General features: G+C 42.7%; 2 protein-coding genes and 1 long non-coding RNA gene across 5 annotated transcripts; 1 reads left to right on the forward strand and 2 right to left on the reverse strand.

Moving 5' to 3' along the window:
• Positions 1-5,271: 5,271 nt before the first annotated feature.
• LOC133458033 (uncharacterized) lies at positions 5,272-6,430 on the reverse strand. The gene is made up of 4 exons (XR_009783918.1): positions 6,285-6,430; positions 6,055-6,155; positions 5,554-5,587; positions 5,272-5,447 (listed from the first exon to the last, which is right to left on the reverse strand). It is a non-coding gene; the product is annotated as an uncharacterized LOC133458033 (long non-coding RNA).
• Positions 6,431-32,674: 26,244 nt separating this feature from the next.
• Positions 32,675-51,292, forward strand: LOC133458034 (alpha-tectorin-like). 3 transcript variants are annotated; one of them, XM_061737507.1, is made up of 25 exons: positions 32,675-32,698; positions 32,814-32,861; positions 32,986-33,009; positions 35,954-36,081; positions 36,266-36,544; positions 36,756-36,851; positions 36,934-37,099; positions 38,835-39,235; positions 39,318-39,894; positions 39,983-40,566; positions 42,594-43,146; positions 43,260-43,858; positions 44,086-44,240; positions 44,372-44,772; positions 45,597-45,793; positions 46,507-46,902; positions 46,982-47,265; positions 47,916-48,190; positions 48,315-48,434; positions 48,649-48,833; positions 48,916-49,076; positions 49,310-49,561; positions 49,687-49,849; positions 49,931-50,033; positions 50,123-51,292. In XM_061737507.1, the coding sequence occupies exons 2-25, from the start codon at positions 32,816-32,818 to the stop codon at positions 50,215-50,217; spliced, it is 6,240 nt and encodes a 2,079-aa protein (XP_061593491.1). In that variant the 5' UTR covers positions 32,675-32,698; positions 32,814-32,815; the 3' UTR covers positions 50,218-51,292. The 3 variants fall into 3 exon arrangements, with proteins under 3 accessions (XP_061593491.1, XP_061593490.1, XP_061593492.1); XM_061737506.1 differs by having other exon boundaries at positions 32,683-32,698; positions 32,789-32,861; XM_061737508.1 differs by having other exon boundaries at positions 32,683-32,698; positions 32,789-32,861; positions 49,931-50,029.
• A 1,383-nt stretch (positions 51,293-52,675) lies between these two features.
• On the reverse strand, positions 52,676-55,886 carry LOC133458741 (uncharacterized). Its single transcript, XM_061738943.1, has 3 exons — positions 55,770-55,886; positions 54,586-54,658; positions 52,676-53,718 (listed from the first exon to the last, which is right to left on the reverse strand). The coding sequence occupies exons 1-3, from the start codon at positions 55,884-55,886 to the stop codon at positions 52,676-52,678; spliced, it is 1,233 nt and encodes a 410-aa protein (XP_061594927.1).
• Positions 55,887-66,665: the final 10,779 nt, after the last annotated feature.

Below are 66,665 nucleotides of genomic sequence, written 5' to 3' on the forward strand. Positions count from 1 at the left end.
CGTTATAGAGGCGTTAACCAAGATAACCTTGTAAAAATTAAAACCAGTGTACATTTGGTACCAATTACAGACCTAAAAATTAGATGCGGACTACTAAATATACGATCATTAAGCTCTAAGTCTCTGTTAGTAAATGATATAATTACAGAGAGCAGGAGTGATATTTTCTGCTTAACAGAAACATGGTTACAGGAGGAAGAGTATGTTAGTTTGAATGAATCAACTCCGCCCGGCTACTTTAATCATCACATTCCTAGAAGCACGGGCCGAGGCGGAGGAGTCGCAGCAATTTATAACTCCGGTCTCGAAACAAAAATTGAACCTAAGTGCAACTATAATACATTTGAAAGCCTCATGCTTGGTCTGAAATTTCCGAGCCGGAAATCAGAGAAGCCAGTTGTGTTAGTGGTAGTGTACCGGCCCCCTGCTGGTGCGTATCTGGAGTTTTTGTCTGAATTTTCAGATTTCCTTTCTGGATTATTGGTCAGCACAGATAAATTCATCATAGTGGGTGATTTTAACATTCATATGGATGTTGAAAGCGATAATCTTAAATTAGCCTTCGATTCTCTTCTAGAATCAATGGGTATCTCACAAAAAGTGGATAAACCGACGCACTGTTTTAATCATACTCTCGATCTCGTTCTCACCTACGGTGTTGAAACTGATGGTCTGTTGGTGTCACCTGTAAACTCCCTTTTATCCGACCATTACTTAATAACGTTTGAATTTAATTTTGTTGATGTTGAAGTGCAAAATAGGAGGTATTATTTTAGCAGATGTTTGTCTGATGAAGTTATTGTTAAATTTAGGGAGGCCATTGCTTATCTTACGACAGTGCGAAATAGTGATGTAGTCGAGGCCAGTGACCTGGGTTCTACCTCTGCAGATGTTGATTTCCTTGCTAGTAACACTGCTGATTTGTTGCATTCAGCTTTAGATGAAGTTGCTCCTTTGAAAAGGAGGGTTTCTAGCCACAGGAGCTTAACTCCCTGGTATAATTCAGATATCCGCATGTTGAAACAAAACGTGCGTAAAATGGAAAGGAAGTGGTACTCTTGTAGGTCTGTAGACTCTCATCGTGAATGGAAAGATATTCTAATAGTATATAAAAAAGCCATTCGCAAAGCCAGAACAGCTTATTATTCAACGTTGATAGAGGATAACAAAAGTAACCCACGTTTTCTGTTCAGCACTGTAGCCAGGCTGACAAAGAGTCACAACTCTGTTGAGCCGTGCATTCCTGCAGCTCTCAGTAGTGAGGACTTTATGGGCTTCTTCAACAGTAAAATCGCGAGAATTAGAGAAGAAATCAACCAGCCGGTTGTAGGTGTTTCTTCAGCTTTAGCGACTTCCCTAGGCTCTGACTTGTCTCTAGACTGTTTTGATCCTATAGACCTCCCTGAGCTGACTTCACTCGTTAATAGAGCTAAGTCAACCACATGTATGTTAGACCCCATCCCGACTCGACTATTCAAACATATTTTTTCTCTTATTGGTACGACAATACTGGACCAAATTAACTTATCCCTAAGTTTAGGATATGTACCACAGGTTTTCAAAGTCGCAGTAATTAAACCTTTACTTAAAAAACCTTCTCTTGACCCAGACACCTTAGCTAATTATAGACCAATTTCCAACCTTCCATTTGTGTCTAAAATTCTGGAAAAGGCAGTTTCAAGCCAGTTATGTGACTATTTGTATAGAAATGATCTGTTTGAAGTCTTTCAGTCAGGGTTCAGAATGCATCATAGCACAGAGACAGCACTTGTTCGAGTCACGAATGACCTCCTTATGGCCTCAGATAAGGGATTAGTGTCCATACTGGTTCTACTGGACCTCAGTGCTGCTTTTGACACTATAGATCATGGCATTTTACTGCACAGGTTAGAGCATGTTGTTGGGATTAAAGGGACAGCTCTATGTTGGTTTAAATCATACCTATCTGACAGGTTCCAGTTTGTTCATGTACATGAGGTTTCTTCAGAACAGTCAAGGGTCTGTTATGGTGTTCCGCAGGGTTCAGTGCTAGGGCCAATCTTGTTCAGTTTATACATGCAGCCGTTGGGAAGTATAATCCAGAATCACGGCATACAATTTCATTGTTATGCTGATGATACGCAGCTCTATTTGTCTATGAAGCCGGATGAAACAGAACCGTTAGTTAAACTTCAGGCATGTCTTAGGGACATCAAGGACTGGATGTCCAGAAATTTCCTGCTTCTAAATTCAGATAAAACAGAGGTTATCATTCTTGGTCCAGAGCATCTTAGGAAGGGATTAGATGGTGTTGCGATGGCTTCCAGTGCAACTGTGAGAAATCTTGGTGTTATTTTCGATCAGGATTTGTCGTTTAAACCATATGTCAATCAGGTTTGTAAAATAGCCTTTTTCCATCTCCGTAATATTGCAAAGATTAGGAAAATCCTCTCACAGAGTGATGCAGAAAAACTAGTTCATGCGTTTGTATCTTCTAGACTAGATTACTGTAATGTGTTGTTAGCAGGATGTCCAAGTAATTTGCTGAATAGGCTCCAGCTGATCCAAAATGCAGCAGCACGAGTACTGACAGGAATTAGCAGGAGAGACCACGTCTCTCCAGTGTTAGCGTCGCTCCATTGGTTACCCGTAAAATTCAGAATCCAATTTAAAATTTTATTACTTGCGTATAAAGCCCAAAACGGCTTAGCTCCGCATTATTTGCAAGACCTGATAGTGCCTTATGTTCCTGTCAGAGCTCTCCGTTCTCAGAGTGCAGGTTTACTCGTAGTTCCTAGAGTATCTAAATGTAGATTTGGAGGGCGGGCGTTCTGCTATCAGGCACCACTACTATGGAACCAACTTCCAATCTGGGTTAAGGGGGCTGACACCACCTCCACCTTTAAAACTAAACTTAAAACATTTCTGTTTAGTAAAGCCTATAGTTAGTGTTTAGTAAACCTCTAGCTGGTGTTGGTAAATCTCTAGGTAGTGTAAACTTTAGTGTGTCAGAGTCGCTCCTGTGGTTTCTTGTGCTGGCCCCCCCTTCTCCTCCCTTTTCTCTCTTTTGTCCATGTTGCAGCATCCTTTGCCGGACACCGGAACCTGCAGTGTGGGAGTGAGGGGGGCAGGGTAATGGCCCCTTTTGGGCGGGGGAGAATGTTCGTCCCTCAAGACTCCTCTCCCTGGCCCTGCCCCTTCTCAACCTTTCCCCGACCCTGCACCCCAACCTGGGACTTGATGATTGGGCCGGAGCTTCGGGAGCTGCGTGCTGGCCTGCGGTCCCCACCCCTGGTCATCCCGTTGCTGGCCCCCCCTTCTCCTCCCTTTTCTCTCTTTTGTCCTGCAGGTGGCCGTGGGTGGCTTGTAGCTTGCATTACGGAGCACAAGTCTTTTCCTGACCCTGCACCCCAACCTGGGACTTGCTGATTGGGCCGGAGCTTCGGGAGCTGTGTGCTGGCCTGCGGTCCCCACCCCCGGTCATCCCGTTGCTGCTTCCACCTGCCTGCTGTGCTGTTGCCGTCCCTGACCCACCAGTCTGGCCCTCGGCAGGAGGGTCCCCCCTGATGAGCCTGGTCCTGCTCAAGGTTTCTTCCCTCCTAAAGGGGAGTTTTTCCTTGCCACTGTTTGGCTTAAGGTTTTTCTCCCACTAGGGGAGTTTTTACCTGCCATTGTTTATGTAATAACTGCTCGGGGGTCATGTTCTGGGTATGGGTCTCTGTAAAGCGTCTAGAGACAACTCTGTTGTATTAGACGCTATATAAATAAAATTGAATTGAATTGAATTGAATCCTGCTAACAACACATTACAGTAATCTAGTCTAGAAGATACAAACGCATGAACTAGTTTTTCTGCATCACTCTGCGAGAGGATTTTCCTAATCTTTGCAATATTACGGAGATGGAAAAAGGCTATTTTACAAACCTGATTGACATATGGTTTAAACGACAAATCCTGATCGAAAATAACACCAAAGTTTCTCACAGTTGCACTGGAAGCCATCGCAACACCATCTAATCCCTTCCTAAGATGCTCTGGACCAAGAATGATAACCTCTGTTTTATCTGAATTTAGAAGCAGGAAATTTCTGGACATCCAGTCCTTGATGTCCCTAAGACATGCCTGAAGTTTAACTAACGGTTCTGTTTCATCCGGCTTCATAGACAAGTAGAGCTGCGTATCATCAGCATAACAATGAAAGTGTATGCCGTGATTCTGGATTATACTTCCCAACGGCTGCATGTATAAACTGAACAAGATTGGCCCTAGCACTGAACGCTGCGGAACACCATAACAGACCCTTGACTGTTCTGAAGAAACCTCATGTACATGAACAAACTGGAACCTGTCAGATAGGTATGATTTAAACCAACGTAGAGCTGTCCCTTTAATCCCAACAACATGCTCTAACCTGTGCAGTAAAATGCCATGATCTATAGTGTCAAAAGCAGCACTGAGGTCCAGTAGAACCAGTATGGACACTAATCCCTTATCTGAGGCCATAAGGAGGTCATTCGTGACTCGAACCAGTGCTGTCTCTGTGCTATGATGCATTTTGAACCCTGACTGAAAGACTTCAAACAGATCATTTCTATACAAATAGTCACATAACTGGCTTGAAACTGCCTTTTCCAGAATTTTAGACACAAATGGAAGGTTAGAAATTGGTCTATAATTAGCTAAGGTGTCTGGGTCAAGAGAAGGTTTTTTAAGTAAAGGTTTAATTACTGCGACTTTGAAAACCTGTGGTACATATCCTAAACTTAGGGATAGGTTAATTTGGTCCAGTATTGTCGTACCAATAAGAGAAAAAATATGCTTGAATAGTCGAGTCGGGATGGGGTCTAACATACATGTGGTTGACTTAGCTCTATTGACGAGTGAGGTCAGCTCAGGGAGGTCTATAGGATGAAAACAGTCTAGAGACAAGTCAGAGCGTAGGGAAGTCGCTAAAGCTGAAGAAACACCTACAACCGGCTGGTTGATTTCTTCTCTAATTCTCGCGATTTTACTGTTGACATGTTTTGAATGTTTGTGGGTGTGCAACCTTCAGTTTGTTAAAAATGAATTTGGCACACCCAGTCTTTGCTGGAGCACACCCAATGTCATTTTTCTGGCTACACCAACGACTTGAAGGTATTTAAGGTATGCCTTTATTTCTAATACTTATTGTTTCTGACATATTTTAAGTGACAAAAGAAAATGAATTTTTTGTAACAAACATATGTTGAGCAAGAATATTTATATTGCATTAAAAGGAAATAATTCCAGTAAGAGGCAATAAAGAGCAGTTCTTTTTGCTTTAGATGTGAATTTTATTCATCAAAATATTAAATACAGCTTAAAACTGTATATCAGAGTTCTCAGCTCCTACTCTTGAACATAGCCATTGGGTTGTTGCTGATTCTTTTGTATTTCGTTCAGGATGAGACCTGATGTGAGGTCAGCTGCCACGTTAGCCCCAAACCTAGGTTGAAGAGGAAGAGACTGGGTGTAAATAATTCTGACACTCAGACAACAAAAGTTTCTTTTTTTTTTTCAAGCTGTTTCAACTTTCAGTCAAGAGAGCTTACCTTCCGGCTTCACTCCCAACCTTGCCCCAGGTCCCTAAAAGAAGAAAATTCAAGATGACAATTAAATCTAAGCAATTGTTAAGAGTGTTTAAATTTGTTGTCAGTATTTTTAATGATTCATTCTTTTGTTCAATTTAAATTTCTTGCAATACAATAAATTCTGCTTTCTTTAAACATAATTGGCTTTCAAAGCTTTTACAATAGTGAACTTTTATTGTTATATGTTCATGCACTTAATAGAAAAGGTTTGGCTTGACAGATGTGCTGATCATATTGAAAGAAAGCCAAACATAATCTGAAGTCACTACAGTTTCACTGGTTTGGTTCCAGTCAACGTTCTGTGTTATTTGTCCTGACAGGGAACGTTATCAAACCAATGAAGTCACAAAATAAATTAATACATCCACTATCAGATGTTCTTTCCCTCTATGATAAGCCATGTGTTTGGAAAATGAAGAAATTAATGAAAGTGTGTTGCCTTTTGTGTCCCTTTAAACATACCGCGTGAAGGAAGTCTTGGCCGAAATCGAAATCTACCCTCTCCGGGTTCAGCCAGGAAAATGACCAGGGCCACTCCCAGAAAAATTGCAAGGCACTTCATCCTGGAAAAAACAGGAGGACATCACCGTAGTCACTTTTGGAATAATTTCTCCAAATAATTGACCAATGAACTCAAAAAGATAACAGAGCTGCAAGTTGTAAAATATGCAAAAATCATTTTTATACCTTACCTTTCAATAGAGTGACTGTTAGAGCCCCAAAAAGACTGACAAAGAGATCAGAGTTGACCAAAGCCAGATCAATAAATGATGTGGATCTCTGGGTGTAGTCAGTGTCAAATTCTTGCTTCTTTATAAAGGCTAGAAGGTTGAGGAAGCGAATGTTAAACTCTGTTTCATTGCTTGTTAAATTTTGCAATCTGGACAGGTTAGAAGATGTTTATCTAATCTGGGCCTTACAGGCACTTTTCTAACAGGTTATGTAACACGCCATGACTAAATGAAAATGGGAACATTTTGTTTTGCAAGAACTTCTACATCAATGTTGAACATCAAGGAATGGTCTGCTCAAATCGTAAGGCCTGAGCACATTATTTTCAGAAAAAAAAATCCCAAAATGTGTAGAAAACCCACCAGGCTTTGCATTTTCACACAAAAGGATTGAAATCCTTCATAAACCCTGTCACTGACTTTTCAGCTGATGTACAACTGTTTAGGCATAAATACTGCAGGTCCTCCCTTTATCACTGGCTGTCACACCAGCTCTCTCTCTATTACGCCGCATGACCTGGACTGTCCAAGTTCCCCGACTGTTCTGCAACTAAAATAGCTCTGATTATCCTTCATAAAAAAAACCCAAAGACAAACAAAATAAAAACAAATAAACTTAAAAAAACATGATGGAAAGGACAGCGTTTCCCTTCCGATCTTATAACCCTTTGGGATTCATAAACTACTAAGGACAAAAAAGGACTGTCTTGACTAGATCCATCCCATAAATGTAAAATGGCTGGGTCATTCACCAGCAAAAATCTTGGTATTGCAATAAAAGGAAATAATTGTAGTACAGAGGCAATGAAGAGAAGTTCCTTTTGTTTGTAATGTGAATTTTATTCATCAAATCATTTAATACAGTTTTTCATGACTTAAAATTGTATGTAGCAGGGCGAGTGCTACGGGGCCCGACCGACAGGATAGAGAGGACACGGAGTTTCAGTGCACAACCACTTTTATTCACCACACCCAGGTCACACGTGCTTTGGCTTCAGCAGCCTCTTCAACAGCCCTTGCTGCTGTGCAGCCAGGCCTTATGAAGGCAGGCAGGGTGGAGAGGTTGATGGGACACACCTGTCCCCAATCAACCTGAGTGGCTGCTCCTCCACCCTTCCACACACCCCCATCGCCAACCTCAGGCGTGGCGCCGGGGTGGGTCGCACCGCGGGTCCCACCGTCGCTGGGGCCGCCTCAGGAGCCGTCGCCTGGTGGCCTGCAGCATCTGCCTCCCGGCCTGTCGGCTGCAGCGCCACCAGCGCTGCCGCCGCGTACCTCAGGCGTGGCGCCGGGGTGGGTCACTCCGTGGGTCCCGCCGCCTCGGGAGCCGTCGCTTGGCGGCCCGCAGCCTCTGCCTCCCGGCCTGTCAGCTGCGGCGCCACCAGCTCCTCCCGCCGGGGTGGATCGCTCCGCGGGTCCCGCAGCCTCTGCCTTAGATGGTGTGATTGGCCCCTGTGGAACTGTGCAAAACATTGGTGATAGCAATAGACAAGAGAGACCACCTCTCTCCTGTTTTAGCCTCCCTCCATTGGCTTCCTGTAAAACTCAGAATCCAACTCAAAATTGTATTACTTATGTATGAAGCCCAAAATGGCGTAGTTCCGCGATATTTGCAAGACCAGGGGCCTCATTTATAAAAGAGTGTGTAGGATTCATACTAAAAGTGCACGTAAACTCAAAAGCCAAAAATGGCAGGCGCAAAAAAAAATCCGGATTTATAAAACCGTGTGCATGCACACTTGCACGCAATGTTCTCTTTATAAATCACAGTCCAGCTGGAAGGTTGCGCAGGTGAATTTGCCTCATATCCCGCCCTGTACACGCCCACTTCATACCATAAATGGGCAATGCAAAGTATCGCCGTGAGTGCCACGGACAGATGGTGCAGAAAAAAAAAAGAAGTGGTGTGATTTGAAGGTGGAGGCCAAGAGGTACGGAGCCCCTAAAGGGGCACGGATTTTTTTTATATATATAATGAGTTTTACGTGCGCACATGAAACCTTTAAGGCTGATTTATGGTTCCACGTTACACCAACGCAGAGCCTACGGTGTAGGTGTGCGTCGCCGCATACCCTACGGCGAAGGCTCTGCGTCGTTTTAACGCAGAACCATAATTTAGACTTACGCCTGCGCGTAAAGGTTTCACGCGCGCGTAAAACTCATTATATATGTAAAGAAAAAATCTGAGTACTTTAGGGGCTCCGTAGAGTGGCCCGGCACTCATTTGTTCTGTCCTCAGTCACTCTCCAGTTGTCGCGGTGGGTGACGAGGAGGTTCCCAGCGTGTCCTGCACCGCGGCTGCAGCAGCACCAGAATCCTGACTGACGCTGTGCTTCACACACAGAGGGACACAATCAGCGCTATTATACTATAAGTCTGATATGTGATGACATTAAAAGTATGACATGAATTTGGCTTCATTTCACCACCTCACCGCCTGCGTCGCCAGTTCCCCATATCTTAAGACTGTTCCTGCGCAAGGGTCAGGGTTGGCGTAGGGATACGCACATTTTTCGGTTAGTGTTTTCTATTTAAATCCCAACCTTTGCGTAGAAGGTGGCTTGCACATCTTTCAAGCCCTGTTTTGTGCGCAAGCGAGCTTTATAAATGAGGCCCCTGGTCGTTCCCTATGTTGCTAATAGAGCTCTCCGTTCTCAGAGGGCAGGTTTAATCGTAGTTCCTAGTAGTCCCAGTCCGAGATATGCTGCTATAGATTTACGCTGCAGAAAGAAACCAACATGATCCACTGAGCAGTGCCCATCACCCCTCCTTCTCTCAGTTATTAATTACAAGTATATCATAACCATCATTGTTCTTGTCATTTGTTGTGCTGGTCTGCCCTCTCCTTTTCTCTTCTGTGCATCTCTGCAGGGCAGAGCTTCAGGAGCTGCATGCTGTCCTGCGGCCCCACCCTCTGACTACCTCAGTGTTTGCTGTCCACATATGCTTATGAAGTCCCTGTAGTTCACTAGTTAGCCATTGTGTCTGTGTTTCTCCTTTCTCTGTTCTTCATTCTCTCTGTCTTTTCTATCTTTTGAGAGAAATGCCGGCCATTCTACCTCCCTCGGGAGTTCACTGGGGTCATGTTAATCATGGTTTACATTCCACCGGATGCTAATGCTAGCTCGGCTCTAGGACTATTGCATAGCAACAGTAGCCTGCAGCAGAACCGACATCCAGATGCGGTACATATTATCGCGGGTGATTTTAATCATGTGGAGTTAAAATCAGTGCTCCCTAAACTCCACCAGCATGTGAAGTGTGCTACAAGAGGAGCCAACACTCTGGACAAGGTTTACACCAACGTAAAGATGGGCTACAGGGCCAGACCTGCACCACACCTAGGGAAGTCAGACCACATCCTTTTACAACTCATTCCCACATACACCCCCCTCCGAAAATCCACCCCCCACACCATCAAGACCGTCAAAATGTGGCCAGAGAGTGCTTCTCAGCAGCTGCAGGACTGTTTCGACAGCACTGCCTGGGACATCTTCGAGGACGAAGACCTGGATGTATTTACAGACACTGTACTATGCTACATCCAGAACTGTGTAGACATGGTTACAGTGGAGAAACACATACGGGTCTACCCCAATCAGAAACCCTGGATGGTCAAGCAGCTGCTGAGGGAGAAAAACACTGCCTTCAAAGCTGGTGACAGGGCTCTCTACAGCACAGCCCGCACCAACCTGAAGAGAGGCATCAGGAAGCCCAAGGAGGACTACAGGAGGAGGATTGACACCCACCTGGACAGCAACAACAGCAGGCAGGCATGGATGGCAGTCCAGCACCTCACCAACTACAAACCCAGCATCAGAGATGCTGAGGGCGACGCAGCGCTGGCAGAAGAACTAAACCTCTTCTTTCCTCTCTTCGAGGAGCAGCCACGCCGCCACCAGCGGCCGGGAGCAGCCCCACCCTCACGGTGGGGCTGCTGTTAGGAGTCACATCACGACCTTCATAACCCCCAGCTTGGACCCATAGCAATTTGCCTACAAGGCAAATAGGTCGACAGAGGACGCCGTGAACGCAGCCCTACACACAGCGCTGACCCACCTGGAAAAACAGGGGAACTACACCCGCCTTCTCTTTGTGGATTACAGTTCAGCCTTTAATACCATCCTTCCCCACGGTCCCGTGGGGAAACTGCTGAACCTCGGACTACCTCACTCCACATGCCTTTGGATTAAAGACTTCCTGTCAAACCGCCCACAGAAGGTCAGGATTGGCCCCCACACCTCCACAGCTCTCATACTCAGCACCGGGTCCCCTCAAGGCTGCGTGCTGAGTCCTCTGCTTTGCACCCTTTACACTTCAGACTGCACCCCCATCCACGCCAGCAACACCTTCATTAAGTATGCGGATGACACCACAGTGGTAAGTTGCATCACTGGAGTGGACGAATCCGCATACCGCGATGAGGTGCAACAGCTGACTGTGTGGTGTAAAGCAAATAACTTGCTCCTGAACACATCCAAAACAAAGGAGCTAATCATAGACTTTAGGCGAAATAAAACGGACATTCAGCCCATTCACATTGGTGAGACCTGTGTGGAAAGGGTCAGTGACTTCCGCTTCCTCGGGGTCCACATAGAGGATAATCTGACCTGGAACAAGAATACCACACAGGTGGTAAAAAAGGCACAACAGAGACTCCACTTCCTGAGAATGCTCAGGAAGAACAACATCAGCCAAAGACTGCTCGTGTCTTTTTACCGCTCCACCATGGAGAGCATCCTCACCTACTGCCTCTGCACATGGTTTGCCAGCTGCACAGTGGCAAACAGGAAAGAGCTCCAGAGGGTCACCAGAATGGCTGAGAAGGTCATTGGGTGCCCTCTACCCACACTTGTGGACCTTCACGGCTCTTACTGCCTCTGGAGAGCCAACACCATCATGAAGGACTCATCCCATCCGGGCCACTACTTGTTTGAGCCACTGCCGTCAGGAAGACGCTACAGGGCCATTAAATCCAGGACAAACAGACTGAAAAACTGTTTTTTCTCAACCGCTGTCGGTTATTGTTAATATTGCACTGTTTTTTGTTGTACTGAAGGCCTGCACCCTACCTTTTGTTGCACTTGTTACAATGACAATAAAGATAATCTTGAATCTCTCTTGAATCTTGAATCTTTTCCTGCTCTGCCCAGCTGGCATTCGGCAGGAGGGTCCCCCCTTTTTGAGCCAGGTCCTCCTCAAGGTATCTTTCCCTACTAAAGGGGAGTTTTTCTTGCCACTGTTTGGCTTAAGGTTTCTCCAACTAGGGGAGTTATTACCTGCCATTGTTTATGTTTATGTAATAATTGCTTGGGGGTCACGTTCTGGGCCTCTCGAACGCACCTAGAGACAACATCTGTTGTAATAGACGCTATATAAATAAAATTGAAACCTTTTTTTTTAAACGATGTAACCCACTAATCACAATGGCAGTCTTGGCACTGTTAGAGGACACGGCTAATGGCAGGATCACGAGAGAATGAGTCTTTAGGGACCACACTGATCTGCTGGTCCAGGATGAAGACTGGATCATCAGCCAATTTAGGTTACCAAGAGGATCCTTCTGGAACGCTGTCTGAACTTGTCCCAGCGACGCTCCCGTTCGGACCAACATGACGTTTTCAGCGGGAGCTGCTGACAAACCGGAAATCTCTCAGTCGCATACCCTGGCTGGTATGCTAACAAGACAGTCTGCTCCCAATAGCCCACCACTTTCCTCTCATGACACTTGTGGGACTGTATCAGAACTATACTGAGTCGGCTGATAACATGAAGGACAATGGCTGACAAATAAATATGGGCATAGTTCACAGACTTACCACTCATACAAACACTCACACTCAAACACATACAAACACACACAATAATAAAAACCCTCTTCCCCATTATTTAGCACCTTCCCTGGCTCCCCCCCGTATCACCGTTCCCAACACAGCAAACCAGATTGAAGTGCTGCGCCAGGAGGCATTTCTCTTGGACGGGCTGCACTGGAATGAAATGTCGTTGGGTCAGGACGCTGACTCAATGACAATCTGAATCTGAAACTCTCAGTCGCCATGGCAACCGCATGGGACGACTAATTGACATGAATGCCAGATCCTTTAAATATCCCAAAACTGTTGCTGAATATACAAACGTTAAAATACAATTTGCAGCGAAGAACCGGTTCCCTAAAGTTGTCTTTTTAGAATAAAACGAACATGTCACTAATAGTTTGTTTGGTACAAACTGATGTGACTCAACAGTATATGAATAAAGATTTTATTAAATGTTTGGGCTACTGTCAGCGTCTTATATCAAGTCGGCCGCAGGCGCTGCGTCATTCCAGGAAGTGTTTCACCGGTGATGAAGGCCGGTCTCTCCTCCTACGGCTTTAACACTCCGAGATACAGCAACCTTTTTCTTTATTTCGCATGTTTGCACCTCGATAATCACGTTGGTGCGACTTGTCTTTATTTCAGCAGCGGATGAGTATCTCATTGTGTTGTTTCAAGGATTAAATATACATTCATACTGTTCACATTGATTCACAAATGAGAGGTGATCACGGACACCTCCATGCATGTGGTAAGACTCAAATCACAGTATTTTGTAAGTTCCTTGTTTGCATGAGCGGTTTTTCATGGATATTTATCCTCATTATCAAACTCATATTGATCTACTTCAGGAAGGGGACAGGAAGGAGTGTCCTGCTCCCGCATCCGCGTTGAATTTCACGTTGGTTGTGATGTTCAAATGAAACCTGCGTGGATTTGGGCTTACGCACAGTTTTGAACAACTGAATGTTTTTTTGTGTTGGCAAGATTTCCACGCAAGGATTGATGATGAAATCCAAGCACTCTACTTACATGAGGCCCCTGGACAGCAGGACAGGATCTCATGCTCGTCACGTTGAGGTATGAGCCAGTTTAGACTGAGCTAATTAGTTCTGATCAAAAGCAGCTGCACCAACTGCATGAGGAGCTCTTTTAAACGTCAGCTGCTGGTTGCTCCTTCACTTGGTGATCAGAACAATGGCAGCAGTTTGGGGCCTGTTTATTTGGGTGCTGATTGGTTGGCTCACCACAGGTTTAGTATTCATTTTCTGTGTAAACTATGGTTACTACAGTTACAGTTGCTTTCTGGATGGTTATGGCATAATGCTGTAATGTTGAAACTTGGCTACAGTAAGATGGCGTATGAGCTCCTGAATAATGAAATGTGCTTTCAATAGGGTCATGCTCACCAACTCCTGGATAAAATACACTTGCCAATGAGCTGCAGAGATACATGCCTTATCAAGCACTTTCATCTTCATCAGAATAACTCTAAATTTTGTGTTTTGTAGATGTCTCTTCCAAACACGATATGCCACAAAATGTCGGACTTCTCCAGTCACTGGATTCCAACTTGGAAGAACATGCTGAAGGTGAGTAACTTGCAAACACCATAGATGCTCTGTTAGCCTTGCACCATTTAATGCATTGCTAGTGACTGCAAGTCTTCCAGCCTTCATCTAAGGCTTAATCCAAAGCATATGGAGTTCCTTAACTTGGTTCTTGAAGATGTTTGACCCTCCATCCACAAGATATTGTGTTGCTGCATTCTGACAAAGACCAGCTTTAAAACGCAATGTCTGTTGGATGGAAGATGGATCCTACATTTTTCATGTTCCATCTTGCATGGGGAAAACTTTGCTTATGGGGTACTTTAGTCTCAATTCATTCACTTGGAGTTGTTTTCAAATGTACTTTTGTTTTTTGTTTTTTCTTATCTTGAATTTTTCTGTTCTTTAGAACAAGAAACCAGGCAAGCTGGAGCATCACTTGAGACCATTAAACTTGAGCAACCAGCCAATGGCCTGCATGACTTGGAACAAGAGAAATCTCATGGCCTGGTTGCGGCTGGTGATGGTGGCCCCTTGGCCCACAGCAGGCCACGTCGCCCGTGGAGGAGACCCTCGAGGTGGGGTCCTCATGGTTACCGGCGTCGTCATGGTAAGCGGGGTCATTATGATCCCCATGGACATCATGGTTACTATGGTCACCGGGATCACTATGATCCCCATGGACATCATGGTTACTATGGTCACCGGGATTACTATGGTCACTATGATCCCCATGGTGACCGGGGTCACTATGATCACCATCATGGTCACCATGGTTGGTGATAGTCAGGCTGCCAGTGGTGTATATTTTAAAAATAAAGAAAAACTTGCTTGAATTATGGTGTCTTGGGTTTCTCTCCTCCCCCACCCCCGGAGGCCTTCGTAGGTATGTGGGAACTAACTGCAGCAACTTCTACTTAAGAAAAAACCTCTTGACCCAGATGTCTTAGCTAATTATAGACCAATATCCAGCCTTCCAATTGTATCACCTGTATTTTGCGGACCATTAGGCGCATTGTACGGTGCAACATCAATGAACCGGTCTCTTTTCATAAGGCACGTGATAAAACATAAAAAGCAAAACAAAACGGTCTGGTAAGTTCTTTTTTCATTTTTTGCCTTAATGCTTGTATGAAAAAATATAAACAATATTTACTCTAATTTGCTGTGACATTTGTTGTGCCACACAGGTAGCTAAGCTGATCAGTTATCGAAGGCTAATGATAATTCTATTAAAGAATTATTAATAATTAATAAAGTCGACTATTTATCAAATTGAATTATCAAAATGATGATAATTCTCGTAGGGGCACCACCCCAGGGCCTTAATCCGGGGAAAGATGATAACTTAACAGCAGAAAATCAGTCTCATATGATTTGAATTATCCTGCATAACAGCAAATCTTACTATCACTTACAGAATAACAATTGAAGGAGTGATATCCGAGCACTGGTTCTGCTTAAACAAATCAATTTGTGACCAAATCTTGCATGAAATAACAATAACGGTTTAAAACATGGCTGCCGGGGTATTTAAAGATGGCGGAACCCTCTTTAAGCCACGTGCAGATCTAGACCGGATGTTACTCCCGGTGTTTTAAACGTGACTACGGCAGAAAACAGCGCTTTAAAACATGAATGACTAGCAGAAAGTAGTGATTACAAATTAATGACAACAGTCATGATAATGATGCAGATGTAATCTCAGCTCTGAACACAGATTTAGCTCTGTAACACTCCCAGTTAAACTCATACACCCAGGTCTCAAAACCTCACGCCTCCTCGGGTCTCCGGGTGCCGATCAGGGGTTCCTGCCGGGTCTTTGGTCGGAGTCCGATCCAAGAGTTCTCCCGCCTCTCCCGCTCCTCCTCCTGACTCTGGAATCACGAGAGGACGGTGGTACAGCGTGAAGCAGCCGGCGCCCCCCCCCCGGTCCGGAGGCTATCACGTCGTCTCGGATGCGCGCGGGGCCGGTCCACTTCTGGGACGTACGGGTTACCGTCGGGCTGGTCAGCGCGTGGCCCCGGGACGGGGCGGCGGGATGCGTCTCGGTTCTGCGCGGGGCAGGCTGGCCACAGGTCCTTTCAGGTGAAGTTCAAGAGCAGAGAGAGACGTTAGAAAAAGAGGAACGGGTCTCACCCTGGATCGGGGCCGAGCTTCGAAGCGGGTCTCCCCCCCTTTCCAGCTCCCAGGGACCGGGGACACGTGAAGCGGGAGTCGGAGCTCCGGATGAAAAGTTGAGACCGAGAGGTAATGGGAGCGGCTCCGCGGACCGCGGCTTCAAGGGGCTGCAGGTCCAACGGAGCGGCCGGATCCGATGGGGGCCTTACACCTCCCCCCAGCCGGGGGGAGAAAAGGAGATGGGACCTTTGGCCCGGAGCCAAAGATCCAGCTGTTCACCGATGGAAGTTGGAGAGAAGAGAAAGAAAAAGGGAGCAGCGGCAGGGTTTTGATCCTACACGCGCTGCGGTGACGTCATCGGTGCCTCGTTTGTGATTGGATGCGCGCCGCTTGTAGGCGCCGCCCCCCCACGCAAGGCATGCTGGGGGTTGTAGTTCATGGCAAGGTGGCCATTTTAGGAGGCACATTAAAGCAGGTTTCAGGCTGGGGGGGGGGGGTTGCTGGTATTTAAAGCTTTTGGGTCTGTTCAAAGAGGCAGCACCCCCCCCTCCGAGGCCTGGTTTACTGGGTTTTGCTGTCCTGCTTTGATCTGCTATGCAGCGGGGGTCGTAAACGGACTATCTCGAGCCAGGCCGAGATAACCAGAAGTTAGCAGCAAGGGGTCATAAAACTGACTTCAGGAAGAAGGGCCGAGTCTGGCTTTACTGGACTTCATAATCACAAAATGTTCATACATTTTATAAGTTCAGAGTTCACATGGGCGACGCACAACACATTTAAAGCTCAGACTCCCATAAACTTTAACTTCTAGTATGATTGGCCTTTATTATAATATCGTAACATTATTCACAAGCCTTTCAAAGTGCGTAAAAAAACGTCACTCTTTTTTTCATCATTCATGAAAGTTGTCCGTGTTAATAACTCAGACATCTAAATCCTCTAGGTTTTTTTTACACATTGATGGCCAAAATCCAAAATCCCCTTTTTTGAAAAATCCCAGTCTGGTATGCCTGGTACCATGAATGCCGGTATTATGGGGAGTGTCTTCATTGCACTGGTTTTGTTCTAGTTAATATTCTGTTATTTTTTTTCGGTGAGGGAACAATGTGGGACCAAAGGAATCACAAAATCAATCATTTTAGTTTGTAGTAGCAGTGTCTTATGACAAATAATGGTGACACCCCCGGATAGCATGTTTTTAGTTAAATATAACATCAATATAAGAGTGCTTTTAAAGTCTAAAGATTGTGTTTTGTTGGCAACTGTGAAAAAAAACCTATATCAAAGTTCTTTTCTTTTACAGTTGCCTGCCTATATGCGCTATGGGATGGCAATTTTACGAATGTAAAATAATGAGTTATTTCCTAGCAAGAGACAATAAATATTATTGCACTTTTTCCGCTCAACACATACCATGTGATGGCATTTTCCGTCTTATTTGTGGAAACCTAAATCCACTCTCCCCAGGTTCGGCCAAGACGATGACAAGGGTCAGTACCAGAAAGATACTGACACTGACACAAACACTTTTTTAACGAATGTGTTACAGTATTCAGTAAAAAATTAAAATAAAAAAAAAAAAATTAAATAATTTCTCCAAATTCATTAGTCAATTTAATAAAAAACATGGCAAGTTGTAAAATTTAATGTAAAAATAATTTCACCAAAGTGACTGTTAGAGCCAAAAAAAATCAGGGAGCCAAGTTTTTAAAAGCTCCAAACCGCGCTCTGAGCTTTTAAAAAAGGATTTTAATGAGCTGTTCACCTTCCTTAAAAACTGTGGGAAGTCCATTTTATCAGCGGCCCCCTTCCAACGCTGTCTCGGGGAGAAATGCGCTTCAGCAGGCTGCTCTATCTGAGCTCTTGGCTACAGAACACCTGCAGAGCCCTTAACATTGGTTTTATCGACAATTTTAATCTTTTCTGGAATCGTCCCTCGTTTTATAGGCCCGACGGACTTCACCCAAACAGGCTAGGGGGCCGCGTGTTGGCTGCAAACATTCAGCACGCGGTTCTGTCGGCTCCACGGGAGTGACTATTTTCTGGCCACACCCACACTCCCAGCTCGGGCCCGGAGTCTTCTTCTCCACCTGTGGAGCCAGCCGCTCACAGCACTGCCCCCCTCTCCAGCTTCCCCCACAGGTCACAGTCACCACTGCCACCCCCACCAGATAATTCCTCCATAAAACCAGCTGCATCTGGCGCCACCAACACACCCGATCCTCAACCAATTCATCCCCTGGTCACCACCCGTTTTCCCCGTCAGATCCACAGACCCACTGGTTTTAACAGAGACAATCTTGTTTTTATCAACCCGGTACGTTGTGGTCGTGAGCGCACGTTCAACACAGACATTAACTTGGCTGTGTTGAACGTGCGCTCTCTTTTAAACAAAACCTTTATTTTAAATGATCTTATTGTACATCATAAACTTGATGGTATTCTTTTAACAGAGACATGGCTTGGCACGGACGCTGCATTTTCCCTCATCCAGGCTTCTCCACCAAATTTTAATTTTTTATTTACTACACGGGGTGTTAGAAAGGGAGGCGGCACAGCTTCAATTTTTAAAAACATATTAGCTACAAAGGAGGTCTCTTTTAACAACCACTCCTCATTTGAACACCTTGCCTTTGTTTTTAGCAGTCCTCCTATTCTTTGTTTAACTGTTTATAGACCACCCCATCACTCCACTGTTTTTATCAGTGAATTTTCAGAGCTTTTATCAGTCATACATACCACTTACAACAGAATTTTAATAACTGGTGATTTTAATCTACACATTGACAATACCTCCGACCCACTGTCGAGAGAATTTTTAAACCTTTTAAACTGCATGGATTTTACCCAACATGTCACACAGCCGACTCACAACAGAGGACACACCCTGGACCTGGTCATAACCTATGGCCTGTCCACCGGTGTGTCCTCTGTTGTCGACCTGGCTGTGTCTGACCATTACTGCGTGTTTTTTAACATCACCAGTCTTAATCATCAGGAAGCCTCGATGAGAACGGTGAGGAAACGCTACCTAACTTCTGAAGTGGCTGCAAATTTTATTGAGATTTTAGAGAGCACTCCTGCTGATGTTTTACCTGCATCATGTGATTTTATTGTTGATAATTTTAACAGGAAACTGGAATCTACGCTGAACTCAGTTGCTCCACTTTTAACAAAAACCATAAAAACTAAGCCTACACCCCCATGGAGAACTGAGGAAGTCAAAAAATCAAAAAGAAAATGCAGGAGTGCTGAGAGAAGGTGGAGAAAAAGTAAACTTACAATACATTATCAAATATTTCGTGAACAACTCAAATCCTACAATAAAACCGTCAAACAGGCAAGGATAGCTCATTTCTCAAAACTCATTACAGACAATAAAAACAATCCTCGATTTCTTTTCTCCACCTTCGATCTTTTAACAAATGTACATTTTAAGAATTCCTCACAACCACCAACAGACAATCTTTGTGAGGATTTTGCAGACCACTTTGGAAGTAAAATTGACAACATTAGGTCCAGTCTTTTACCACATCAAAATGTCATTTTTAACACATCTGGACAGTTGCTTTTATCCGAGGAAACACTGGAGAGTTTTGCCCTGGTTGATGCGAGGACCCTTGGTCGAGTTTTCTCCCAGGTAAACCCAACAACCTGTCTTTTAGATCCTATTCCCACATCACTTTTAAAGACATTTTATGAATTCTTTGAGGAACATATTTTAAATATAGTAAATTACTCTCTTCAGACGGGTGTCTTCCCTGCCGCCTTTAAAATGGCGGTGGTGAAGCCCCTTCTGAAGAAGAGCAATTTAGATCACAGCATTTTTAATAACTACAGACCTGTATCCAACTTACCCTTTTTAAGTAAGATTTTAGAAAAGCTGGTTTTTAACCAAGTAAATTATTTTTTAATAAGAAACAATATTTCAGAGAAATTTCAGTCTGGCTTTAGGATGAACCACAGCACCGAGACAGCCCTTTTAAAGATTTTAAATGACATCAGGTGCAATTTAGATAACCGCAAACTGACAGTCTTGGTTCTACTGGATCTTAGTGCCGCCTTCGATACAGTAGACCATCACATTTTATTAAACAGACTGAAGCACCTGGTGGGCCTCTCTGGTACTGTTTTTAACTGGTTCCGCTCCTATCTCACAGATCGATCTTTCTTTGTAAGTTTGGATACATGTTCCTCCAGAATGCATGAAATTAAGTGTGGGGTCCCCCAAGGGTCAATTTTAGGTCCGCTTCTTTTTAACCTTTACATGCTTCCCTTGGGGGACGTCATCAGGAGACACGGCATCAGCTTCCACAGCTACGCTGACGACACACAGCTGTACATCGCTGTGTCTCCTGATGACACAGGGCCACTTGATGCCCTTTTTAACTGTATTTTAGATATTAAGTCATGGATGGCAGATAATTTCCTACAGCTCAACCAGGACAAAACAGAAGTTTTAGTTATTGGTCCTGAAGGCCAGAGAGAGAAACTTTTACCAAAACTACAAGATTTTAAACCTTCGAAATGTGTAAAGAACCTGGGTGTTATTTTTGACTCTGAGCTCACTTTTATTCCACACATAAAGAATATTACGAAGATAGGTTTTTACCATCTTAAGAATATAGCCAGAGTCCGCCCGTTTCTCTCTCAGGCCAGCACGGAGGTGCTGATGCATGCTTTTATCTCATGTCGTTTAGATTATTGTAATGCCCTGCTCTCTGGTCTTCCTAAAAAGAGTATTAAGAACCTACAACTATTACAGAATTCAGCCGCTCGCGTGCTGACGAGGACCAGAGGGCGGGAGCACATTACACCTGTTTTAAAATCGCTGCATTGGCTCCCCGTCCGCTTCAGGATTGATTTTAAGGTTCTTTTACTGGTTTTTAAATGTCTTAACGGTCTTGGGCCATCTTATTTATCTGATCTGCTTTTACCGTATCAACCCTCAAATACTTTGTATTTTATGTTATTTATTATTCATCTTAAGTTTTGTATAGATTTTTCTAAAATTTTACACTTTTTAGGCATTTTTTACTTTCTTTTAATCTTTTAGTTTTTAGCTCCAGTGTTTCCTCAGGGGGGTCGTCCACACTGGGAGGTGTGCCTGCTCCGCCTATGGGGGTGTCGTCATGGGGGTCCCTCAGGCCTGGGTAGCTGGGGGAGGGACTCCACCTTCTGTGTGGGGTCTGTCCTGGTCTGTCCAGGTTGGGGGGGTCTCTGTGGCGATGCTCCTTGTGGTCGTGGCCGGTGGAGCCTCTCGGTGTGGACGGCCACCCATAGGTAGTGTTTTCCTCACCTGGATCGTTAGTGCTAAGCCATGTCACCAGTCCACTTATTGTGTGTGTGTGTGTGTGTGTGGGCGTGTGAGTGTATGCACATGTGTATGAGTGTGAGTGAGGGTGTGTGTATGCGTGGGGGGTGGGGTCGTATGGGATGTTTTAAATTGTACTTTTGATTGTTATTTTATCTCTGTATGTAAAGCACCATGAGTTGCACTTACACTGCATGAGTTGGTGCTATATAAATAAATAAAGTTTAAGTTTAAGTTTAAGTTGAGCAAAAAGAGCTTGTAATGAAGTGGATGTCTGCGTGCAGCAAGTATCATACAGGTTGGGGTCGGTTTAGAAAGAATTTTTCTAGATTGACATCTTAGGCAAGGGTATGTTTAGCAATGTTTTATTCATTGTTATATTTTGCAATATCTACGTATGTAAATATTTATTTAATCTTGACCTTACAGCTACTTTTCTAACTCACGGTTGGGAAACATTACGTGACAAAGTACAGTGTAGAAGGTTGCTTTCTAGTTTAGCAAGAATTTGGTTTCAAAAGTTGAACATCTTTTCCATAAACGTGAAGATGACTCTACTGTGCACAGTTGGTCCACAGTCATGTGTTAATACCAAGAAATTACTTTCACAAACATTAAAGGTATAGTCTGTGATCATATTCAAAAACATTTATTGTTATACTGGGTGAAATGGTCCTTCCATCCTGAGAGTAGCCAGTGATTAATGTGTTCAGAAAAAGGAAAGAAAAAAATCCGACCTCTCTGACAGCTTTATTCCTGTAAAAACTCTGACCAATCTGTTTTTTGCGGTCCGAATGGCACGGATTGGTCAGAGGAACAGAGGATTGGCAGGGGGGGAAACAACTAATCAGATGCCTTCATTTTAAGTCCCGCCCACGCCCTCCTCTGTCCCATGCGCGCACTCTGCTTCCAGCCCCCGTGTCCACTTCCCACGGGTCCTCCTCGACTCAGAGTGTCCCAGTGTAACACCCAGTGTAAGCCCGTAGGGCTACGTCGTAGCCTACGGCGTAGGGTACGCGGTGACGCGCACCGTTCTCCGTTGGTGTAACGCGGAACCATAAATCAGCCTTACGGCGTACCCTATGCCGTAGGCTCTGCGTTGGTGTAAGTAAGTAAGTTTGCAAGTAAACACAGCCGCGATGTTCAAAACGGCGTGCTCTGCCACACCCACACACACACACACACATCTCCGGGTGCTGACAGCGCAGCGGCGCCGGCGCAACATCGTCACAGCAACCATGACACACACAAGCGATCGTGGCCGCGAGATGCGGATCCAGCACAGCATGTACAAAACACAAACTGTGGCATTAACGAGCGGAGCCCTTACCGGTGCCGCTTCATTCTCCCGACAATGTGACGTCATCGCACGGATCGCTTCCGCTTATGGCGCAACCGGCGGCACACAACTGGTAAATAATCACACCACACCCGGATACGTGGACCACCCACCTTACACCCTGTTCCTCCTACCACGATTTTTAAAGCTTATTCGTAATGTTAATAATTGAAAGTGATTCATAACTTAACACCATGACAGGCACACTTTCTTTCTTGCCACAGCCAAGCCCCCAGTGCAAGACTCTCCTCTCTCCATAACTGCCTGAGGAGTGTAACTTACATCTTTGCCCTTTTTATCCAAACCTGTATCAGTTATGGTCTTTCTGAGGACAGCACCTGCTTTGACCTCTACCAGACAGTTAGAAAGACGTTCGCCAAAACCCTCCAAAGAGCAGCAAAAAGAACTTTACATAGACATTAGCATTTCCTCATACTGCGCTGATGTTGTCCCATACCACCCTGTCCAGACCCCCTGCCACCCCTTTGCCCCCCATGTAAAATAGTCTAGATCTGCCACTGCTTACTTGGCAGGAAATCTCGCAACTTTGCCAAGGGTCCCTATAAAATAGTGAAGATGTGATTACAGATCTGATTAAAATTAATTAAAAGACATGACACATGTGAAGCAAGAAAATCTGTTTTCTTCAACAAACCTTTTTTTCTGTGTAATTTTTTCTTTAAAGAGCATTATGACACCAAAGGTATCACAAATGTAATCCTTTTAGTTTCACAATTTCCTTTTGTATGTCTGTGGCGTATTTAAGTGTCTTTTTATAGTGAAACAACTTTTTTAACCTTTTCTTTTCTGAGAGACAGTTACGTCTCTTATAAAAAGTCTTTGTGACATGCCTGGCCAGCATGGTTTTAGTAAAACACAAACTATTAGAGAAACAAATGAATGAATGGCATTACATTTGAGAACTCAGATCAATTTAACAGACTATTGTTGCAAATTATTGCATAAACATACTAAACATACAGTGTTCTACATTTATAACAAAGCCTATATTTCATATGTTGTATATGTTATTCATGCTACTTCATCAATATCTTTTGTTTTCCAATTTAGTGTGAATAAAAGTGTGTTGCGGTTTGTCCTGTTTACACATACCAACAGATGGCATTTTCGGTCGTGAAATACCACTCTCCCCAAGTTCCACCAAGAGGAGGACAAGGATCAGTGTGAGAAAGATACCAGGCACTTTATCCTGGAACTAACAAGAGCATATCACAGTAGTCACGGATGCTGTCATTTCTCTAAAGTGTCTCTAAACTTTATGTGACATTAGTCGATTGACTCAGAAACATGACATATCTGAAAATTAGAAAATACATGCACTACCAGTTTATATCTTAAGACAAAGATATGATTTATATATCCCCTTTCAATAGAGGAGGCAAAAACATGACTGTCAAAGAGAGCAAGGGATTGCCGTGTCAGGTTCATTTCCTGCTTTATTTGGAAATGTGGCCAGATATCAAGATATGTTTCTTATCTAGACTTGACAGCTGCTTCTAACTCAAGATTAGGTAATATTTCATGACAAGGTACAGGGTTTAAAGTTGCTCTCTAGTTTACCAAGAACTTTTAGATAAACGTAAAGGTCACAGTCCGGTGTTTGTGTCTAGGCAGAGACAAATATGTTGGTGATCAAAACCTATGGGGTGGCCTCATTTTTAATATCTTTTAATAGTTCTGTTGACATACAGTAGTTATTGTATCATTCTAGGCTAACTACATTTTGTAATAGGAGCAACACTGCAGCTGGTATTCTTTTATCCACATCTATTGAAGTTCCCTCACAACCTGCAAACAACAAGATTCTAAGGCCCCGTTTACACATAACCGGGTATTTACAAAAACTGATATTTCCCCCCGTTTGCACAAACCCGCATAAATACGCTGTTAAGGTGCTATGAGAAGCCAGACCTACAGGGGGCAGTGTAACGAGAAGCGTAAAGTCATGCTAGCCAATCAGAATCCTGGAAAAAAAGGTCAACAAATGACACGTGTGAAGCCTGAATAATATGGTTCCGCGTTAAATCGACGGCGTAGCCTACGTACGGTGTGCATTGCCGCGTAACCTACGCCGTGGGCTCTGCGTTGGTGTAACGCAGAACCATAAATCAGCCTGGACTTCCAGTTACTTCCAAGACGGAACGAGAGTCTTTCGTTTGGAGTGACAGAGAAGTGGAGTTACTTTTAAGTGTGACTTTAGAATATAAAACAGGTAAAATACAAGAAAATATTGACGATGGCCAAACAAATTGTAAACACAGGTCGCACACATGACGTTGGTGACGTTTCTGTTGCATAATGTGACGTTCTGAAGCCTAAATCTCCGTTTTCCTCTGTTTAGACGAAAATCTCCACTTTGGCCGGAGTTTTCAGAAATGATCGTTTTAGGTGACTTTGAACTCCATTTTCGTGTAAACGAACGGCCAAAACGCATGAAAACGCCTCCGTTTTTGCTCCGTATAAACAGGGCCTAAGTGTTTGCCAGATATTGTCATAAACTTTAGAAAAGGATGGACGAAGCAAACCTGCCTCAACCATCTTTGGTTTCTATTGCACTTTTGCCTTGATAAACAGACCCAGAGTGGTAAGCCTCTGGCTAAAGAGCCAGTTGATAGAGATGTTCATGTTGATGTGCGGCTGCTTGCTGCAATACAATACTTATTCCTGAGAGAATGATCAGAACTGGATCACAAAGTTCGAACACTCTTGAGGCTCTGCATTACTTATTTAATTTATACTTGTAAATCCTGTTCACCTTTGTAGACTAGTAATTGGTAACTGATTTTGTGTAGTTTCATATACAGGTAACCACAGGTTTGCCAGTGCACCCACAGAGGCAACTGGCACACCCAAAAATTTTATGTATTTTTTGTGTTTGTCTTACAATCATGCTCGACTCGATCAATCAATCAATTTGAAAAATTTGCCTTTGGGCTATGCATTGTGATGTGTGGAGGTATTTCGTGTGGCAAGCAGGTATTTTGGACTTGGTTTAGAGGACTCTGAATTGACTGTGTTTGGGAAACTCATCAAACTGAAAGTGAATGGGGGACATCAGATCCCGTCCATTAGTGAAGTCTTAGGGTGCTTTCACACCTGTCCCGTTTGGAGCAGTTTTTCCGAAACAGGGAGCGTTTCCCCCTAAAGATTGGTTCGTTTGGTATGTTGTTGTGGAAATTTTATAAATTGCACAAAGTAAAGAACTGATCCTTAACAAAACTACAACACCGGTAGCTCGACATTACCAAAGTTTATTTTACTGATGCGCATTCAGGAGAGTCAGCCGAGTCTGCGGCAATATGTTTTTGACTTCTTTATATAGGAATGGGTCAGACCTGACAGATCATTGGATGAAACCTAACACGGCATTCAATGGAAATTGTGCCCCCGCCCCCCCTGCATGACAGACACATATGGCGCTTTTGCACTAGTACCTCCTCAGCTCGGCGCGGCTCGTCGTCGCTCCACCCTTTTTGTCCCCGTTTGTTTCTCCATCCCCAGGTGAGAAGTGGGGGGGTTGGGGTGAAACTGCGGTGACGTACTCGATTGCGCAACCGCTTTGTTTGTGTCGGCGCTGATGAGAAATCAGCTGGAGCCGCGAACGGCTGAGAAAAAAACAGCCCGTCTACATCCCTTTTTTAATTCTCTTGTCAGCCACCAGGTTTATGAACATCTGCACCTCAGAGTTGGATCACCAAACAGACGTTTTGCGCTTTATAATAAAATCGCCGCGAGCCGCGGGTCGCTCTCGCGCTGACTCCTGCTTCCTGATTCAAACGTCTGACGGCCCCGGACCCCGACCAATCAGTGGCGTGGAGGGTGATGACGGCCCTGCCCCCCGACCAATCAGTGGCGTGGAGGGTGGTGACGTCAGAAATAGTCCCGGCTCAGCCCGGTTAGAACCTCACCAGAATGGTTACAGAAAAAGTATTGGCTTGGAGCGGCTCTACCCGTCTCAGCCCCTAGTGCAAAAGCGCAAGACGGGGCCGTGGCGGGTAGAAGCGAGCTGAGGAGGTACTAGTGGAAAAGCGCCAATAGGTGCCAGTTCTCCTATAGAAGGCACACATTACAAAAGAGGCGTGGTCCTTTCTGCATCTACACCAGGGGTCTCCAACCCTGGTCCTGGAGAGCACCTATCCAGCATGTTTTAGATCTTTCCTGCTTCAGCACACCATTATACAAGGAGCTGTGTCAGCAACAGAACTGTCCGGACCTTGATGACAAGTTAATGACGACCATTGATTAGAATCAGGTGTGTTCATGCAGGGAGACACCTAAAACATGCTGGATAGGTGCTCTCCAGGACCGGAGTTGGAGACCCCTGATCTACACATACATTACAAAAGAGGTGCAACACCTTCATCTGCATCCACATCCTATACATCCCCCTCTATCTAGTTCTGGCCCTTTGTTGGTATTTGCATTTACACAGCTGTTGATCTCCGCCTCCACCGTCCTGCTCCCCACAGCTGCCGACCCCCCGTTGGAAAAATACAATGTTTGAATTTTTCCATGACACTCCCCACTTTTGATTAATTACACACATTGAATCACATATACAAAGTAGGTCTTATCTTTCAAAGAACTCCATCTCTGATTCTTCAGCGTTATTTTGGGGAGGTAAGAGAACAGGTAGTCCAACCGTTGCAAGAAGGTTATAACTAAGCAATGTAGCACTGAACATTTGAATAACCAAAGATTCACCAAGGGAATGATATAACATGGCAAAACCATGAGCAAAACAAAATGCTTGGTGGACATCCAGAGTGCTGCAAGCCATCAGATGTTATCCTGAGGGTCATGATGATCGACATCATTGGCTGCTCGTGTGCATCGGAGGGACAGGGGTCCTGATGTTGTGAAGAGGGCAAGGCAGAGGAGACCTAATGGGATATATGAGTCTATCGTTGCCACGTTGAGGGTTACTACCTCTCACGTTAACTGGTCTCAGGGATTTATTCTGCCCTGTGGTTGAGAGACCAGCTTCCTGGTGGTCCTCAGGAGAAGTGCCTGAGAACCTCCTGCAATGTCTTGCGTGGATCCAGATGGCCCTTTCAGCAATCTTTACTGCCGTATGGGTGACGAGGAGTACTTGGAATGGGCCTTGCCACCTCTTGGATTTCCAGTGCTTCATCCGGAATTCCTTCACCAGGATCCAGTCGCCGCAAAGGATGTAAGGGGCCCTCAGCTGGTCTCGGTAGGGCCGCCTTTACTGCAGTCTGCACCTGCGATAAGGCTTGTACAGATTTAGACAAGAAACAATAATTTCACTATAGCACATGTTAGTGGAGAGAACTCTCCACTTTGGAGGGTTTCAATTCTGGTCACGGGTGGTCGTCCAAACAAAATTTAAAAGGGTCTTAATTTAGTTCTAGTCCGTTTACGCATGCGCAGACCTATCAAAACTAGTAGTAATGTCTTTAGTAAACCATAAGGTTACCTGTTGAAGCCTCCCCCCTTTGGACACATGGTTCAACCCATAAGTCCACTTGACAAAAGATCTGGTGAGAGAGGGAGGTTGAAGTGCCGCAGCATTTCAGCTAGAGATGGCATCTTCTCTGTGTGTGTGATCTACACACTTGAGCACAGAGATCTGCTTGGGCAGAAGAATTGAATCTAACAAGGTGGGGAATTGTTCTGCATTTAAAATGGGTTTCCCATCAGACTTGATGAATTTTCTGTGTTTCCACAGGGCTCCAAAATCATGGACACTGTAGCACGGTGAGTGCTACGGGGCCCGACCGACAGGATAGAGAGGACATGGAGTTTAGTGCAGAACCCTTTTATTGAACCTCACACCCAGGACACACGTGCACAAGCACCACGACCAGCAGCAGCAGCTTCTCCGACTCTGCAGCTTCTCTGTCTCTCCCTTATAAGGCTGGCAGGGTGGAAAGGTTGACGGGCCACACCTGTGTCCCGTCAGCCTGAGTGGCTGCAGCTCCTCCACCCTGCCACAGACACCAAAGACATACCTTGAATCAGTGTAGATGGTCACAGTTTAGTCAGCTGTCAGCTTGTAGGCTTCTGTAAGTGCATGAGTTCATCAGTCTGAGTAGAGAAATAAGATAGCAGCGAGCCTGAGGACAGAACAGAGTGTTGAGAACATACAGCAAATCCTACACGTTTCTTCCCTGAGGGATCACGTGAGGATGAGCCATCAACAAAGAGATTCAAATTAGGGTTAAGGAGAGGTGTGTCAAATAGGTCAGCTTGAGTGGTTCACACCTCCAAAAGAACCTGATCACAGGAATGGTCATACCATCCTCAGTAGGAGGAGGGTGACTGAATTAAGAATGTTACATCTTTGAACAGTAACATTAGGCATAGAAGTGTATCTCAGCCATCTGGCTGCAGATAGATGAGATGTCTGTCCAGCAGAATGATGGAGACAGAGTGAGGAACCATAACGGACAAGGAAGAGGAGTCCACAATGTCCCTAGAGGCCAAAACAGCCTTTTCTGCAGCAGCAACAGCTCGAAGACAACCAGGAAGTCCTGCAGCCACAGGGCCCAGCTTAGAAGAATAATATGCAACAGGTCGCAGCCGGTCACCATAGTGCTGCAAGAGAACAAATGACATAAATCTCTAAACGGCTTTGTGGAGTCTGGCAAGGCCAGCTCAGGGGCTGACAGAAAGGCCTGCTTCAAGTACATAAAAGCTTCTTCTTCTTCAGTTGTCCAAGAAACCTTATCATGAGCAGTAAGAAAATGACCATGAATTAGACACAAGCGCCTCCACTGTAGAGTAATTTTGGGATGAAATTACGACAGTAACTGGTCATCCCGAGAAACAACATCAGTTGTTTCTTGGTTTGGGTTTTGGAATTTTTTGAATTGCCTGAACACGTGTGTCTGACAAGCGGCGAGTGTGGTTGGAAATGACATGGACCAAAAATATCACTTCAGTTTACAAAAATTGCAATTTGGACAAACTGGCCTTGTGGCCCTTGTCATGCAGATGAGTGAGCAACCGGACCGTGTCATTCTCAAATTGTCCTGCAGAGAGAGAGCACAGAGTAAAAGGTTGTCCACATATTGTAACAATATTGTCCCTGGGGATAGAACTAAATCAGTTAGAGAGTCTCGGAGAGCTGCATTGTAGATGGTGTGAGGATTCGGCACAGTGGCTGAACGAGGAACAACAGCTTTATGTACAGTCTGTCATTTCTGTACAAACCTCCATTCAACAGGTTGGTCAGGTCCATCTGATTTTCCTTACAGGAAACAGGGAAGTTCTGATTGGAGATGTAGAAAATGGAATAATCACACCAGCATTCAACAAAGACTCAAAGACAGGTGTGATACCTTTGACAGCGTCAGATTCGAGAGGATATTGCTTCTGACACGGACTGAAGGAAGGTGTTATGACAACAGATTCACAACCTTTGACCGAACCAACGTCATATTTGGAACGAGCCAACCGCTCGGGGACACGTCTCTGAGTGCCTCTGGTATGTGAAGAGAGGAAGAAACTTAAGAGGATAAAACAGACCAAGTCATCATCAGCTACCAGCTGCACAGCTCCCTGGACTGTAATGGACTGCTAAAACATTTTACAACAGGGAGAATAGAACACACTCTCATCAGGGATAGGTTCCCAATCAGTTGCATCCTCCTCTTTACTAACAAATCAACCCAACCAATGTCATTCTGCATCAGATGGTTTAGACAACAAAACATGCGGAAGAGTACTAGCATGGGAAAGAAACAAACGTTTCTGCTCTGGGGTTAGTGAGACAGACAAAACACCTTCTTCAGGATTTGATAAAGTCTACAAGTATACATTTTAAGTCCCTTCCCGAAAAGATTTATGGGACACATGACACAAATCTGATAATAGAAAACTATATTTAAACCCACCGCCAGCGAGGCCCACCCCCCCACCCCCCGGCGGCGGTTAGGCGTCAGAGCTGTTCAAATTAAGGCTTCCCATGTTCACATAGGCCTGTGGCCCAATAGTGGTAGTTTTATATCAATTTATGTTATTAAGAAGTATTCGACTTTATTGATGACTTTGCATCCCGAAAATAGAACCATGTGCATCTGTAAAAGGCACACGTGCATGTTTAGTGCTAATTTCAGACCTGCTAGACCTGCTAGACCTGCTTTGAGGTTTTTTGTGGGGGATTAAGGTGGTTGAATTATGTTTATGTCTGTTTATGATAAGAACTTTGTTTGGTCATTAAACATATAAAAATGACAAGAGAAATTATTTTCTTTTGAGCGGGAACCCAATGTATGAATTTGACCAATGTTATTATTGATTAAAAGTTCAGCCCTTAAACTTTCCAATAAAAATTGCAGGAATGAATGTCTTATTCTCTTAATATAACCAAATATAATATAGTAATTTAGTTGTTCTTTTGAGTAACAATTTTTATTCAGCTAAATTTCAGGACATAAAAACTTAAAATTAAATAAAACACGTGTTTTTCATAAAGAACTTGTGGAAGAAAAACTTTTTTTTAGAGTTACAATAGCAATCTGAGTTATGATAATAACTCTCCAGGTAATTAAATAAAACACGTGTTTTTCATAAAGAACTTGTGGAAGAACAACTTTCTTAGAGTTACGATAGCAATCTGAGTTATGATAATAACTCTCCAGGTACTTAAAATGAATGACATTTTAACCACACCATTATTACACCACACCTGTAACATCTGCCAGAATGTCTCAACTCAACTTACTTTGAAGACATGAATTAATCCTACCACTGAACAACAAGGTTTAGACTGCACGCATGCTTTACTTTACTTACTGACACTTCTCTAAAGTTTCATGACTTTCCGGGAGAGCGTATGTGATCTATTTCTCGGAAAAAAATCAGTCCAAAGACAAAAGTTAAATGAAAATCATCCATTAGTTCTGCCACAACAGATTTCAACAGGAGCACAACTGGCCGTGATGACATACAGTACACACATTTACAGGTGTAAACATTTACATAAATAATGGTTAATGTGGAAAAATTCTACTTTGAATGGAACCTTTACCTTTCAGATGAAAACATTTGATAACAGAGCATAATCAGACTAGCCAACCTCATTTTGGGGCATATGTTGCTGAACCTAGATTTGACCAACAGAAACAACAATCATGATGGTAGACACTTGGCATGATGGGTCCATCACTTACTCTGCCCCTCTTCCTGCGCTGATGCACTCATCAATCTGAAACAGGATAGATTTTAAAGATTAATTGCCTTAATTGCCTTAATAAGTAACATCGTCAGATCGTCATCTGGTTATTTCATTACCGTATCAAGTTTTAGTCAGCTGAATGACCTTAAGCTAGTTGTTGTAACAACTCTCAATTTACCAAGAAAAGATAAAAACACAAATATATATTTTTTAGCTAAATAATGCAATGACCATGAATCACAAATGATTAGTGATGATCATTAAGACGGTCACACAAACAGACAGAGAAAAGAGCAACCCATAAATGAGCCCCTTTGTTTTAATTTGTTTCTCTTTGAGGTTTAATTAAGTATTTTGAATTGAATTTGAATAAGGTATTCCATGCAGATTGAATTTTAAAACGTTTTACTCATACACTTGCTGCAACAAGGTTTTCGGTACTTGCCTATAATCTCACACAGTGGGTATAACTTCAGTTAGATTCTTAACACAGTCAATTCACATGGAAATTCATTTTTAGCCTGATCACAAAGCACACACCAAATAAATATTTCCATAAAAACAAAAAAAGAAAGAAAAGAAATGCACTTTATGATGCAGAAAAAAAGATTCTCCACTTTTTTTCATTTTCATTTTGGTTTTTTTTTTCCATACCAAATGAAAAAAACTTTTTAATGCTGTCTCAAGTAGCATTGTTGTTCATGGGGTTTTAAAACAGACTGTAAACACTGTTAATACTAACAAAATGATTATTAATAGTTTAACATATTCACAACAAAAATGTATAAAATGGATTAGCATGGCAAAAAAGTCAAACAAAACTAAAACATTTAGTAATAATTGTGATTAATCAATTGTGATATTGATTTAAGGTCATATCAGCCAGCCCTTGCATCATTATATGACAACAGGTGGCTCTGAGTGCAATGATTGGAATGTGGTTGCAACAAAATCCACCTAACTGGAAAAACAAGATCTTACTGGAAGTGTCACGATACAGTGTCACGACTATATAATGTCTCTGTGCAGCGCTGCACATCAGATGTGAACAGAAGAAGCACATGAGCAGGTAATATGTTCATTTTTAAAACATTTTAATTTCCATCCAGGTGTAATTGAATCTCTGAAAGGGCTTTTCATTTTGTTTTGATTGTGTTAGGCTGACAGATTTTCTGATATTTCAGAAATGGAAGGTAAAATCCTTCTGCTTGTGCTGCTTTTGTCAGTGATGAGTAAGTATTTTATCCTTTTTATTCCCTTCCATTTGATCGGGTGCATTTCAAATTCACTAACTTGCTTGTGAGCGTTTTATTGACTTTCTCAGATTTTTATACAGTAATGTGTTTATCTTCATAGGTCGAGCGGCTGACCGGGATCTAGGTCAGTTGAGATTTCTTCTTTTCAGTTGTTAGTCATGAAAATAATTAAACATTTGTGAATATGTATTTTGTTCTTTGACTGGATACAAATTTGGAGCTGTTTTCTGTGGCTAATGTCATTGAAATTAGTATTTAGATTTCATTTTTTTCAAGGTTATAGTGACATGTTTTATAAACTGGTGTTATCATTTTTGATAATTTGAATAATATATATAATCTTTATTTTTTATTTATTTATACTGATACTGACTTGGCCATTGAAGAATATTCAATTTTCATTCAAAATGTCTTAAACCGTATTCAAAGTATTTTTAGGGCCATTTGCAAACCATACTGAGATGAGTTTTGTAACGTTTAGATGAATTCGAGCAGTGATGACAACCGTAAATACCTCCGATTTGATCTTTCTACTTCTGTCAGCAGTCATATTATAATAATTACACCAGTAAACCTGTTCCACTGGAAGCCGAACATAGTATACCTAAAAGTGCCTCCACCTTGTTTGACAAATGATGTTTTAAAAAACAGCTTTTCATTTTGCTTTGAATGAAAAGCAAATCCTTTATTAAAAGTTTCTCTTTCTTTGAAAATGTAGATACATTGCTTAGAAAACATGTAACGCTTAAATGGTATATGACATACTTTTGGGAAACCTTTTCGATAAATTAAGACTTAAAGGGGACATATTATGGCATTTAATGTATATTTTAAACAGGCCTTGAATGTCTTAAAAACAACTAAAGCTTGTTTTTTCTACATAAATCAGAAATTCAGTCTCTGGGCCGTGTTTTTATTTTTTCCGCTTCTAAAGCCTTTTTCTGTGATTCATTTTCAGGGCGGGGGGGGGCTATGATAATGAGGCTCTGTGCTGATTGGCTGCTTGAATGACGTGTAGCAGGGAAGGAGACAAAGCGTCGCTCCGGGCAGAAGAGCAGCGGCTGCGTAGCAAAGCGTGTCCACGGTTCTGCGTTAAATCGACACGTACCCTACGCCGTAGGCTCTGCGTTGGTGTAACGCGGAACCATAAATCAGCCTTTAGTCACCTCGTCTTCACACTAATTCACACAGGAAGATTGAATTTAATTCTAAACAGTTACACCACAGTTATTTACTCCAATTCCTCATCATTTCACGTCTTATGTTACAAGACAAATGAATCATGTTAACTGTAAAGAAATCACAACACTGAATTTTCACAAATGGCAACTTTATTGTTAAAATATATATATAAAATTTATGCACTATTGCTGGCTCAAGGAAGGGCCGCGCGTCTTCTGAATGTGAACAGCTCCAGGTGCTTGAAAGATCTGAAACCACAGAAGAAAAATGTATTACGGTACTAATAGAGCCCCGAGCCCGGGGCTCCTCGACGGTCCGGTCCGTGAGCAGCCCCCGCAGCTCCGTATGCGGCGCCGGGGCTCTGGAGCTAAGCTAAATACTTAGCCCATGCAAAGATCATACAAATATAAATAACATTAAAAAAAAGGAACATACCGCTGACTCGTGTGCAGTTGCCGGGTCCGTGCTGTGGGAACTGATCCTTTTATGAGGGTAAATGTCGATGCAAAACCTCATTTCGACTCTCCCTCGCTGTTCAAACAGCCACCGCGGCTGAACAATGGCGGACGCTCGAGCCGGCGGAGAGAGCTGGTTGTGGGCTTGGTTTCAGCAGCGGAGGCCGAACCTCTGCGCCTCGGGTGACGTCACCCTAGGCGCAGATTCTAATCGGCTAAAAAAAAAACACGTGACACTGGGGGATTCTGTAAGGCGGGGGTCAGAGACCTTGCAGAAATTCATGGTATTTTGTCTCCCCTGTGCTGGCAGGGTGAGGGGAGACCACTTTATATATGTTAAAACAAGAAAAAACGTGTTTTTCATAATATGTCCCCTTTAAATTATACACTTTCATCACATCTTGACTGTTTTCTTTCAAATCCATTGAGGTTATAAAGGCAACATCATAAAAACTCTGTATTTTGCGCAAATAATATACTACTGGACCTGACTGTATGGTAAAGGTTTGCTGATCACTAACTATTGCAAAGTCCTATTTAAGACCAATATGTCAGAGAGAGAGAGTCAGAGTCATTTTTATTGTCCCTCTAGGGGAAATTCTTTTAGCAGTCTGGGAAAACAGTCATTATACAAACACAGTATACCAATAAGAACAATTAAAACATCAAAACGTGACATAGTAACCATAATAAATGAGTAAAAGCAAAAGTGCTTTCAGCAGTGCAGGCAGAATGATAAAAATGTATTAAAAATATTAAAATTTATGCAAGTTGATCATTTTAACAGCGGTTGGTATAAAAGAAAATTTATACCTATTGCTATTGGCCTTGGGAAGCCTATAGCGCCGCCCAGAAGGGAGAGGGACAAACTCTTCTGACAGAGGGTGATCAGGACTGGCCAAGATGTCTTGTGCCTTATTCAGGACTCGACCTTCGTAGATGTCAGTCAGAGAGAGCTGCTGAGTGCCAATGATTTTACTGGCTGCTCTGACAATGTCCTGCATCCTCTTTTTGTTCTGCACTGTCAAGTTGCCATACCACAATACAATACAGAAAGTTAAAATTGATTCAATAAAAGACTTATAAAATAACACCAATAGTGTTTTCTCCACATTAAAAGTGTAATATGTGTAATATGTAAAATCTTGCCACAACATAAAGAAGGATTGTCGTATGATTGATGCATGCATGCAAATAGGTTTTGATACTTTAACAAAAAGATGTATTATATTGCTTGTTCTATGCAAAATTACAATAGCAGCTATTTGGCCAAATTCTTTTTGCGGCATTGCCTAATGTCATAAAATCTGACTGAATTATCTTGGAAAAAGATCGCCCAAATACAATACTATTGGACCTGACTATATGGTACAGGTTTGCTGAGCACTAACTATTGCAAAGTTCTATTTGACACCAATATGTGTGTTAAAGTTGTTTCTTCAGGACATCTTTATCCAATAAGTGGGACTGAAGGCCCTCGATCAGATGAAGGACGTACACCAAGGATTCCCCTGGAAAGACCTTTCGTCTATTTTGGACGGACATACAATGAGGCTTATGTATGTAACAGTAACGGCAGAATCACATACGTGTTTAATGGAAGGCCATTAAAACATTTGAGTAAAATTAAAGTTTCCTCCATTGGTTAAAAAAACCTCCACCAAGGTCATTGCAAAATATAGAATTGTACATAGAATTTGCCATAAGTGACAGAAATGTTTTCACCTGCTTATTTATTTCCAGATTCTTAACAATGGACTCCTAATATTTGACGGCAAGGTCAAAGTAAAGTTACCTGAAAGGTTCCCACGACATGCAAAAGCAGACCTTATTGCTCCATTGTGGACAGATTTGGACAACAGTAAAAATGGTCATATATTCTACAAACAATACACCAGTGGCAGTGTTCTCCGGCAGGCTACACAAGACATTAATTCCTACTTCCCAGACGTCTACTTCAGTGCCACTTGGGTCTTTGTGGCAACATGGCATGAGGTGGCCTACTTCCCAAATACAAAAGCAGTAAGTCAACATGAGCTAGTGTTGCCCACAAAAAGTACTTCTTGAAATAAAGTCTATGATTTAAAGACAGTCTGTGATTTAAAGACATGAAAATGCTCATGCAAAAGACATAATTGTAAATGTGCATTTAATCTGAATAGATGTAAATTATCTTTTGAATAAAAATAAAAAATACAAACAGTGCACATAATAATAAACTGATCTTTTCCAGAGGGCGACTTTCCAGGCGGTGTTAATCTCTGGAAACGGCAACACATTTTTGCTTATGAACTACGGGAAAATTGACGCAACTCGTCATAGTGTACAGGTCTGAACCATTACAGTTGATTTCTGGGCAACGTTTTGTTGTGACTGTGAATGACCGCATCTGTTAATGTTTCAATTTACAGGCTGGCTATGATTCAATAGACTCTGAGCACCATTATTCTATCCCTGGATCATTAACTGATGCTGCAACAGGCGAAGACTCTGTTTTCCGCCACAGCAGCAACGTCAAGGTACCTGGTCGTTGGGCCTTTCAGATCAACTATGGTCCAAAAGGCTGCACTTTCAATGGTAAGTTTCAGGCTGTTCTTTAATAAGTTGAAATAAGATAAACAATCTGCGGAAATGATATACAACCCAAGTTGAAAGTTTTTCACAACAAAGAGCAGAATTCAATGGATTAGACTTCTTCAAACTGTCATTACACTAACAATAAATCGTGTTTAATCACATCATTATTCCTTTGAATAATCTTGGGGAAAAGTAAATTCAGCAGACTTTTGTGTACCATTGGCTCCATATAAAGCCAGACAATATAGAGCGCCAATATGGCATTAAAATTCCTTGCAGTTCTTCATCGGTCCATTTGACTCAACTGAAACTTAATCAGGGCCCGAGCACTGACAGTCCGAAGGCCCTATTGTATCTGTAGGAATTTTTTTTCCTGGTTTTTTTTCTCGTTTTTTTTTTTTTTTTTCCTTCTTCCGACGAGAGGAGGGCCATTTTGCCCCCCTAAACGTGCCCCAAAAGTCACCAAATTTTGCACGCAAGCCAGGCCTGGCGAAAATTTGGATATTTAATGGTTTGGATTAATGGGCGTGGCAAAATGGCTCAACAGCGCCCCCTAGAAAACTTTGTGCCTCAAGCCCCACAATACGGTTTGACGTACATGCACGAAAATCGCTACACACCTGTATCATGTCGCAACTTAAAGAAAAGTCTCTTGGCGTCATGACCGAAACCGAACAGGAAGTCGGCCATTTTGAATTAATCGTGTAATTTTGGCGCAATTTATGCCATTTCTTCAGCCATTAATGCGGCTCGAACTGTAACGTGCACCCAGGTGTGTTATACATTAAAATGTGCGTCTCCATCCTGCGACGATGGGCATTACTTTTCTCAGTCAAAAGCGTTACCGTGGCGATGCTAGACGCCAAAAAGCGCGTCCCCCCTTCATCTGATTAGTCCATATTTGATAGTTCCTACTTTCTGCCATAAATTTTTAATGGTTTGACATAAAGAGTCGTGGGTGGTGTCATCGGACATGGATTTGAGTCCTTGAACATAATTGGTGCAAATTGGCTCCTCCCCTTCTTCTGATTGCTCGATATTTGATAGTTCCTATTTTCTGCCATAACTTTTGAACAGGTTGTGATAAAGACGTATGGGTGTTGTCATCAGACTCGGTATTGAGTACTTGACCTTCATTGGCCTGAATTAGCCCCGCCCCTTCATCTGGTTGGTCCATATTTGATAGGTCCTATTTTCCAGCATAACCTTTGAATGGTTTGACATAAAGACTCGTGGGTGGTGTCATTGGACTCGGTGTTGACTCCTTCACCTTAATTGGTGCAAATTAGCCCCGCCCCTTCTTCTGATTGGTTGATATCTGATAGTTCCTACTTTCTGCCATAACTTTTGAATGGTTTGGTATAGAGAGTCGTGGCTGGTTTCATCCGCTAAATGTCCAGGCCTGAAGAATCTACATCAAGTCATACAAGCTTCCACTGCAGCCTGAACGTGCACAAGGGTGGAGGACCGTTCATCACTGCTTGCAGCTTTAATTTGACATGTTTTTACTCTGCATATTTCAGCATTTGAACATATTATAATGTAATAGATGGATAATACAGAGAACATTTAATCGAAATGTTTAACTTACATCATAAATGCTACTTCTCCCACACAAAGATTCCTTTTAAATCTCCCAGGACAACCATGAAAAGTTTAAATCAATGTGCAAAGTGACTTGTTAGCACATTAAATCTGTGCCTTAGACTAAGCTTATGTTTTGATTTTGTTTAAGGGAAACCTGTGCAGGCTGGAGATTCCTTCTGGAGTGACAGCACGTGTGCAGAGAAGTGCATCTGCACCTCATCAGGCGTGCAGTGTTCCTACCAGCCCTGCTCCTTTTCCCAAATATGCCAGGAAACTTCCTTTTATTTCTCCTGCGAGACAGTGGAGAGACGCACCTGCACCATAAGTGGTGATCCACATTACTACACCTTTGATAAGTCATTGTTTCACTTTCAGGGCACCTGCACTTATGTTCTTTCAGAACAGTGTCAGAATGACCTGCCCTATTATAGAGTAGAGGGTAAGAATGAGCACCGAGGCAGCACAGATGTTTCTTGGACGCGACTGGTGAAGGTGCATGTCTATAATGATATCATTGAGCTTGTCAAAGGACATCCTGGTAAAGCTAAGGTCAGTGAATTTGAATATGGGTAAATACTGCTTATCAAGTATGTTTTTTGCTGAGTTAACTAACCTGCTGGTGTGATTCCAGGTTAATGGAATCTTTGCATTCACTCCATTCTTCCTCAATAATGGCAGAGTCCATGTTTATGAGTCAGGTTTTACTGTGACTGTCAGCACTGTCTTTGGCCTGATGGTATCATACGATGCAAACCATTATGTCCGGATCAGCCTGCCCTACTCTTACCAGAATGCAACATGTGGCCTCTGTGGAGACTTCAACGATGACCCTGACGATGATTTCAGAACCCGTGAGGGACAGATCGTGAGCTCTGATTTGGTCTTTGCCAACAGCTGGAAAGCAGCTGGTGATGATGAACCTGGTTGTGAGCCACAGTGTGCAGGTCTGGACTGTGCTGTCTGTTCTGCAGAGGAAACAGCCTTATACAGCAATGATGCCCACTGTGGTATCCTGCAGGACAGTTCTGGACCCTTTGCTGCCGGTCACCAAGAGCTTCCCCCTCAAACATTTATGAAAAGTTGTGTTTTTGATCTGTGTGCTGGTGGAGGGTACCGGCCCTTTCTCTGTCAAGCCTTAAATGTGTACACAAGTGAGTGTCAGCAAAATGGTGTCCAACTACCAAGCTGGAGGAGACCTGGCTTCTGTGGTACGTCTGTCAGTTGCTCAAAATATATCTGAAATAAAACACTCTTCAATTTGCTGAAATGTACAGAATAATGTTTTCTTTTTTGCAGAAATCCCCTGCCCAGCTAACAGCCACTTTGAGTCCCAAGCCTCAGGATGTTCACCCACCTGTTTCAACCCGAATTCCACCGACAACTGTCCTCTCCATGATCTGGAGAGCTGTGTGTGTAATGAAGGCTACATCCTCAGCGGTGGTGTCTGTGTCCCTCATGATGAGTGTGGCTGCAGCTTTGAGGGTTTCTACTATAGGTCTGGGCAGACTGTCATACTAGATGAGGACTGTGGGAGGAAATGTAGCTGCAGTTATGGCTCCATGACATGCAATCCACATGGTTGCGGCCTACATGAAACATGCCTTGTAGAGGATGGAGAAAGAGGATGCAGACCCAAAGGCTATGCTACATGCTGGATCAGAGGCCCTGGGTCATATCAAACATTTGATGGAGTGACATACCAATATCCTGGGGCTTGTCGACTGACCCTTACCAGGGTGATGAAATTGTCAGATTACCCGCACTTTATGGTGACTGCAGAGAAAGTCCCCAGAGGGCAGCAGGGTTTTGCACGTGTCCTGAATTTTGAGGCAGAGGGGACACAAGTCTCCATTGAGATGGCAAGAAGCAGCAGAGTTAAGGTAAATTGTTGAAGTCTATATTAAGCAAATAAGACAAATGTCTTTAAGTACAGTGGTAGTACTTTCTGTCACATATAAACATATTTACAGCTTAGTTCAAAAAAGGATTTTGGCCACCATAGTTAGATAGCATACTTTTTTGTGTGATTTATATAAATATATGCATCTATGTGAACTAATACTTTTATTTAAAATGTGAATTGTAGCCTTTTGATTGAAAGTTGGCTCAGCTAATTAATAAGCCACTATCACATCCCCATTAGTCATTGTCATACTACTAAGCTTAGTGAAGCAATTAGCAGTTTGTGCTAAACCAATGTCGGCTGACAGCAGCAGCAGTCATTTCTATGTTTGCCAGCGAAACAACATCTGAAACTGGAAATTCTGCTCCAAAGCTCCTCCAACATGGATCAGCTGAAGCAGCTGGTAGCCATGGCTAATTTTAATTTATTCTTTATTTCATTCATTAAAATAAAAACAAAACAGTTCAATATAATTACAACAAATCTCTTTCCTTGAATGAAAGTGAACAGAAAGAAGACTAAGCTTATTGTATCTGTCCCTTTTTCCTAAGAAATCACAAACAAAAAATAAAACCAAAACTACAAAAAAGTTATAAAATAAAACAAAATAGTTCTCGACAAACACAGATAGTCGTATTCTTTTTTGATTCAAAAAAATAATATGAAAATGGTGCTAAAAAGAGAGAGAAAAAAAGAAAACCCATCTAATTTAACAATTATCATGATATTTCTTCATCAAACTGGCTTTTATTACGGTATTCTTTTAAATGTAATGTTTGATTTGCATTCTTTTGCTTTGGTATTCAAGTTGTTCCATAAACTGATACCTTTTAAAGAAACACAATGTTCCATTAATTTTGTCCTGAAATTTTTTTTTTTTTTAAAGATATCTGTTCATTTTAAGTTACAATAATTTTTTTCCTTTTTCACATTTTTTCTGCATATTGATTGGCAAGATTTTCTTGGTAGCCTTCCACATAATTTGCAGAATTCTGTGGTCCACTAATTCAAGACATTTCAACAGTTTTAACTGAAGGAATAATGGATTTGAAGGATGACTATATTGTTTTCTACTAATTATTCTTATGGCTTTTTTTGTAAAATGAAAATAGACTGAGGATATTTTTTGCAAGCATTTCCCCAAACTTCAATGCAATAGGTCAGATATGGCACAATCATAGTGTTATATAAAATATAAGATGCCTTGTTATCCAGTGAATCTTTTACTTTGTGCAACAGAGCTATTGTTTTTGATATTTTTACCTTTGTATGCTGTATATGGGATTTCCAGCACAAATTATCATCCAGAATGACATCTAGAAACTTTGTTTCCCTTACCCTATTCATTTCAATACCTTCTATACTAATTGAAGCACCAGTGTCTTTGTTCCTAATGCTGAATATCATGAAGTTTGTTTTATTAAGATTCAACGATAATTTATTTAGATCAAACCATGTTTTTACTCTTTTGAGTTCTTGTTTAACCACCTTCAATACCTGTGTTAGATTTTCCCCACAATAATATAACGTTTTATCATCCGCAAACAGAATACACCTTAGCAATTTGGTTAAATTAACAAGATCATTAATAAACAAATTAAACAGTTTTGGCCCTGAGTTACTCCACTTTTGATTGATATTAGGTGGGCATGTTCTGTTTGGCTGCCCGGGCCTGTTTGTTCCAACTATTTACAATGTTGTGCTGCTTATGGTGAACAAAACGAGGCTTTAAAAACAATTTAGCAAGAGTGATGACAACCTGTCGTTGGCTATACTAGTCACCAATCAGAGGATCCTGCCCCCAGACCATTCTTGATAGTCTTATACCTGATGTGGTACAAAAAAAAGACAAACATGGAGGTCAACTGAGATTGACCCTGTTTTGGAGAAAACAATGTCCATAATGGAGTCTTTCCTTTAAATAACATTTTATCATTTTTGTTTTCAACACGGAAATTCCTGTTACCCGGGAAAATTGACATCACCTGTTTAAATGCCCCGCAGGTTGATGGTGAGCTGGTCACACTGCCCTACAGCTCTGGGTCCACCCGTATCCGCATTTACCAAAGCAGCGTTTTCAGTGTCATCATTCACACAGCCTTTGGTGTAACTGTGCAGGCAGTCTGGCCTCACTTTGTGCGTGTCACTGCACCTGCTGTCTACGACGGCTCACTTGGTGGACTCTGTGGAAACTACAATGGTCACCCGCATGATGACTTCCTTACACCCAATGGCGCTCTGGTCAAAAGTTCTCAGGAGTTTGGGGACAGTTGGCGAGATGGTTCCCTCACTGCTCACTGTGTGGAAAGTGTGAACCAAAACCCATCAGTCAATTTTAATTCCAGTGAGTTCTGTGGCATTCTTAGCTCACATGATGGACCATTTACATCTTGTTTCGATGTGGTGGACCCACGGGAGCAGGTGGATGTGTGTTTGGATATCCTCAGGGGCTCTAAAGATCCTGCATCAACACTGTGTGAGGTTCTTCGCGATTATGCACTAATGTGTCAAGAGAAGGGTGTTTCCTTGGGACCGTGGAGGGATTCAACTGGCTGTGGTAAGCAGCTTATCTCCATATTGGATACATTTTACATATAGATTCCAGTCAAGTGACAATTTCTGCTTGAATTAACCTGTTTATGTTGTATTTATCAATGTGTTTGATTGTAGAGCTAGCCTGTCCTTCAAACAGTCATTATGAACTCTGCGGGACCACTTGTCCTTCTACCTGCCCGAGCCTCTCCTTCCCCTTCACCTGTGACACCCCGTGTCAGGATGGGTGCCAGTGTGATGACGGCTTTGTCCTCAGTGGAAACCAGTGTGTACCACCAACATCTTGTGGATGCTACCACCAAGGACGCTATCGGCAAAGTGGGGAACAGTTCTGGGATGGTGAAGAGTGTCAGAGCTTGTGCACCTGTAATGGTATGACTTCTGCAGTCCAGTGTGTCCCCAAGTCCTGTGGTCCTCAGGAGTCGTGCCGTGTGGTGGAGGGTGAGTTTGGATGCCATCCCAACCCTCATGGCACCTGCTCGGCCTCCGGAGATCCTCACTACGTCACTTTTGATGGCCAGGCCTACGACTTCCAGGGAACCTGTCGCTATGTTTTGGCAGCGGTTTGTAATGCCGCTGATGAAATCCAACATTTTTCTGTGGAAGCTAAGAATGAAGCGTGGAATGGCTTGCAAGTTTCTATCACAGCTGAAGTCTTTGTTGATGTGTTGGGCTACCAAGTACTTATGTCTAGAAACCTCCCGGGTATGGTAAAGGTGAGTCAAGCTATTTAAGGAAGAATTTCTGCATATATCAGTAAAAAGCATTTTTGGCTGCTGAGTTAAATGTCACACTGTACTTTTATAAGTATCGAAAAATATTTTTCTACAGGAATATGTCATCATACTTGTCCATTTCTCATACTTCGTGTGATATTAGAATATAGACGCAAAACAAATGCTTGTAAAAAATAATACATGCTTTTATTTTTGTTCTTCCACAGGTAAATGGAATAACAAGAAATCTCCCTATTCTGTTGAATGGGAATCTATCTATTTTCGCCAGTGGATCTGAAACATTTGTCACAGCAGATTTTGGTTTGAGTGTTACATATAATGGACGAGGCAGAGTGTCTATCTCAGTACCTTCAAATTACAGGTATCTGCTGTTCGCTGTACCTCATATTGAACTATTTTGATGATCAAGTGTTTCACTAAAATGTTAGCACTTCAGAAATGAGTTTGCTATGAGTTGCTTATGAATAATTTCAATTATGATATTATCAACAGAGGAAAACTGTGTGGACTCTGTGGGAACTTCAATGGGAACCAAAGGGATGAATTCCTCACCCCAAATGGATTAATAGTTATTGCTCCGGATGATTTTGGGGCAGCCTGGAAGGTTCCAGGTAACTACTCCTGCAGTGATGGTTGTGGATCGTCCTGCCCACAGTGCAACAATGAAGGCCCTGCCAGAGCTCAGTGTGAGGTGATTCAGGCATCCGACGGGCCTTTTAGCTTCTGCCATGATGAAGTGGATCCAGCACCATATTTCAATGACTGCGTGTTTGATGTTTGCGTGTCGGGAAATGGGGGCCAAGATCTTCTTTGTAGGGCCATTGAAGCATACGTCAGTGCCTGTCAGTCTGCAAATGTCCGAATCTACCCTTGGAGACAGAACACAAATTGCAGTGAGTAAACAGTCACGGTGATGTTATATAATCAGTTTAACCCTTTAAAGCCTGATATATTACATAACACAAAAACATTTCCCAAATTTTCTTTTTATTTGAAATGGTAATTATACATTGGAACCAGAAACACTTCAAATTTTGTATTAAAACAATTTCTAAATAGTTATTTTCCTTATAAGTGTGAATACATTAGGTACATTTATCTATAATTTATTAAAGTGTTTTATTTTTATAATTTTTTGGTTTGTATGAAACTTTATTTCCTTTTTAGATTACGAGATTACGACGGAGTATTAGGGCCAAACTAAGACAAAAACAAAAAAGGAAATTACGAGAGTAAAGTCATAATATTACGAGAATAAAGTCGTAATATTACGAGAATAAAGTCGTAATATTAAATATATTATAAATATATAAATATAACTTCACAAGATGCTCAATATTCCTCATTTTAACACAGGGAGAAGACTGCTCATTATATTCTCATAAATTACGACTTTATTCCCATAATATTATGACTTTATTCTCATAAATTACGACTTTATTCTCGTAATGTTACAACTTTATTCTCATAATGTTACGACTTTATTCTCGTAATATTAGGACTTTATTCTCGTAATATCACGACTTTATTCTATTACGACTTTATTCTCACAACATTATGACTTTATTCTCATTATATTATGACTTTATTCTCGTAATTTCCAATTTTTTTTGTCTTAATTTGGCCCTAATCCTCCGTCGTACAAGATTGCTACAAAGGTATAAAGGATATTGCAACTATTAACAACTGACAATGTGTATATTTGTTTTGTACGAAGTCATTGACTGTCCAGAAAACAGTCATTATGAGCTGTGCGGAACGGACTGCGGCCACACCTGTGCCAGCAGCACTGATGCCACCTGTGAGCACGTTTGCTCAGAGGGATGTTTCTGTGATGAGGGCTTGGTCAGGAGCGGGAAGACGTGTGTCCCAGTGGAGAGCTGTGGCTGCCAACATGATGGCTTCTACTATAATGTAAGCCACTTTTAAGTTATTTTATTTTCCCCTTTCATTAATTTATGAAATTATTCAACGAAGTTGTAGCAATCACTTTATTTTATCGGAAAAGAGGATAATATGCGACTACTTGGTAACAGGAAATAAACAAATCTTGTTCTAAGCAGTGCAGCTACTGTATAACCGGGAATAAGTGGAGCATTTGTTTAAAAAGAATATAGAATACAATCACAGCAAATGTTAACTTTTTTAATTCCCTTTTTCCCCTCAGCAGCATACATTTTTTTACATAAAAAAAAGCTCAGAAAAGGGCAATTAATGAATGAAAAATATACAGAAGCAGCTTTCTTCTGTTCAGGTATGAATGGATAGCTAAGAAATCTAGATGTATCATTAGGAAATTTAAATGCGTTTTGCAGCTACATTTTTTTGTACGTACATCTTCGTAGATGTGGGTCTGGTTTATGAACGGAGGGAGCATTCTGCTTCTTTCCGTAGCTCAACAGTTCTATAGTCCCTCTGCTGCTGCCCTGCAGTTACTACTTCTGCTCATTCTGATGTTAAATTTAGCATGTGAAAATAGGAAGAATATTATTTGAAAGCATAATGAAAACTAATTTTCACCCAACTTGGTTCTCTGCCTCTGGATCTAACTCAAATCCAGAGAGGAACTAAACTAATCCTTTACAGTAACAGAGCCTCAGAGTAACTCTTCATCTTGTGTGCTGCAGCATGGTGAGTCCTTCTGGACAGAGGGTTGCTCGCAGAGATGTGAATGTCACGCTCCCAATGACCTGCGCTGCTCAGCTGCATCGTGCATTCCTACACAGCAGTGCACCATCAGGAATGGTCGGCTGGGATGTTACGATTCCATGTCCACTTGCACTGTGTGGGGAGACCCTCACTACATCACCTTCGATGGAGCCCTGGCACATTTCCAGGGCACATGCTCTTACATCATTACTGAGAGTGTAAGCCACAGCAGCAATGAACCCCAGTTTACGGTAGTGGCCACCAATAATCACCGTGGCAACAACCATGTGTCGTTTGTGTCTGTGGTGGACATTTACCTCTCAAAACAGACGGAGAGTGTGCATGTCAGGCTTGGACCCAATAAAAGAGTGAAGGTAAATGTTCCTTTCCAGATGAACAGCTTTCCATGTGTTCTGACTTCCTGTTTAACCATCTGACATCTCGTCCTATCAGGTAGATGGAACTGAGGTGTCTCTTCCCACCGCCGCAGGGACTTTAGCTCAGGTGTCCAGGCAGGGCAGCAACATAGTGCTTGATGCAGGTGACTTCATTGTCCAGTTTGACGGCCGGAGTACTTTACTGGTCAGAATGGACCAACACCATCAGAACAGAGTCACCGGGATGTGTGGGAACTTCAACAGTGATCCCACAGATGACAAAGTGTTACCAAATGGCACCCGAGCACTAAATGACAATGAATTTGGTCACGGCTGGAAGTCCTCCAAAAGCCAACCAGGGTGAGCTGTTGTTTTGGGAGAAAATCACTTACAGAGGCTCGGGAGTGGTCGGCTGCGCAAAAATGAATCACACACACACTCGCTTTAGCTATAATATATATGAATACATTTATTAGCCAGCAGTGGATATAGAAAGACTCACACACAATTGCTCTTTGCTAGGATAACTCTGTGTCAAGTTATCCCCCGCAAATGGCAAAGCAACAGACAATTACACAGGGGCTAGGCAGTGTACCTCTTACCTCAACACAGAAGGACTGGAGAGCCGGACAGTCGTGGCAGAGTAGCCAAAAACCCGCTGGGCGTCGTGCACTAGACCCGCAGCTGACTCTGACCCGAACTTCCGGCTGTCTCCGTCTTTATACGACATCTCGCGGAGGGGGTTGAAAGGGCCCCTTTAACCCCCGCCCGCAAGCTCTCACGCTAAGTCTTGGTTCACACGGGAGCTCTCCCGTGTGAACAAGCGCCTCTCTCACAGTTTACATTTGTTATGATAAACAGCAGGTGCATGGCTGATTAAAGCTGTGTTTTGGGAATTCAGGGCATTTCAGGACACAAAATGTATTTTTCTCCCTTCAGCTGTTATGATAAGCTCATCAGTTTAACTGTAACTGTGCCACACTAATAGCAGCGTGCTCTGTCTTTTCCAGGTGTGGATCCACAGATGAAGATAGCGATGGACTGAATGACTGTCCCTGTTTCGAAGAATACTCTGAACTCTGCAGCATCATCACCAACACCAGTGGGCCATTCAGTGATTGTCAGATACACTCTGACCCACAGCCATTTTTCACTTCCTGTGTCTATGATCTCTGTCTCTACACTCAAGCCAATGGGATGCTTTGCTCTGCTGTCTCGGCCTACGAGAGCACCTGCTCTATTTTGGGGTTGAACATCCCCGAGTGGCGCCCTGCTTTACAGTGTGGTATGTTTCGCCCAGTCAAATAAGATTTTTCAGAGGTTCTTACTTGTCATTTTTATCTTTTCTTGTGAATTCATGCCTTTGTTTTATGTCACTGCTTCTATCATTGTGTACAATTTTTCTCTAGCGGAGTCAGACCCCTGTGAACAGCAGGACTGCACAGAGGGTGAGTGGTGTGGGCAGAAAGATGGTGTGTACGGCTGCTTCTGTGAAGAAAACCACCATCGGGAAAACAGTGAAACCTTTGGTGAGAGAGAGCCTCCTAAAACCCTGCCGTGTCATTGTTGAGCTGACATCATGTTGCTGGTTGTAGACACTGTTAGAGAATTATGACATTGTCAACGTCATGAAGTATATTTGTGGCGCATTGATACATTGTCAGCACCACCTCTGTTTTAAAACCTGCAGACTTCGCTTAGTATCTCTAACCTTCAAAAATATATTTTTTCACTGCCAAACAGACTCTTCCATCACTTGTGAGAGCAGTTCAGGCTCCATGTCATTGTCTCGCTGCCAGCTGTTTGAAGCAGGTTTTCACTCCGATGTCCTTCATCTCGAAGACGACTCCTGCAAAGGGACCGTTCAGGACGGACGACTGGTGTTCAACTTTGACAACGGTGAAAACCTGTGTGGGACGGTCCTCAAGGTACATTTTATAGACTTGCATAATGTTATTGGAGACTCGATGCTACCATCATAAACGTATACCATTTTGTACAAAACTTCAGAGCAATGGAACCCATCTCATGTATGAGAACACCATCCAGGGTGACGTGGACCATTATGGAAACGTAATCAGTCGTCGGAGAGGCATCCAACTCCTTTTCTGCTGTGAATACTCTCTGAGCCAGGCCTTGTCTATGGATGTGGGCATCAATCCTGTGGAGAGGTGAAAATATGATCTCTGCATGCTTAAATTATTTTGCAACTTAGCTCAGTCCTTATTCTGACTCTTCACTACAAAGTATACCGTTGTAACAGCCCAGAACTTGCAGATCAAAGATGAATGTGTAATATTCTCAACAATACTTCCTCTGACAAAGTCAATGTATCCGCCACACAAAAATGAGAGAGGAGGGTTAACATATAATTTCCATTTTTCTATTTGTTTTTGTTTCACAGTCTTCTGACGAAGAAGCTTCCATATGGCAATGGTTTATATCATATCAAAATGATCCCCTTCCGGGACCCAAACTTCCTTATACCTTACCAAAGTGACAGCAAAAAAGGAATACGAATGGATGAGAGGATTTACGTGGAGGTGCGAACAGATGGAGTGGATGGACAGCAACTCTCCACCCTTCTAGACTCATGCTGGGCCACGCCAGTCAACGATCCAAACTACTATATCCGCTGGGATCTCATTATTGCAGAGTAAGAAAAAAAATCTCTTCTCTACTCATTCACTCCATCCAACCTTCATCCAAAGTTTACCTTTGTTACCTCTCTACAGTCTGCCTGCTCACATTCTAACTTTTGTCACTGTCACCATTTAACAGGTGTCCTAATCCAAAAGACCGTACAGTACAGCTGATTCAGAATGGCAACTCCGCTGAGGCCCTTTTCTCCTTCAAGATGTTCAACTTTAAGAACTACAAATCCATTTACATTCACTGTAACGTCCATTTGAGCCTTTCGAGAGGAGATTACGACTGCAAGGCTGTAAGTACTAGTTGCTATGTGTACAGTGTACAGTATAATGAAGTGATGGACCAGCAGAAGCCTAATGTTGTTTTCCTGCAGCACGGCAAGCCGGGTTACAAAAAACGACTTCAGAGGGATGCATCATATCCTGACTCTTCAAGCATCTCAGTTGGGCCACTTGTCTCACAGACCGAAACCGTTGGTGAATTTCCTCCATGTTTTCATGACTGTAGTATCGTAGATGAAATACAGCTTGGGTGACTCACTCCATCCATGTTTCTCCTTCTACAGATGCCGGAGTCCAGAGTAGTGCCGCTTCAGGCCAGCTGACTTCCATCATCATCCTGACTTTGATCTTGCTGACTGCCAAAATTCTCGTCCAGTAAGACGGAAGAGGAATTGAAGTTCAGTTTCTTTCAACATTTATATACATTTAGATGTTTTAAGGGGTTTCATTTTGGGCGTGGTTTTTTTTTTGACACTTGTGTAGTACAGTGAAATTAAAATCTGTAATCACTGTACATTTGATATTTGTCTTTGGGTCTTTTATAGGGATTTTTAATCATAAAATGTATGTCACAGGACGGGTTATCATATAATGAGTGTAGCAACATACAAATTGACTTCATTCTCATGTAAATAACTGTTGCAGATAACAGTCATCAATATAAAATCTCAAGATTTGACATTTACATGAAACTATGTTCTTGTTGCTTTCGCTAGTAAATATTTTAGCATTTATAGTATGTTTGATTCAACATGTTTTTGAAACATGCAAAAAAATGTACTTCAAGGGACATATATCTCAGATGGTGATTTACAAATAAATTGTTCTAAAAATTAAGTATTGGTGCATGATGGTAATAAGGGAAATGCTTGGAAAAACATGTACGACATGTCCTATGTAATCTTTGTATCTTCAAATAAATATCTAAATGTATGTACTGTGTGCAGAATTTTTAAAAGTTAATTTCTTAAAAAGGTAATGTTAAGTGTGCCAGTAAGTTCTTGTCTTACACCATATGCAGTCTTTATACTTTTAGTTTCTACAACCACCTGAACGTGACTGTATAGCAGGGGTGTCAAACTCATTTTCACCGAGGGCCACATCAGCATAATGGCTGTCCTCAAAGTTGTTCTCCAGGTCCACGTATCTGAAATAGAAACATGTTTAATATAAACCATATATTATGGTTTTATCTAGAAAGCGTTTCCCCTCCTCTCCGTTTGTTGTTGCAGTGTAATTATTTGTCCAGCAGATTGCGACATTTCCCCGAATCGGCCGCCCTCGCAGGCGGGGAGCGGCGGCCGATTCGAAATTTGAAACAATTTGAAACAGAGAATCTCTTTGTTAAATGGATGTGTTGTTAAATGTATTTATCTGTGCAATGAAGTTGTAATACTTGTTTTTGAGTTGTTTTTCTCCCATTAAATCCCGTTTTGCCCTCCGGTAAGGCAACCATGAGAATTCAATTCAATTCAATTCAATTCAATTTTATTTATATAGCGTCTAATACAACAGATGTTGTCTCTAGACGCTTTCCAGAGATCCAGAACATGAACATAAACATAAACATAAACCCCCGAGCAATTATTATATAAACAATGGCAGGTAAAAACTCCCATAGTGGGAGAAAAACCTTAAGCCAAACAGTGGCAAGAAAAACTCCCCTTTAGGAGGAAGAAACCTTGAGCAGGACCAGGCTCATAAGGGGGGACCCTCCTGCCGAAGGCCAGACTGGGGGAGTCAGTCAAATCTACATTTAGATACTCTAGGAACTACGAGTAAACCTGCACCCTGGGAGCGGAGAGCTCTGCCAGGAACATAAGGCACTATCAAATCTTGTAAATACTGAGGAGCTAAGCCGTTTTGGGCTTTATATGCAAGTAATAAAATTTTAAATTGAATTCTGAATTTTACAGGTAGCCAATGGAGCGACGCTAACACTGGAGAGACGTGGTCTCTCCTGCTTATTCCTGTCAGCACTCGTGCTGCTGCATTCTGGATCAGCTCGAGCCTATTCAGCAAATTACTTGGACATCCTGCTAACAACACATTACAGTAATCCAGTCTAGAAGATACAAACGCATGAACTAGTTTTTCTGCATCACTCTGCGAGAGGATTTTCCTAATTTTTGCAATATTACGGAGATGGAAAAACGCTATTATACAAACCTGATTAACATATGGTTTAAACGACAAATCCTGATCGAAAACAACACCAAGGTTTCTCACAGTTGCACTGGAAGCCATCGCAACATCATCTAGTCCCTTCCTAAGATGCTCTGGACCAAGAATGATAACCTCTGTTTTATCTGAATTTAGAAGCAAGAAATTTCTGGACATCCAGTCCTTGATGTCCCTAAGACACACACACACGCTTTATACAAAAAATGTAAAATAGAAATAACCATAGTTAATAAAAAAGAGCAATATAAAAAGTAGAAAAAGATTATGTACAAGAGAGAAAAAAGTAGTAAACACCAAATAAACGGATAATATTTACAAAATATTTACAAAAATTTGTTCTTTTTCTTTTTTTTCTACTCTGTTAAAAGGTGGGCAAGATAAGCTTTATGCTTCAAGCCCAGACCTTTTCGGTCAAAATAATTACAATGTTGACCAGGGAAAAAACTGTGTTATCTTATTTGTTGATTTTTATGTTTGTGATTGACCGAAATAAATATTAACTAACTAAAATACAAAAGCAGCCCACACAATTACATCACTATAAAAATATTCATATGTAATAAAAAATACAATGCACACAGTATTTGTTGTTTATCTTTTATTTAAGTAACAACATGGCTGGGTGTTGGTAGACAGGGACACAAGGCAAGACTCTAATCCTCAGGAGGCATTCTGATCAGTGGACTCTTCAGGTTAACTAGGCCAGCACAGATTATTAAGATTTTGTCCATTTTCGGTGCCATGCTAATGGGAACAGTCTGGGATAAAATCTTATAGACCTTCAGTCTTTGGATTGCTCTTTCCACGTGTATGCGGACATTGGCTACTCTCCTGGTGCGTGTCGTCTCCTCATTAGTCAACTGATGGCGCCTGTAGGTGATTGCAGGGATGTTCAAACTGACCCTTCTCTCATCGAGTAAGTCTCGAATGGTGAAACCACGGTCCGCCATGACCTCATCACCAGCCCTCAGATAGTCCAGAAACCCACTGTCGATGGTGATAAACTTATCGCTGCTTCTGCCAGCATAGGCGTCAGATATAAACATTATTAGCCCATTAGGGGCCACAGCAATAAGATATTTCACAGTGTTGCGTGATTTGTACTGGCTGAAAGTGTCACTCCTTGAGTCGTGGTTTGTGGCTCTCTGCATGGCAGTTTCGGCACAGTCAATGATGCAGGTGGTTCGAGGGTAGTTCCTCTGAAACGACAAGGGCATGGTGGCCCGAATGGTGTCTCTTGGAAGCCAGGAGATCATGTCTTTGAACTGTCCACCCATCACGTCAATCCAGTGACTAATCACAATGCTTGCCATGGCTCTGGACACATTGAAGCGGTAAGCTATATCTCCTAATATTAGGTTTAGTTTTAGCTTCATCAAGGTCATCAGGATTTGGTCAACAACAGGAAGGGTAATTGATGGCTTATTGTAAGGCAACAACACTTTCACCACGGTGAAAAATTGAACCATACGCAGTCCTGTATACAGCCCACAGCTTGCATCATCAATGACCGTGGTGCTAGTCACAGAGGAAAGCTCTGCCTTGCACTGGGTGGCCTTGTCCACTTTAACAGTCGGTGTCGTTGAACAGTACGTGTGGTCATCACGTGACTGATCCTCCCATTGGGTCTGAGCATCGCAAACTTGCGGTGTAGCAGGCTCGGCCTCACAGGCGGGCTGACAGGTTTCAGGAGCACCTAAAAAAGGGAAGAGGAAACATGGTTGGAGCAAAATTAATGCAGGAATGGAGTCCTCTCACTACAAACATCACAGTGGTAAAAAATTTACTATTTGTGTTGTACATTGCACTCACATTTCACTGCAAAAACTCAAAATCTCACCAGGAATATGTCTTATTTCTAGTTAAAATGTCTCATTTTTAGTCAAAAAAACTCATTACACTTAAAACAAAAGTCATTACCAGAAAAATAACTTGTTATTTGACAATTTTCACCTGTTTCAAGTAAATTTTCACTTGAAATAAGTAGAAAAATCAGCCAGTGACAAGATTTATCTTCTCATTACGAGCAAAAAAAATCTTGTTCCACTGGCAGATTTTTTCTACTTATTTTTAGTGAAAATCTACTTGAAACAGGTGAAAATTGTTGTTTTTTCCGGTAATGACTCTTGTTTTAAGTGATAAGTAGATTTTATTTGACTAAAAATGAGACATTTTAACTAGAAATGTGTGTAGATTAACACACAGAGGCACACACACACTCTATTAAATATGTAGGTGGACACACAATCATCACAACAGGCTGCTACATTGCCTTGTATTTATGATGTAGACTAAAGCCTGATTTATGAGTCCGCGTTAAATCGACGCAGCCTACGGCGTAAGGCGCAGGCTCTGCGTCGATTTAACGCGGAACCATAAATCAGGCCTTAACACACGCAGGCAGGCGCACACACACACACACACACACACAATTAATGTAGCTACGGTGGGCATTGTTTGTCTCATCTCGAAACCATCAACTGCCTTACCAATGTTAGTGTATGACAACTTTCTTCATAATTAACAGTATTGTCAGCTTCATAGCTAAAGTTGCTGAACTTACCCTCAGATTCAAGTCTGCGTTTCTTTCTCCGGGGCGAGGCAGCGGTCCGCCGCGGGAGTTCACGCCTCTTTGGCTGGGGAGAGCGATTATAACCCAACCACAGCTCAGGGAAAGGATTATCCTTTGATGGTTTTTTTTCCACAAAGTGATGCGAACATACAAAAATGTTGCGGGGTGGTTTCTTCAGATTCAATGCCTTTAGCCAGGTCCTTGATTCCAAGTCGGTATCAGGCTTCCGAAAAAATGAAAACAATGGAGCACATGTACACTCCCTCTTTGTAGCTGGTTTGTGGATGTAGCACTGTCTATCCAACCACTCGTTCAGCTTCTTCCTATTGTTCTTACATCCAACTACCGAACATGTCGTTCCCGAACCACTTTTTTTCTTCGAAATATCCATTTTGTACCTCTTTGTCCGAGCAATGTTGCCACTCTTTTCAATGGGAAAACGCCAAAACGGAAGTGAACTGCTTACAGGGGAGGAGTTTAGGAAGTAGAGCGGAAACGGCTGGTAAACTTGTCTATAGAACCTCGCTGAAATGGTTACAGAAAAAAGTATCGACTTGGAGCGGCTCTACCCGTCTCAGCCCTAGTACGAAACCGCAAAATGGGGCCGTGGCGGGTAGAACCGAGGAGAAGCGATACTAGTGCAAAAGCGGCTTATGTCGTCTCTAAGATTCTGTAGAGGGTGAACTATTGCCTCAGCCTGCAATAAAACAGACAATTCATGATACTTTCTCATCTCCTTATTTTGAAACCTAATAATACAATGTCAGTGTCATGTATATGAGACGACAATATTGACGAATTTATGGATTTCTCGCTGTGATTGGCAAAATCGGGATCGGCAGATACTGGTTTTCGAGATCGGTGATCAGTGATCGGCCGTCAAAATCCTGATCGGTGCATCTCTAGCCGCTACTCTCACCAGGCAGACAGGACTGCAGTCGGCTCCGGTAAAGCCAGAGGCGGAGGTTTGTGCATTTATATAAACAATACTTGGTGCACTAACTGATATCACCGAGAGTCACTGCTCAGCTGATGTGGAGTTTCTCATGGTAAAATGTCGACCTTATTACCTCACATCAGTTATCATCACTGCTGTTTATGTACCACCGGATGCTAATGCTAGACTTGCAATGAAAGAACTGCATGCAGCCATTAGCAAACAGCAGACAACACACCCGGAGGCTGCTTTTATTGTTGCCGGTGACTTCAATCACTCCAACCTGAAGACAGTCCTCCCCAGATTTCACCAACATGTTTCCTGCCACACCAGAGGAGACAAGACTCTGGACCATGTTTATTCCAACATCTCAGGAGCATACAGAGCGACACCCCTCCCCCACATAGGACAGTCTGACCCCCTCTCCCTGTTTTTATCACCTACATACTCTCCACCCATCCAACGTGTGAAACCCACAGTGAGGACAATAAAAGTGTGGCCTGTGGGGGCTGAGTCTGAGCTGCAAGACACACAGACTGGAGTATGTGTGATGCCCAGGCAACCACTCACCCCCACACTGACATCCAGAGCTACGCTTCCTCAGTAATGGACTACATCTGCACCACCATAGACAGTGTCATCACCACCCAGAAACGGATCACCATGTAGCCCAACCAGAAGCCCTGGATGAACAAGGATGTTCGTCTACTGTTGAAGGCCCGCAACACCGCCTTCAGATCGGGAGACGCACAAACCTACAGCACAGCCAGGGCTGAGCTGAAACGGGGCATCAAGAAGGCCAAGTACTGCTACATACTGAAGGTGGAGGAGCACTTCTCCAACTCCAACCCCCAACGGATGTGGCAGGGAAATTCGGGTCATCAGTGACTTCAAGCCCACCAACCCAGAGTTCTACACTCGTTTTGAGAAGGATAAGCATGCACCAGCAATAAGGGCAGAGCTAAATGCCAGCCACCCGCCACTAATGGCCCTTTTCCACTAGTACCACCTCAGCTCGCTTCTACCCGCCACGCCCCCGTCTTGCGCTTTTCCACTACGGGCCGAGGCGGGTGGAGCCGCGCCAAGCAGATACTTTTTCTGTAACGAGGCTGCCGAGGTTCTAAGCGGCTGAGTCGGCCCTGGATCTCACGTCATCACCCTCCACGCCACTGATTGGTCAGGGGGCTGGAGTCAGACGTTTGAATCAGGGCGACTCGCAGCGATTTTATTATACAGCACGCGCGCTGTACACACACACACACACACACACACACACACACACACACACACACACACACACACACACACACACACACACACACACACACACACACACACACACACACACACGATTATTAATAAATACTTTACATGGATTTTTTTTTGTTAAGCAATTCAATTCAATTCAATTCAATTTTATTTATATAGCGTCTAATACAACAGATGTTGTCTCTAGACGCTTTCCAGAGATCCAGAACATGAACATAAACATAAACATAAACCCCCGAGCAATTATTATATAAACAATGGCAGGTAAAAACTCCCTTAGTGGGAGAAAAGCCTTGAGCCAAACAGTGGCAAGGAAAAACTCCCCTTGATGCTCCCCTGGAAGCATCATCCAGGGATTAAAGCAAAAAAAATATTTTTGACTGAAAATTTTTTTTCAGGCCAGTTCATATTCCCCCTTCATCTATGCACTGCACCTATTGTGAAGGAGGAAAGCAACCAAATTCTGCAGTGTCTGTACAGCCGCCCGGATGATCCTTCCAGTGTGTTGTGGATCTACGAGCCAATAAGATTCTGCTCCCCAAAGTTACGGAACTTGGGTCGCCACCCATCCCTTGAATTAAAAGTTGCGTTCCGTATTGAACCAATACGGACATATATTATGCTCTTATTTATTGATGTCATAATCTACATGTGAAGGTCGGAAAAGTTGAATATATTGCAAAACTTCATTCGTAGTAAATTCAACTAAAGGTGAAACAAATATCTTATTTCCCACTACATTCAAAGTGAGATATTTCAAGCCTTTATTTGTTATAATTTTGGTGATTATGGATCACAGTTTATGAAAACCCCAAATAAAAAATCTAAAAAAATTTGAATATTTTATGAAATCAATAAACAATTCAACCATCAAAATGATAACAAATAAAGGCTTAGAATATCTTGCTTTGCATGTAATGAGACTATGTAATATATTAGTTTCACCTTTTAATTGAATTATGGAAATAAATTAACTTTTACACCATATTCTAATGTTCTGACCTTCACCTGTAGCCAGTACTCGAGTTGTAAAAAAAAAAAAAATCAGGGGGGATGGTGGATTTGATCATATGGGGACAGATAATTTGTGCTGATTACAAATAATATAATATATTACAAATAATAGCAGTGACCAAAACAGCTGCAGAAATACTGCAGGAATGGCATAGCAGCAGTTAAATGCAGCCTTCTGTAAGCTTTAAATATCCACTGGGCTTACATCAAATACATCAAAACACAACCATAAAAAACACTTTTCCGAACTTATCAATATGACTCTGTCCTTCACAGGATAAGTAAAATGGATCACTGCAAAAACTCAAAATCTTAAGGATATTTGTCCTATTTCTAGTTAAAATGTCTCATTTTAGTAAAAAAAAAATCTCATTACACTTAAAACAAGACTCATCACTGGAAAAAACAACAATTTTCACCTGTTTCAAGTAGATTTTCACTTGAAATAAGTAGAAAAAACAAGATTTTTTTGCTTGTAATGAGAAGATAAATCTTGTCCCACTGACAGATTTTCCTTCTTATTTCAAGTGAAAATTTACTTGAAAACAGGTGAAAATTGTCAAATAAGTTATTTTTCTGGTGTTATTTTTCTGGTGATGACTCTAAATGTTGAAATAGCAGTAAAACCACATTCATTGAGGAAATGACATAAGGGATGGAAAGGAGGGATGGTGTTTTACAGGGGGGATGATTTGGACCATTTTTATTTCAGGAGGGGATGCCATCCCCCCTCATCCCCCTCAACTCCAGTACTGACTAAGCAATATTCTACATCTGGGCTGATGTGGACGTACAGTAGCATAGGAGGATAGGCTATTTCAGTTACTGGTATGGTTGGTTGTCTGTACAGTCGTGCAAGTTCAATGCTATTAAAGCACTTTAAATCAAAGCATTTCGTTTTTTTATATAAAATAAATACATTTCTATGCAGTTTAGAAGTTTTGGGGATGTCCCTTTTTTGGCGCCTGCGCTGCTGAAATCAGGCGTTCCTTATTTCTATTTCTGAAAGGTGGTAAACCTAGAGGCGACCCGCCGGGGGCCGCGTGAACGGGTCCCCGACGGGCGCCGCAGCTGGGGAGATCCGCGAGAAGGGCCCGGCGCGTCCAGAGTCGCCGCCGCCGACCGCCGTATCCGATCCCCCCACCGGTCCGCCTTCCGCGCGGCCCCGACACGCCCCCCAGAAAGACCCCCGCCCGACGACGCGCCGCGAGGCGGGCCGAATGCCGCACCTCCGGCGGCGGGGAGAGGAGGGCGACGGGGTGACTGCTCCCCCAGACTACCCCCTTGATCCAACACGCCCCCCTCTGTTCCTGATTGGCTAATACCAAGGCTCTGGCTCGCTTCATTGGTTTACAATAGCGCCAGTTTAATGCCTAAAGGCTGATTCATGGTTCAGCGTTACTCCAACGCAGAGCCTACGGCTTAGCTCTGCGTCGATTTAACGCAGAACCATAATTCAGGTTTAACATGATAACGCACGTGCACATTTTTTTTGTTCTTTTTTTTTTTTCTCTAATTTTCAAATTGACGGAAATCCGTCTAGAGACGGAGAACTTTAATCCCTGGCATCATCTCTTCAGCAGATAATATTACCTACCATAACCATTGCTTACCTTATATTTTTTTTTTAAGATTTTCCCATTTTTTCTGGTTAGATGCTAACTGCATTTCGTTACCGATGTCTTCTACAACAGAAAGCGGTTGATGAGCAAAGCATATGAATCTATTACTTTACGATGTAGTTCTTTATTTTTCTTACTGTCGTTTATAGGTCTCTATTACGTTCAGCGGAGTTGGCGGCGTTGCTCCTTTTCTTTCTCTGCCTTAACAGCAGCCAACTTTGGAAACTCAATATAGTCCTTTTGTGTGGAAAAACTTTCAAATGTCTAATCAGCTTCGTTGTGTTGAAATTCTTTTGTAACATTCCTCCTCGGAGTATCTCCTTTGCACACAGCTTGCAAACTGCAAATGTGTTGTCCTTTTCAGACATTGTAAAGCTCCCGTACCGGCGAGGCCGACGCCCCCTCAGGACAGCTTGGTCTGAGGTGTGGGAACGCCCGCGCGGGGGCATTTGTTGTTGTAAACGTCATCAGATCGGCCCGCTATGAACTATTATTTTTCGATATCCGATCAAAACCAATAGGGGCATTATCAGGCCGATATCGATCAGTTGCCGATCAAATCGGTGCATCTCTAGTAGCGGCCTGTTAGCTCGATGGTACTGTCCGGGCAAGAGCTGTTTAGCCAGGTCTCTGGGAAGATCATGACGTTTGAGTCCATAATGTTGTTGTTGTTGGTGATCCAATGTCGTAATTGGTCCATTTTGTTGACCAGAGATCGGACATTGTCGAGTAAAAGGCTGGGTAAAGGGAGCCGGTGCGTTGTGAGATTCAGCCGAGCTCGTAGCCCTCCGCACTTACCCCGCCTTCTTTTACGATCTCGACGCCATCCAGGCCCGGAGTGGCTAATCGGGAGGACCGGGACAATTCCCGGTGGGCCGGTCTGATGTTTGGGCCGCGAGGGCCGGTGTTCAGTTTTTTTTTTGGGGGGGGGGGGCCGGTGTTCAGTCATTGCACTGGGTTGATCAGGTATGCTACCGCATGGATGTATAAGTGCTACCGCTGTCCCTTGGCCGCCTCCGCCTCCACTGGAAGCTCTTTTTTTTTTTTTTTGCAGACGCACCGTGACGTAAAGGCTGTTACACCAACGCAGAGCCTACGGCATAGGGTACGCAGCGACGCGCACCCTACGGCGTAGGCTCTGCGTTGGTGTAACGCAGAACCATAATTCAGGCTTAACACGTCCGTGCACTCGGACAGTGGTAATGGAGAGATGGAGAGTTAGAAAGAGCAAGCGTGGCGCGGAGAAGAAAAGATTAAAAAAGAGAAAAGCTCTAGAATCAGATGCAGCAAAGTGTGCCAAAATTGGCAACTTTTTCACAAAAGCGAGCTCTCGGACAAATGAGGACAATGAAACGGGTAAGGCAAGATTTTAAACTTTGCCTGCAAACCACCATTGAAGTTAATTATCAAGTCAATGAATTGTGTGGTGTTGTGACAAATAACATAACATTATATAATTTAATTAATAGTATGATGCGACGCCACATAACTAGGAAACTTTGTCTTGTAGCCCCTCAGAGTCAGCTGCAAGATCCAGCACCAAGCAGCAGCTATGAGCCCACACCTCCAGAGTGGGCAGGTAGGATTGCTCATTGAGTGAATATTACTAGAATTCATATAATGAAGAGTATGGTGTAGACCTGCTCTATATGCAAATAAAAGAGCCCTGAGATGCTAGATGATTCAGCACTACATTAATGAAACTGACCTGAATTGATCAGAAGGCTTTGTAAAAAGGGGAGATTTGTGCTGAGAATTAAGACCATTTTTAAAATGTGATTTAGTGTCAGAAGCAGAGCCAGGAGCCAGTAGTGATGAGGGGAATGCTCCTGTCTGTATGGAAGGAACAGGTGAGCTGTTGTAACAGAGTGTGTGAAGAAGCACGCATTAGTTTATAACCACTTTCTATGCCCAAACAATAGTAGTGACACGTTATATTTTTTATCATTAAAAGTAAGATAGTAAATACACAAAGCCCACAATTGAAAGGGAATAGGATGAAAGTAATATGAAATAAGCCTGCATATTTTGCTGTTGAAAATATCTTAATTGGTTAAGTCAAAAACTTTGACCCAGAAGAAACTTGAGGCATTCATGCTCATGTGCACTGAGAAAGAAATTCTCATGTCTTTGGACAATGATACTGTAATAAACAAAGTGGCAGAGACCAGTGCACTGCTCAGGCGTTTATTGATGGTTTAGAGTTGGCCATGTTTCTTTGAAACTACTGTTATGCTGAGGAAAAAAAGATAATGGCATCATTAGAAAGTTATGTTATATTGTGATTGTGAATAACAAACTTGCAGAGAACAGTGCAATAATTATTTTATTATTTATTCATAGGGATTAGATATCTGTGAACACTAATTTTCTTGCCATTAGATATTGCAGAAAAGGACATTCTGATGTTGTAAAGAATAGTGTTGGAGATTTGCCCTTTAACTCATGTTCTCATTTGTGAAATCTAAGTTGTGATGGATCTGTTTCCATGCAGAGGAAAAAGAGATTACAGTGTTGTGTTGAAATAAATCTACATTGTGAAGCAACTCTTACTTGCGCTGAATTATTTTAGAAAAATACACAGAATTACAAGGCTTTACAGAACAGTGCGCTATTGTATACTTAACATGTAAGGTTATAATTACATGATTTTAATAATAATAGGTCGTGATCTAAAGTGGGCCGGTCTTATGCATGAAATTCCAGGGCTGAAAATGAGTCCCACTCCGGCCCTGACGCCATCTATTATGTTTGAGTTGGTGGACCGTCTGAGACTGTCTGAACTGAGTTAAATCGCAGATTTTACCTAGAATGTTCCTTCAGTTACAAGAATCCGCAATCTTTCTCCAAAGAAAAGAAAATCCTCATCCTGGAGCTTTTTTCGGAGTAAAAAGTTTTGTATTTTGCATCGAGCACAAAACCTTTAGGCTTCAGCAAAAGCTCTGGTTACACTTAGTCTTACAGTTACCGAGCACAGGAGGATGCACTAGTTTCAGATTTTGTCATTTGCCAATAAGTGGTATGCAGTCCCTGAACTGTAACTGTAGAATATCTGATTAAATGCGTTTACTGCAGGGCTTAATTTGTGCCGGATCCTGCCGGAACAAGATCCGGTACCTATTTGATTGGATCCGGCACCTCCTCTGTCAATCAACCCGAATTGAACATTTTTTAATTTCACCGTGCCGCGCTGTGACGACATCTTGGCACGTCCAATAGGAGAGAAGGGAGAAGAGAGAGAAGTAGGGGTGTAACGGTACATGTATTTGTATTGAACCGTTCGGTATAGCGTGTTCGGTTCGGAACGGAGGCGTACCGAACGAGTTTCCACACGGACATATTAAGTAGAGGACCGCACGTTGTGGAGCAGAGCGCTGCTGCAGCTGCACATTGCAGCCCGCTGTGTCAGTGATCAGGCCAGACAGACTGCAGCTTCGCCTGAATTATGGTTCCGTGTTAAATCGACGGCGTAGGTCGCGGTGCGGTGTGCGTCGCCGCGTACCCTACGCCGTCGGTTCTGCGTTGGTGTGACACGGAACCATAAATCAGCCACCGGGAGCAAGGGCTCGCTGGGTTGATGTTGATCCGCGGACCAAACTTGTTAAAGAGCATCAAACTCACTCTTATCTACGCGGAAATAACGCTAAAATATAAAGAAGGCGTCCCAAAGTGTGATCTATGGTGAAATAGGAAAATTAAGATGTGTACGCTATATGTGTAGGCTGTTCCCACTGTTCCCTTCAGTTCTGCAGCGCAGCTTTAGCCCCGCCCACACCCCCGCCCCGCTGCAGGCACTGACGCTTTCAGTGTGAATGCAGGGTAATGCCGCTAGTATTGGCAATAAAAGTACATTATTTATAAATGTTATTTAATCTGAGCAACAACTTTAAACTGTTCAGTGTTGCAACTGTTCAATTTTGCACATCAGGGAGATATTTTTTTTTAAGTCTGAGCCAATGTTATTTTTGTGTGTGTAATAAACAACTAGCACGTTTATATTTTGCATTTTGTTTTCTTACTGTACCGAAAATGAACCGAACCGTGACCTCCAAACCGAGGTACGTGCCGAACCGAGATTTTTGTGTACCGTTACACCCCTAGAGAGAAGGGAGAAGAGAGAAAGTTGTGTCCAATAGAAGAGAAGGGAGAAGAGAGAGAAGGGAGAAGGGAGAAAGTTGTGTCCAATAGAAGAGAAGGGGGCGGAGCCTCTGCGCCAACTCTTCTCCTTGCGCTGCGGAGCAACGACACATGAATGGAGTTGTGTCGGTTGCTGTGTGGATTATGTTCTCACTCCAAATAAAAAAACGGGCTGAAGCCCCCCCAAATTTGATCTCAGCCCCCTCAAAATTAAGAGGACATTTTTCCCTTTCCAACGATACCAATATTGTGTTTGTACAATTTAAAACTGCGTTATTTTGGGGCTGATGCCGCCGCGCTTCTCTGCCTGCAGTCACTGCACTGTGTCCAGCAATGTCCCGCCCGCAGCTCTGTCTGAGAGCCACAGCAGGGAAACAGCATGCTCTGAGCTCAAACAAACAGAGGAGCGGAGAATACGTTTTGCCGGGTAGAGAAGCTCCGGAGAGCAGATATGTTTCCAAGGTAAGTTAAGGCAGCAGACTCTCCCGAAATTGTAATAAACAACCCAGTCCTCTACAACTCACAACTACTAGTAACGTTACTGTGAGCCCAATAACGTTATTTAACTTCACTCTTCCCAGTGATCAGCCCCAAAATATTCTGATCAGATTACCCCTACTAAATTGTTATTCTAGCTTTTCAAAGTGCACCAGATTGAAAAAACAAAACAATTTCCCGGGGGGAAAAAAAAAAAAAGGTAAAAACTGACTCTTTGCACAAAAGCTCATATTATTTTTGCACGTTTTCATATCCATTGTACATTCTGCAAATTGGTCAATACATTCCTGCAATATTTTTGTTTACCTGCTGGAGGCCTTCTATCGCTCCACCATAGAAAGCCTGCTGACCCATGCCGTGACAGTGTGGCACTCCAGCTGCACGGAAGCAGACAGGAAGAGGCTGCAGAGGGTGGCAAACACAGCACGGAAGATCATGGGCTGCCCTCTGCCCTCCCTGTCTGACATCTACAGCTCCCGCTGCCTCAACAGGGCAAGGAACATTTTAAAGGACAACACCCACCCCGGTTTCCACTTTTTCGACCTGTTGCCCTCTGGGAGGCGCTTCAGCTCTTTACGAACCTGTACAAAAAGATTCAGGGACAGCTTCTTCCCCAAGGCTGTGAACTTTCTCAACCAATAAGCTACCTCATATTTTTCTGTGCAATATTTTCTACCTTCTATCCACAATGTCCCAATATTCTACTATCTATGTGCAATACTCACATCCTTTCAAGGGCAATATTATTCTTCCATTCATTTAAGTGCAATACCCCCCCACCCATTCATGTACATTTTTATCCTCCCATTCACTCTTTTTTATAGTGTACATTATATATATATATATATATATATATATATATATATATATATATTTATGTGTCCTTGTTTACATTGTATTTGCATGTGTGCACTTTGAAGGAGCTGCTGCCTAATTTCACTGTACCTGTACAATGATAATAAAGGCTTTCTATTCTATTCTTTTTAAATGCCCTTTTTTATACAGATTTTAGTTAATTTTTTCTCGCTGTCTATACTTTCAACTTCTTGTTTTTATTTGCTTCTAGTGTTAATATTATTATTAAATGCATGCCTTGTCACCAGTTTTTAATTGCTCAATAGAACCTTGTGTTACTGCTGAGGCTGACAATGAACTTCTTGAACACGTTTGTAAACTGCATCCAGAATAACTAACCTTTTCATTGTCTCTTCATTGTCAAAGCTGAAAAAAACATCCAAACTAGATCTTAGTGTACCCATTACATTTGATTTGACCTATTAACTGGATTATTCTCCCTTTCAGGCGCTGGGCTCCGCCGGCAGGCTGCAGGAGAGCGGTCAGACAGCGACACCAAGTGGCAGGCAAGTGACATTACATAAAAAAAAAACATTTTTTTTCAGTTAAAGATAAAAGATAATCAAAAAGCATTTAGGTGTTAATTCACTGCATAAGCACTTCTGGTTAGATGCTAACTGCATTTCGTTGCCCTGTATTTTTGACATGTGCAATGACAATAAAATTGAATCTAATCTAATGTATAAGTCTATATTTGAGTTGGTGGACGTTTCAAAAGGGAAAATGAGGAACGCTTCACGAATTTGCGTGTCATCCTCCTCGCGCCCCCTGGACACCCTTCTTCTCTGTTCCATTTGTTCCATTTGTTCCATTTGTTCCAATTCTTGTTCCAATTTCCACCAGCCAATCACAATCAGAGCCCGAGTTTGTTCCAATTTGTCGACCAATCAGAGCCCGAATTTCTGGGTTCACTTTTTGTAGGGGTTTCCCCGTCTCGACATTCTCGTCTCGCATTTGGTAAGTAAGGACATGTACAATGTTTTCCAATAAATAGTTAAACCAGGTGGAACATGACCTCAGTAACCGTGGTGTTTTTCCAACGTTATATTGTAAAATGATCCGAGTTTGGGCCGGTTAAATCGACGCAGAGCCTACGGCGTAGCCTAAAGGCTGATTTATGGTCCTGCGTTAAATCGACGCAGACCCTCTCGTCTCTCTCATACCTGCGCTGCACACACACACACACACACACACACACACACACACACACACACATACACACACACACACACACACACACCCTTAACGGGACAGGGCTGGCCGGTAACAACTGTATGTGACGTCAGATTTGTTTAATTACACCACATGATTGTAAACTGCTCATCCTGCCATTACTGTCTGATCACTATACTGATCAATACCTGACTGTGACATCACTGTCGTCTGCTCCTTTCCAGTCTAAACTGTATAATGGCAGTAAGAATGATTGTAAGTTGTGTTTTATTGCAGTCATCATTCTCTCTCTCCTTCATTCTTATGTGATTTAAAGACACCAGGTCTGAGCACTCGGGTCCAGCCGCCCCTGACTCTCCCAGAGCCTCTGGAAACCTCTGGAAACCTCTGGAAACCTGTCTCCTGACTCTCCCAGAGCCTCTGGAAACCTCTGGAAACCTCTGGACACCGGTCTCCTGCTCCGCAGCATCCTCAGATTCTGAGGTAACCACCACACTCACAGCTGACTTAACAGACAAAAACATTGTACAGTGTTGCAGAAGATCTACATGATGGAGGCAAGGCAA

The sequence above is a fragment of the Cololabis saira genome, chromosome 13 (assembly GCF_033807715.1).
Source record: "Cololabis saira isolate AMF1-May2022 chromosome 13, fColSai1.1, whole genome shotgun sequence".
In the NCBI taxonomy this organism is placed as follows: domain Eukaryota; kingdom Metazoa; phylum Chordata; class Actinopteri; order Beloniformes; family Belonidae; genus Cololabis; species Cololabis saira.

Excerpts from the sequence above, each read along its gene's own strand:
- LOC133458034 (XM_061737507.1), top strand. The coding sequence starts at position 32,816 with ATGGAAGGTAAAATCCTTCTGCTTGTGCTGCTTTTGTCAGTGATGA. Across the intron at positions 40,567-42,593 it reads CAAGAAGCAGCAGAGTTAAG|GTTGATGGTGAGCTGGTCAC; the intron begins GTAAATTGTTGA and ends AATGCCCCGCAG. Across the intron at positions 43,147-43,259 it reads GAGGGATTCAACTGGCTGTG|AGCTAGCCTGTCCTTCAAAC; the intron begins GTAAGCAGCTTA and ends GTTTGATTGTAG.
- LOC133458741 (XM_061738943.1), bottom strand. The coding sequence starts at position 55,886 with ATGGTCCAGAGTCTTGTCTCCTCTGGTGTGGCAGGAAACATGTTGGTG. Across the intron at positions 54,659-55,769 it reads ACAATAAAAGCAGCCTCCGG|CCAAAGAGGCGTGAACTCCC; the intron begins GTGTGTTGTCTG and ends CGCTCTCCCCAG. Across the intron at positions 53,719-54,585 it reads ACGCAGACTTGAATCTGAGG|GTGCTCCTGAAACCTGTCAG; the intron begins GTAAGTTCAGCA and ends TCCCTTTTTTAG.